The 72,089-nt window shown below is 39.7% G+C and overlaps 1 protein-coding gene, 1 long non-coding RNA gene and 1 pseudogene across 2 annotated transcripts; 2 read left to right on the top strand and 1 right to left on the bottom strand.

Moving 5' to 3' along the window:
* The first annotated feature begins 15,457 nt into the window (after window positions 1–15,457).
* On the top strand, window positions 15,458–16,393 carry LOC100432871 (olfactory receptor 2Y1). The gene is given in 1 exon segment (XM_002816330.2): window positions 15,458–16,393. A coding segment is annotated over 1 exon segment (936 nt).
* A 9,184-nt stretch (window positions 16,394–25,577) lies between these two features.
* Window positions 25,578–25,729, bottom strand: LOC112133666 (U1 spliceosomal RNA; annotated as a pseudogene).
* Window positions 25,730–42,188: 16,459 nt separating this feature from the next.
* On the top strand, window positions 42,189–68,009 carry LOC129059731 (uncharacterized). The gene is made up of 3 exons (XR_010140088.1): window positions 42,189–42,271; window positions 46,316–46,498; window positions 65,267–68,009. It is a non-coding gene; the product is annotated as an uncharacterized LOC129059731 (long non-coding RNA).
* Window positions 68,010–72,089: the final 4,080 nt, after the last annotated feature.

The raw sequence follows: 72,089 nt of genomic DNA, 5'->3' as shown, positions 1-72,089 counted from the left end.
CTGTACTAAAAATACAAAAATTAGCCCATCGTGGTGGTCCATGCCTGAAGTCCCAGCTACTCAGGAGGCTGAGTCAGGAGAATCGCTTGAACCTGGGAGGTGGAGGTTGCAATGAGCCGAGGTCACGCCACAGCACTCCAGCCTGGGTAACAGAGCGAGATTCTGTCTCAAAAAACAAAAAAATATATAGCAAGTGAGATAATACGGGCAAATACTAGCAGAGGGTTCAGAAATATTAGTTTCCTATCTTTCTTTTTCCCAGGATACTGGGAACAGTATGAAAAATGCTTTTAGAATAGTGATGTGGAAAAAAGAAGTCCTAATTTCAAATTCTACCTCTGTTCTTCACTAGCTGAACAAATATGGGCAAGTCATGCATTTTCTTTAAGCCTGAGTTGTCTGTCTGCTTAACATGAGTAATAATATATATTCATTCAGTTAGATAACATATGCTCAAATATTGAAGAAATAAACAATTCAATCAGAAAAAAGAGATATACATGTTTTATAGAGCATCATATGCACGTTGAGGTATTTTGAATTTGTCTATGTACTTTACCAGCGAATTTTATACTTTCATGTGTTTTCATATTGGTAATTAGAGCCCTTTAATTTCTACTTGAAGAACTCCATTAAGCATTTTCTGTAGAGCGTGTCAAGTGGTGATTAAGTCCCTAAACTTTTCTTGTTTGGGAAGTACTTTATTTCTCTTTCATTTTTAAAAGACAGCTTTGCTTGCTATAATATTCTTGGCTGGCAGTTTTCTTTCAATACTTTGAATGTATCATCCCATTCTGTCCTGGCCTGCAGAGTTTTTGCTGAATAATCTGCTGATAGTCTAATTGAGACTCCCTCATAAATGACTTGATGTTTTTCTGTTATTCCTTTTAAAATTCTCTGTCTTTGATTTTTGACAGTGGAATTATAGTGTGCCTCAGTGAGGACCTCTTTGGATTAAATCTGTTTAGGGACTTTTGAGCATTATGTATCTGGATGCTTACATCTCTTCCAAGACTTGGAAGTTTTTAAGCAATAATTTAATTAATTAACTTTCTGCCCCTGTCTTTTTCCTTTTCTCCTTCTGGAACTCCCATAATGCAAACATTTGTTTGGTTAATGATGTCCCATTAGTTCCTTAGTCTGTCTTCACTCTTTTTCATTCTTATTATTTCTTTTTTCCTCTGACTGAAAAATTTCAAAAGATCTATCTTCAAGATCAGAGATGCTTCTACTTGATCTAGTGTGCTGTTGAAGCTCTATATTGTCTTTTATTTGACTCATTGAGTTTTTTAGCTCCAAGATTTTCATTTGGTTCTTTTTTATGACATCTTTCTCTTGTTAAATTTCTGTTTCAGACAATAAATTATTTTACTGATTTTGTGAGATTTTCTATCTGTATTCTCTTGTATCTTGCTGAATTTTCCTAAGATAATTATTTTGAATTTCTTTTCAGTCAGATTGTAAATTTCCTTTTTTGGGGGGTCAGCTACAAGAGAGTTGTTTTCCTTTGGTGATGTCATATTTCCTTTCTCATGTTTCTTGTGTTCCCGTGTTTATGTCTGCAAATCTAGTGGAATAATCACCTCTTACAAACTTTACAGAGTGGCTTTCATACAAAAAGACTTTCATCTGCATGCGGGTTTTGGTATGCCAGTTGTGAAGGCTGTGGTGGCTCTGGTTCTGAGTAGATGCAGTGGTGTAGACTTTGTGCAGCTTCTTCAGCGCAATCAATGTCAGTGATGACTGTGGGTGCCTCAGTGGCCTAGGCTGTAGGAATTTGTGGCAGTGATGGGGGCAGCACAGGTTGTTAGGGTCTTTGGTGGCAAGACCTTCTGGGGTCCTCCTATTCTAGTTTTCCCCACAATAGGCAGACTTAGCCAAGAGGGTTCCTCTTGGTGTTAGGTCTGACATGGCCTACAAGCAGTTTCAGCAACAGTAGGTTCCAGGGTTCAGGTGCTCATAGTAGCTGTGTAGTTGGGGCCCTAGCCTCAAGGATCTTGCAAGCCTACTGTGGCACCTGGGTCTTGGGTGTAGGCTCCCCCTCTGAGTTAGGGTTGAATGCAGATTGCCAGAGTCTGTGATTCCGAGAACCCCCAGCCCACAGCAGTTTGAGCCAGGGCGTCAGGTTGTAGTTGTAATTAGGACCTTGGGAGGTAGGGCACAACACTGGCCTGGCTCCAGGGAAGAAGAGATGCTCTGGAGATTTGGGCCTGGGGAGCAGGGTACAGCTGCAACTCAGGAACTAGAGCCAGTAGGGCACAGCGGCAACTCAGGTCCCACATGATAATGCATTGTTAGAGGTGAGTCTGGACCTTGGGATGGTAGGACTCAGCAGTAACTCAGACTCTGAGGCCAGGTGAAAGTGGCAGCAAAAGTCTGGAATGGTGGAGCACAGTTGTTGCTTGGGCCCTGGGTGGCAGTGTCTCTATTCCTTAAGGAGGAGGTGTCTCAGCAGCTCAGACTCTAGGAAGCTTGTCCAGTTCCAGGGAAGCAGGGTACTAGAGCTGTTTGGCCTGTAGTGTGGGTGTCTCAGATCAGCCACCACTCTGTTTTCCTGGTACGTGGGGTACCATGTCAGCTCAGCTTCGGAATACATGGCTGCTCAGCTCAGCCAAGTAACTGATTCCCTGGGAGGTGACATGCTGCTTCAGCTCAGGCCCAGAATGTATGTGGCTGCTCTGAGTGGCCAAGACATTGTTTCCCTGGGATGCAGTGTGCTGCTGCAGCTTAGGCACAGGGGAGCATGGCTGCTGTGGGTGACCAAGGTACTGTTTCCTCAGGACACAGGGTGCCATTTCAGCTTGGGCCCTGAGGGGGCAGTGACTGGGAGGCATAAATGGAGCAGCTTTCCTAAGACACTGTTTCCCTGGGGGGCAGTGCATGGCTTCAGCTCAGGCCCTGAGGGGCAGGGTGCAGCAGCAACTGGGGGGTGGGTGGTGGTTATATGAAGGAGTCCCACAGCTGCTTGGCCCCATAGGGTAGGGTGTAGCAGCAGTTTGGCTCATGGATGGGCAGATCATTTGGCAGGGGTGGTTCAGTAGTGGCTTAGCCTCAGGGATGGAAGGGTGCCATGGCCACTTGTTCTGGAGAAGGCCACACTTCAGCAGTAGCTCAGTTCCAAGATGGTGCAGTGCGGGAGCTACATGGGCCTGTGGCTGGTGGGGCCGCAGTGTGGCTCCTTCTCTGGGGAGAGCACAGGATTCCCTTCTGAGATTCCCAGAGGGGCTTAGTGCCTTCAAAGACGGCAGGGGTCCCAGTGGTGAGGACTGTAGGTGTCCAAGGTGTTGATAAGGTCTTCTGGAACCCTCTTGCTCACCTTTTCCCTGCAGGGAAAGGTTCCTCCTTGTTCTGAGCTGATCCTGGTTGGGTAATAGGGTGGGGAGGCCAGGCGTTTTCTTCGGTTCTCTGCCATATTGCCTGCATTTATGTGCTCTACAGAGTTTCTGCTGCTCCTTGGAAGTACTCCGGCATGCTCCTTTAGTTATTTTCATCAAAATAGAGTTGTTCATTGTTTTGGCTGTCTTTGTAGAGGAGATGAGCAGTAAAGGCTTCTAGTCAGCCATCTTGCTGACATCACTCTGCTGGGATTCATTTTTTTTGACAAGAGTCAAACCACAGAAACACACATACACACTCACACCTCATATATAAGGGGAAAATTCAATATAGAGATGAGAAGACATTGCAGTGTACTTAAGTAACAGTAGATTAGTGTACAGATCCTACAGCTCTTTTAGGACAAGTATCCTAATAAAGTGGAAAAATATATGGGCAGATCATTTCATAATAAAACAATGGATAATAAGCCATGTGAAAAGATGTCAACCTCACTCATAATCAGTGAAATGCAAATTCAAATAACAATGAGATACAATTTTATATTCATCTGATTAGCAAACATTTAAAAGTTGTAAAAAGTAAAAACAGGAAACAAAACAAACTCCAGCAATTTGGAATATTTTTCAGTGTTGGAGGTCCCCATGCCCCCGACCCAGGACTTCACTCTGATAAACAATCCCGAGAAACCTCTGCACACAGGCACAAGAGCACTGCACAAATATGTTCATGGGTGCAGCCTTTGAAGTGGTTTGTTCTTCAAAAATGATGATTAAATAGTGGTATGCTCATGCCATGAAATTATATGTAGCAATTAAAATGAATGAACTCCTCAAACTGTTCCCCTCGGTGCAGAGCCATCTGCAGAGGCCAGTGATGGCCACTTTTGATTATAGCTCATTTCTTTGCTATCTACTATCTCATTTCTTGCATTGCCATCTACTTTTGGTAGAGTATGTGGGTTTTTCCCTCAGAACAAAGGAATTTTGTTTTAATTATGGCTTATCCACTCTGTTAATTTTTTGGTCATGGACAACTAATTAAATTATTCTGTGGTTCTGGCCTTAAAATATCCATAGGACTATCTGTTATCTATAAGAGATGAAAAGAAGTTGTGAAGTCTGCTCAAGTTTCATCCTGGATATGGGAAAGGACAACCGCCATTGGGTTTAGAAGGACAGCGATAGAGAAAAATAAATTTGCCTTGATGACTGCAATATAAGATCCATTTAATCAATGCCCTTGTTACCAGTATATTTTCAATCCAAGTGTTACAAAAAGTATAAAGGGTAATACAATATTATTTTTCTAGTTAAAATCTTATTATGGAGGTTGAGGAAGAGTAGTCTATTGCTATTCAAAAGTGATTGTTGCAAAACAGTGGGAATATACTTAACACTACTGAACTATATGCTTCAAAATGGTTAAGATAATAAATTTTATGATACATATATTTTTACCACAATTAAAAATAAGAAACTCAGGCTGGCCATGGTGGCCCATGCCTGAGGATCATGCAGGAGGGTCACTTGAGCTCAGTAGTTGAGGCTGAGGCAGGAGAATGGCAGGAACCCGGGAGGCAGAGGTTGCAGTGAGCCAAGGTCACACCAATGCACTCCAGCCTGGGCAACAGAGCGAGACTCCATCTCAAAAAAAAAAAAAAAAAAAGAGAGAGAGATTTGAAGGGCTACTATGTGGAAGATGGAATTTAACTTTACTTGTGATTCCAAAGGTAAGAATAAAGACGGACACATTGAAGCCTGTGAGAGACTGAATTTGGCTGAGTGTAAGGAAGAATGTACAGAGGTAAGGAAGTTGACCAGGAGACAGTTATCTCCCTTTCCCCAAGGCTTTCAGCAGGAGCTGAGTGGCCATGCTTGGGTCCTGGTGCAGAGAAGTTCTGTGAATCAGGAAAGGACTTCAAAAGTTGCTTCCAAATCAAATATCCTATCCTGGATTGTCCAACCTTTTCCCCCGTCCTCTTCTGAAGAACCCAGGGACGCACATCCCAATGCCTACAGGACAGGGGGGTAATGTGCAAATAGGGGCTGGCTTGGTGAAAAAAATGCATGTTCCTTCTGGGGGAGGGTCTACTGCTCAGTTCCCACTGATTCATTTATTTACTTATTTTTTTCAAGACAAGGTCTTGCTCTGTCACCCAGGCTTGAGTGCAGTGATGCAATGATGGCTTATTGCAGCCACAACCTTCCAGGCTCAAGTGATCCTACCACCTCAGTCTCTCAAGTAGCTGGGACCAGAGGCATGTGCCACCACCCCTGGCTAATTTTCTATTTGAGACAGAGTCTCCCCATGTTGCCTAGGCTGGTCTTGACCTCCTGGGCTCAAGCCGTCCTTGCATCTCAGCCTCCCAAAGTGCTAGGATTACAGGTATGAGCCGCCACGCCTGCCCTCATCCCACCACTGATTTTATTTGAAAGAATGTTGACATATATTTTGAACTTTCAGAAAAGATAAAAATTTAGATTTTTGTGTGAATCCTACTGATGTTAACCTATCAGCAAAATTTTAGTAAAAAATCAACCACTATGTTGCCCAAATACCTTAACAGGTGGCAACAAGTTTCTGAGCTCTGTATACCAAGTCAGATTATTTCTCTTTCCTGGTTCTTCTTCAGCTTTACAGAGCAGTGACATCATCTGTAGAAAATGGTAATCTGTTTTAGGTTTTAGAAGTGTATGGTTAGCCTCTTTATTTTTATTAAAATATTTTATTTTCCTTGGAATTACAGCAATCAATATGTGCACACAAAACTCATACACAAATATTTCATAATAGCATTATTCATATGAAATAGGCAAAAGATGTAAACAAACCAAATGATCATCAACAGATGAATGGATGAGAAAATGTGGCATATTCACACAATGGAATATTAGCCATAAAAAAATGATAAATGATCCATGCTACTACATTGATGAAGCTTCATTATTAAGGGAAACCAGCTGGACACAAAAGACCACATGTTGTAAGAGTCCATATATGAAATGTCTAGAAAGGCAAGTCTATCAAGACAAAAAATATATTTCTGCTTGCCTGGAGTTGAGGGTGAGAATGAGAAGTGTTTGCAAATGGGCATGAATTATTTTGGGGGGTAATGGAAATATTCTAAAATAATGGATGCACAAATCTGTGAGTATATTATAAGCCATTGAGTTGTACATGTTAAGTGTGTGAATTGTATGATATGTGAATTATATCTCAATAAATCTCTTAAAATAAATATATGCTAATTATAACAAATGAAACCCTGTTGTTGTATGAAGAAAAAGTTATCAGTCTTCCCACCTCCTTCCCATATTCAACACCCCTCCACCAATAAGCAGCATTACCATGATCAGTTTGAGGTGAACCTTTCCATCCTTTTCTTTATGCTTGTGTAACCACACATACGCACCTATGTTTGTGTTCCGGTAACACTAACTAGCATTGAGTGAATGTCTGCCATATGCCAAGCACCTTACATACCCTGTGTCATTAATCTACAAAAGAGAACCACAGGATAAGCCATAATAATGTCATCTTACTGAAGGGAAACTAAGGTGCAAGCATATCAAGAAAGCTCTTCAAGGTCACAAAGCTAGTAATGGCACAGCTATTTCCTCTATATTATATTATGACCCCTTAAGTGGATACAAATAATCTTAAATGCTTCTTGTTTTATTTCCTGTGGTAGAACAGCGCTCATTGCTCAGTAGATAATTTTTGAATGAATTGATAAATAAATGCATTTTCTTTTTAAATTTAGTGTGAATAAAAAACAGAATATAAAGAAATAAATGTTAATACATGAAGTATACCATGTTTGAGAGCAATGTAAAGCATCAAACTTGTCATCAAGGAAATTAACAGTGAGTTGAGTCAATGAGACACATCATGGGGATATGTGAGCATTATATGAGGAGCTCAGGGAAGGGAGAGATTTGAGGTGGTGAATATGGAAAGCTCCAAGAGAGACGAGTCATTTAGTCCGAGTGGTGAAGGACTGGTAGGATTTGGGTGAAAGCAGAAGTGTGCAGAATCCCAGGATGCAGAGTCACGTGCACCAAGGGGAGAGTTGGGTTCTGAGGACACTGAATAGATTCATTTGATTTAGGCAGAGTATGGGGAATAGAGAGAATTGAGGACTCAAGGCAAATCTTGTTTTTTCAGTCAATTGATTTTAATTGCCACATTGGGGCCCGGAGGTCTCCAAGGTCATACTTGGTAAACAATTTTCCCCTGACTCCTCTTAAGGAGGCCTTGGCAATGCTCCTGAGGCAGGATTGCTGCTGAGCCTGAGGGTCAGGAGGTGGTTTGGTAAGACACCAGTTCCTCCAGGGCTGAGTTGGTTAGGGTGAGTAAGCGAAGGTGCCTGGGGGAGGACGCTCCTGCCTGGCGGGCAATGGGCCTTGGGCAGTTTTGCCCTGCTCAGGGAGGGACCCTATGTAACCATCGCTTCTCCAGGACAGGAGCCCTGGGTAAGTACTGACTGGATGGGCCACTCTGACTTCATAGTTAAAAATCCAGAACCTCCTCCTTCACTTAGACAGAGGATGAAATTTTCTGGCTTGAATGTGGCTCTATTATAGTCAGACAATATCATTAAATTAGTAGACTGGCATGAAGAATATGAAGAATACAGCACTACATGCTGTTGAAAATAATTTAAGGATGATTTCTGATTTCAATAAGTGTGTTATTTTTAGAGGTCATGCATAGACACACAGATGTACACACAGACACAGACACACAGAGTTGAGCACAGACCAGGCATAGTGGCTCATGCCTATAATCTCATTGCTTTGGGAGGCTGAGGCAGCAGCATTGCTTGACCCCAGGAGTTCAAGACCAGTTTGGGCAACATAGGGAGACCCAGTCTCTACAAAAAATACAAAAAATTACCCAGGCCTGGTGGTGCCTGCCTGTAGACCCAGCTTACTCAGGAGGCTTGGTGGGGAGGATCACTAGTGCCTCTGCACTCCAGCCTGGATGACAGAGTAAGACCCTGTCTCAAAAAAAAAAAAAAAAAAAAAAAATGCAAAAAACAAAACCCAGAGAGATGAGCACAACCATTGGTCTTTGTAATGCAGAAATTCAACAGTATCAAATATGCACATGAAATGCAGGAATGCTTTATGTGTGCCAAAGGGATAAAAATAGGGGTTAAATTTTAAAAAGATAAGTTAAGATTAGAAAACTGTCAGGGTTGGATGGGATGCTCAAAACCACCTAACAAATCTTCCAGTTAATGAGGAACATTCTCACATCATCCTGAAAAGTCAGCTTTCACCCTCCGAATGAGCAGGAAGCTTTCGAGTGATGGGAGCATCACATTTCCAGGCAGCCTATTTTTAGACTGCTTCATTTTATTCAAGTTTTTTGTGTTTATTTATTTATTTTTTTCTAATATTGAGCCACAATCTGTTCTCTTGTAAGTTTTGCCTGTTGGTCCTAGTTTTGACCTTTGTAGAAGAACAATGCAAGTTCACCACATTCTCCACATGAGATCTTTCAACTTGCATACAAGCCATCAGGCTTGCCTGTGAGACTTCTATTTTCCGATCTAAAAGCTCAATTAAAATGCCTAATTTGATAAATATGCTATTCACAATTACCCTGAATTGAGCATTATGTATAGTATACATCTAAATATGTCTCTGTACCTCATATATATGTACAATTACTAAATGTCAATTAAAATAAAATATAAAACACCTATTTCTCATGCAGGGTGTTTCCAGATGCCTTATTGGTTTTATTGTTCTTTGATCCTATGATTTTTGTCAAAGTTTTAATCCAAGCCTAATGCCAAGAACATGCAAAACACTCAAAATTCTGTCTGACCAGTGCAGAGTGTGGGCAATGTATATATTTTTTAAATGTGAGGTTGTGCAGGGACCATCTGTGAACACCTAGGGAAGGTTGAGATGAAAATGAGTCAGTAGGGACCACTTACATCAGCCTAATGTCATTTTCTTTCTTTGCTGAAATGACAGATTTGGGAAGTAGGAAAGGATATGGACGTGTTGAAGCTATCACCTTCACTTGAGGAATATAGAACCCAGCAAAGCTTGCACAGCATGGTCGTTTCCTTCAATATTTGGAGATTATCCGTGGGAAGGGGGTTTGTGCTTATTCTGGGTGCTCCCCTGATGAGACCTTCTCCACTTCTCAGCGACAGGCACTGGGACCCTCCACGTAAGGCTGAATGCTGCCCAATATCCAAGCTGGTCTGATCAGGACTTGCATTATGGTCAAACTCTCCTGGGTTATGAGACATAGGACTAGGAATATGTCTGAAGCCCAACATTGGTTTCACGTGAGGAGTAACTTGCGTCTGCCGTTGAAAGAGAAAAAGAGCTCCCAGGGAGTTTGTAAGAAGAGTTTTTGTTTTTGTGATTACCAGATATGGGCATGAAGCAGACCCCAGCAACTGGGCCCAGAGGGAGGATAGAGAAAAACTCTATGAGGGATTGGGGTGGTCTCAGAACTGCAGCAGCAGGTCCCTGAGTGTAGACCTGTGGTGAGTGCAGGGAGGGTATGCTGAGCCCTGAGGAACGTAGGGAGTCACTAGCCTCAGGGAGCACAAGGTTTAATGCAGTGTTTCAGGTTGGCACGGCATGGATATTGCGGTTCTAGAGATCAGCCTATTCTCAGCAGGACCCAGGGAGTTAGGAAGCAGGACATTTCCCCCAAAGAAGGTGCTCACAAGCAGGCAGGCAAGTCCCAAGGCCTTGGTTAGGCAGAAGAAAACCAATAGGATGGAGCGGAGATCCAATGGGATGGAGCGGAGATAGAAAAAGGTTTAACCTAGACACTGTGTATACATTGGGACTCTCTCCTAATGCACCAGATTCCAGATAAAAGGCACCAGACCCTAGGGAAGCAGCACTACCTCCACATCCCGCTTTCCAAATAAGACTGAAACTGCAACAAGATGTCATGCATTTCTAAGGACCTGTCAAAGAGCTGGTGCAGGTGAGTGCCTGCATGAGCCAGGGACTTTATGATCAAGCACTTTTATGTGCTAGTCATTGTTCTGGGCACTGAAATTGAATTGTGAGCAAGACAGACCCAGCTCTGCTCTCTGTGAGCTCTAGGGTGGTGGGATAGGGAAACAATTCCATCAGAAATTACGTTGAACGTGGTAAATTGTATATGGGAAAGTACAATGCACCATAGGATCATAGAGCAAGGACTTATCTCAGGCAAGAGAAGTCAGAGAATACCTCTTAAAGGAGACTTTCTTAACCTTAGCCCAATCGACATGTTTGGGCAGATAATTCTGTGTGTCATCAAGGTGGGAGGGCTGTCCCGCGCATCGTGTCCCGCGCATCGTGTCCCGTGCATTGCGGGATGTGCAGCAGCACTCCTGGCCTCAAAGCACTGAATGCCAGTTGGATCAGTGAAAAATGTCTACAGACATTGTCAAATGTCCCCTAAGGAGTAAAATTGCCCCAGGTTGAGAGCTGCTGTTTCAGGTAAAGTCCTTGGAAGCTGTGACTTGAATCAAGTGGGCTGTAGAGGCTGATGACCAGTTTTCTAGTTTTGTAAACTATAGAGTTTGCTGGTGCCCTTCCTCTGGCACACAGGGGGTGAGGCAGATTTCTAGGGGGAGGATGATGAGTTCCGTATTGGACATGCTGAGTTTCTGGTGCCCAGGACTCGTCCAAGAGGAGATGAGCAGCAAGGAGGTGGAGTTTTAATAGGCAGGTTGTGTTTTTAACAGGCAGGTGTGGTGAGGCCAGCAGACTGGGAGATGAGTAGCATTTAAAAGGTGGTTTGCTACTCACAGTTCCTGAAAGGAGGGGACATGATGGACTACTCAGGGCCATATGGTGAAGCACACAGATAGGAGGCAGAGGAGCGAGGAAGCCATGGACAAGAGCCTTTGCTGTGGTTCCTCTAGGAAGGAACTGGTGAGGCAGGGGACGCTGGCCTCTGATGGCCTGGTTGAATAATCTCAGCACACTCTGGGATATAAAGGTTGTCCCTTCCTGTCTGGTTCTTGGCCCTGTGGTGATTAGCACAGGTCGACAGTGGCCCACAGTGTGAGAGCCCAGTAAAGATACTGTGAATTTTTGGTTGGGGTGTGGGTCTGGTTGATCGGTTTGCATATGAGAGCTGTGCTTTCAGGCTAGCACTATCCCTAGGAATTGGCAATCCTGGGAGAGGCATCCCTCTGGGGTCAGCAAAAGCCTCAAAATATCAGAGCATCAGAAATACAGAAAATTAAAAGGCAAACAGATGAAGTATAGAACATCAAAATGTTAATACAGATGAACTATAGAAAATGAAAAGGTTAATACAGATGAACTATAGAAGTCTGAAGTTCAGGAGACAGATTAGAGGTAAAGAGACACATTCGGGTGTTAGCAACACAGTGACTCTGTGATTCAAGCTCTGGGGAGAATGGCATTTCCAGGAAGAATCTGTAGAATGCTAGGAGAAGAGGGTCTGGGATGGAACCCAGGAAAGGAACCCAAGCATGTAAGAGATGCACAGGGAAGGAGGAAGACATCGGGGGGGAAGAGAAGAGGTTTTTTGTAGAAAAGGGCAGCAGTCAACACATAAAATGCTAGGACAAAGATGAGGCCTGAAAATGTCCGCTGTGTTTTCCTATAAAATGTGAGGAGGACAACATCTATACAGCAGTGGGCTGAATAGTGTGAGGGGAGGTCGCGGAAACACCAAGCACAGGTAATTCTTTCAATACGCTTATCTCTGAAGGGAGGAAAGAAATGGGGCAGTAACAAAACAGGGAATGGGGTGACAGGAGATGTTTTTAATTGGAAAGGCTTGACCATGGATCATTTCTCTTGAGCAACAGCCACTAAAGAGGGAAAAGTTAAAGGTGTACTGGCAAAACTGAATTATTCTTTTAAGCAGAATTCATTAATCTGATTTTAGTCATACAGACTCTAGAAAATTGCATGCTTCCGGAATTGGGTACATGGAATGGATAGATAATGAGTTAAGGACATTAGCAAGGCAAGGTTTGACATGATGGATCGGGGATTACAAGCACAAGGCACATAAAGATGGAAGCAGGGGGCAGGCAGAAATAAAGGGACACCAGACCATGGATGAGAAAATGGGGCAGGGGCTTCACTACACAAGCTCTTGGTTTGAGATTCTGTATAGGGGATCATCAGATGGTGCAAGGGGCTGTGAGGAAATGACCTTTAGGTGTCTTTCCAAACTGGAGTGGTGAGGTCTTGTATTATGATTTGTATCTAGTCTGAGCTGCATTTGGTGAAATTCAGCAGTCAGTGTGCACTGCTGACTGGTGTTTTGTTTTTAGTCAGTGTCCTCCCACATAATCTTTGTCTTCTATGTCTTTAATGAATGTCTGTCAAGTTTGCAGTTTTGGTCTCTTCCATTCTATCCAGCGGAGGTTTTGAAGCTCAGTTTTCCCAGTTCCACCCTATCTTATTATCTTATCTACTATGGTGGCTATTTATTGCTTTAAGGATTCTTATTTCATTGTAGTGAAATCCTTTTGGATTACTGTCCTATCATTTGTCATATTAATTGTATTTCTAAGCTTTTGTTCAATTGGAAATATACTAAACGTATCTATGTGTCACTGTAAAACTCATTGATAAAAATATAGATCAGGAATGGTTAGAAACTTTGTGCTGCTAAACAAGAAGCAGGCTGGGCGTGGTGGCTCAGGCCTGTAATCCCAGCACTTTGGGAGGCCAAGGCGGGCGGATCACGAGGTCAGGAGATCGAGACCATCCTGGCTAACACGGTGAAACCCTGTCTCTACTCAAAATACAAAAAATTAGGCGTTGTGGCAGGCGCCTGTAGTCCCAGCTATTCAGGAGGCTGAGGCAGGAGAATGGCGTGAACCCGGGAGGCGGAGTTTGCTGTGAGCAGAGATCGCGCCACTGCACTCTAGCCTGGGCGACAGAGAGAGACTCCGTCTCAAAAAAACAAACAAAACAAACAAAAACAAGAAGCATTGCCAATGTATTAATGTCTTCATGTTGCATGGGAAACAAATCTTTCTGGAACATTTATGTGCATTGAATATGGTGCCAGCTTTAGGAATGTGTTCATTCATTCATTCGTTCAATAATATTTGCTGAGAACATTTTATTCACCAGGCTCTGCACTGGAAGGTGAGGATACAATGGTAAGTAAAAGACTCAGTTGCATGGAACTTAAAGATTACTGGTACAGACAGACAAGTGTTAAAAGTATATGTAGCATATTCTTTGTAGTTTACGGAATGTATCACATCCTTTAATCCCAATCCAAATCCTTTGAAATAAATTATTTTCTCTGTTTTATAGGTAAGTAAACTGAGACTCACAGACACAAAATTTCCCAGAATAGGTATCACAGCTAGTCAGCAGTAGAGTTGATCTGTAGGGACCGATATGAATGGGAAAGCCATTGAGGTCTACTACGGTGGTCATTCAAAAAATGGCTTTGATGTATCGGTTAAGCTACATATGAATGAAGCCTCTTTGCTATTATTAATCCACAGTTTATTCATCTTTTCCACAAGGGCATCAAGGGTGGTGTCCAAATGCTTTACCGGAGTCATTGATCTAGCATTGATCCATTGATGATGATCTTCAGTTCAGTAAACTTAACAAAAAGAGGACGAGTTAATTTGACAACAATTGTTCATATTGAGCATATTCTAGGCTCCTGTTCCCTTTCTTGCTTTCTGACATACTTTCTCATAATCCTGCTTAGATTTTTTGTCATAAGAAATGTGAACTTTAATGTAGAGCAAATTTTTATGCATATCTCACTTTCACAGTTTATCAAAATATGCTGGTAATCTCAGGTTTTTTAGAAGAAATAAATTTTGATGAGATTTGAAAGGATAACCTCCTGTTTCACTCAGTGAAATTTATTCAAAATCTACTATGTGCCCTGAATGAAAATATTAATTTAGCTCCTCTTGTGTAGCATAAAGAAAGACACTACTTTTTTTTTTCTTTTTTTTGAGTGCAGTGGCACAATCTTGGCTCACTGCAACCTCCGACTCCCAGGTTCAAGCAATTCTCTTGCCTCAGCCTCCCAAGCAGCTGGGATTACAGGTGCCCATCACCGTGCCTGGCTATTTTTTTGTTTTGTTTTGTATTTTTAGTAGAGACAGGGTTTCTCCATGTTAGCCAGGCTCGTCTCAAACTCCTGACCTCAGGTGATCCACCCACCTCCACCTCCCAAAGTGCTGGGATTACAGAAGTGAACCACTGCACCCCGCTGAAAGACACTAATATTTATTTTACATTTATTATGTTAGCTACCACTAAGGAGCTCACAGCTCAGAGAGGGACAAAGACATACAAAAAGAATTCCAGCGAGTGTGACAAGTGCAGAGAGAAACTGTACAAAGAGGGTTGGGCTAGAGAGGAGGAAACAACTCCTCTTGGGCAGCTGAGGAATGGATTTTTCCATTGAAGAGAGTGTGTATGTGCGTGTGTGCATGTGTGTGTGGTATTCCAGGCATGATGACACACCATAGGAAACATATTTGTTGCTAATTGGTTTTTTTTTTTTCTTCTCCAAAAGGAGGGATCTACACTCTTGTCAGTCATTTGCTGGTCGTGCGTGGGGCTTCTGGGATTGTACGGGCTGACCATAGTCGAAAAAAGCAGGTAGGCGCCCAGAGGTCAAACAGGGCTCCCAGCCTGGTTAGGCATGGGGGATAACCCTACTGAAAGAGGTCACCTGCTAGACCAGCAAAGGGGCAAATGGGAGCAACATAGCATAGTAATGCTACCTGTTACATCTGAGTCTTTTAAAAGCAGCTTCCACATTATTGCATTTGACTTTAATCTCAATGCTGTGATACATCATCTCTACTTTTAGGCAAGGAAATGTTGGATCTAAAGGACTGACTAGCCTGGCTGAAGTCCTGGAACAAACAGGCAGCAGGACTAGGCAAACAAAGGCCATATCATTCCCAAGCCAGTGATTTTCACTCTGAATAAGAGAAGAGAAAGAACACCAGACACAACAAACTGCATATCAAAATAGGTAATAAAATGCATGATTTAATATTCAAGGAATCCTGCGAAATAATATTGTAGTTTGTGCTCAGTATAGGAGGCATTGCATTTCCTTCTGCTGTTCAGACAGGCGAAAGGCTATGGGAAGTTTCAACACCAGTTTTGAAGATGGCTTCATTTTGGTGGGATTCTCAGATTGGCCGCAACTGGAGCCCATCCTGTTTGTCTTTATTTTTATTTTCTACTCCCTAACTCTCTTTGGCAACACCATCATCATTGCTCTCTCCTGGCTAGACCTTCGGCTGCACACAGCCATGTACTTCTTTCTCTCTCATCTGTCCCTCCTGGACCTCTGCTTCACCACCAGCACCGTGCCCCAGCTCTTGATCAACCTTTGCGGGGTTGACTGCACCATCACCAGTGGAGGGTGTGTGGCTCAGCTCTTCGTCTACCTAGCCCTGGGCTCCACAGAGCGTGTGCTCCTGGTGGTGATGGCCTTTGACCGCTATGCTGCTGTCTGTCGTCCACTCCACTACACGGCCATCATGCACCCCCATCTCTGACAGACCCTGGCTATCGCCTCCTGGGGGGCGGGTTTCGTGAACTCTCTGATCCAGACAGGTCTCACAATGGCCATGCCTCTCTGTGGCCATCGACTGAATCACTTCTTTTGTGAGATGCCTGTATTTCTGAAGTTGGCTTGTGCAGACACAGAAGGAACAGAGGCCAAGATGTTTGTGGCCCGAGTGATAATCGTGGTTGTTCCTGTAGCACTAATTCTAGGCTCCTATGTGCACATTGCTCGTGCAGTGCTGAGGGTCAAGTCAATCGCTGGGCGCAGAAAGGCTTTTGGGACTTGTGGGTCCCACCTCCTGGTAGTTTTCCTTTTTTATGGCTCAGCCATCTACACATATCTCCAATCCATCCACAATTATTCTGAGAGTGAGGGAAAATTTGTTGCCCTTTTTTATACTATAATTACCTCCATTCTCAATCCTCTCATTTATACACTAAGAAACAAGGACATGAAGGGGGCTCTGTGGAAAGTACTATGGAGGGGCAGAGACTTAAGGTAGGAGATGAAAAAATGGGCAGTAAAGTTTTCTGTAATAGCTCTTCAATCACAGATCTTACCCTGTTCCTTGGAGGGCAGTTGGTCAGTAGGAAAGCCCTCAGTCATCCTCAGAATTGGTTTTTGTTTTTGTTTTTTTGGGGGGAGGACAGAGTTTCACTCTTCTTGCCCAGGCTGGAGTGCAGTGGTATGATCTTGGCTCACTGCAACCTTGGATTCCTGGGTTCAAGTGATTCTCCTGCCTCAGTCTCCCGAGTAGCTGGGATTACAGGCACCCACCATCAAGCCCAACTAATTTTTGTATTTTTAGTAGAGACAGAGTTTCACCATGTTGGCCAGGCTGGTCTTGAACTCCTGACCTCAGGTGATCCGCCTGCCTCGGCCTCCCAAAGTGCTGGGATTACAGGTGTGAGCCACCTCGCACAGCTATCCTCAGAGTTTTAGTCCCTTCCTTGTTTAGAAACTGGAAGTAGGGATCTCTTGGGACTCTTTCTTGTTCAGTGTCTGTGATCACTGTGCAGCCAGCAGTAAGTGCTGGTTTTTCTCACAACTTTCCAAAGGAACCAGCTTGAGAAGAGGGTGTATTGTGTCGGCTTATGGAGAGTGGGATGGGTTCTAGGCAAGACTGAGAGTGATAGAAGACTTTATAGGGAATGACAACACCTTTCCAAGGTCAATGACTCCCAACGTGGTGCCATGCAGATGCACTGTGCCCAGAGGCAGACAGAATGAGTTCCCCCGATTCTAAGTAACTGCGACCCTGCCATGGATGCTCACATCTCAGAACCCATTTCTGAGGTCTCTAACACAGGTTATTCATGTCCGATATTTGGAGCAAATAAGGAGATCATAAACGGAGGTACTTCATGGAGCATGTAGAGTTTCAGGTTTGGATGTCATTTACACACTTGAAGAAAAAGACAAAATCATTAGGGCAGCATGGAGTAAAGGGAGCATAGACTCTCACTAGCTGCACCAGGAGTCTCTGTCATGCAGCTTGGTGCCATGGATAAGATATTTTCCTTGCAAGAGAGAAGATAATAGAGAAGAAATGAACATATGAATAATGAGCCAAGAGGAATAGATATAGAAAAGAAGAAAGGATAAGGAGGAGTGACAACAATGAAAAAAAGATATTTCTGTGGAAGGGAGTGGTGGGAGGCTCTAGAGGCTGAAGTCTGAAAACAATGGGTACCGGAAATTCCAGCTCTGTCACTTCATCCCACATTCTTGGCTTCATATCAAAGCGTGGCGTCCTTATTAATAAACTTTCACGGTCTTGGTAAATTTCATGTTGAGGGAATCATCTTTTATTCCAATAACAATAACTAATATTTGTTTATATCTGAAAAACCTCTTTGCATACAATGTTATTAGTCCTTACAGCTGTATTGTGAGAGTGAGTTTTGTTATAGTCCCTATTTATTCATAAAAAACTGAGGTTCAGAGGGTTTATGTCACCCAAGTTCACATAGCAAATATGGGGTGAAGCTGAGATGTAGGTTTCTGAAACCCTAAATCCAATGCTTACTACAACATCCTCCTAATTCTCTTTTTCTGAAAGGACATTTTTAACAGGGAAAGATTGAGTTTGGATAGAAGGGTGGCTGGAGAGAGAATCAAGTGTGAGCTTAATGTACTTTCATAGTTTTGCTTTGGTTAATTCTGGCCAGGATTCTAGACTCATTGAGTTACATATTCTTTGGTCAGAAGGCTTTTTTTTTTCTTTGCACAAAGCTAATGTGTCCTGTAAAAATAATTACCATTTATTGAACCCTTACTATAGTTATAGTCAAGCATAGTTCAAACGCCATGCTATATAATATACTTCATTAACACACTAAATTCTTACAATATGGAATGTAGGTACTATTTCCCTCCTCCTATTAGTTCTGCTGATCTAGAGACTGAAAGTTAGATAATCATTTCGGGTGATTTGCCTCAATTACCCAGGCACTAAATGGTGGGTCAGGATTTGAATCTGGCCTGTTTTATTCCAAATCCTACCCAACTAGCCACTACTTAAAGACCAATTAAGAAATGTTTATTAGCTCAAGGAACTAACCAAGAAACTGCCTGGAACAAATGATTTTTCTCCTGTATCCTTGTCTATCTAAGTCTAAATAATTCAAGCATATACATTACCCTAATGAAGAAAAGGAAACTATTTGAACGAGCAGGAATTTAATAAAATTGTTTTGTGGTTAATGTGTTCTCTTTCATTTGGAATGCAGAGATATAGCTTCCTAATTACATTAAAGGGAACATGTCTCATAGCTGAGCAATTTTAAGAGGTCACTGGTACAGTTGGGTACACACGGCCATCGCTCTTGCAAGTCAGGTCTTGTGGAAGGCAAATGCCTTCTCCATGGGAACCTACATCCCTTGGGTCTCCTTGGACCTTCTCATCCATAACAGTGGCTAATTGATCTTTAGAGATTTTTGTGACCTCATAGCCCTCCCAGAGCCAGTGAGTTGTTCCCAGGGTCCTTCAGTTGCCCATCTGAGAGAGGAAGTCAGAGGTGACTTAATGAATGGAACAGAATATACACACCTTGGCACCTTTGTCTTTTAGAGTCCAGCTGGCTGCCATTTGAAACCTGTTGCCATTTGTCCTTTACCTGCTAAACCACCTAAACAGAATTTCGAGCTAGAAATAATGATGCACATAAGGCTTAAAACTGGGACATATTTATGGAAAAGACAGGGAGACATAGGAGAAAGGAGACTGGGAGGATTGGTTCTCAAGAGAAAAAAATCAAATTGATGATTTCATAGAGAAGAAAGAATGAGAACTTAGAGACATTTCAGTGAATATCAGGGAAAGTGATTACTGTGGTTTTAAAAAATATTCCTGGACTTTATAACACACACACACGTGCATATATATAGATATAGATACAGATACCTATATGTAGATATACATACATATCTAGATATAGATATAGACATACATGTGTGTTTCTATCTAGACACAGTATATCTATATCTATATATTAGACATACATGTGTCTAGATAGAGACACACATGTATGTCTATATCTATATATATACACATACATCTAGATACATATATGTATATGTATATATCTAGATATGTATACATATATCTAGAAATATACATAAATGATACATGTATATCATGTGTGTGTATATATACGTGTATATATATATGTGTGTGTATATATATGTATGTGTGTGTATATATATGTATGTGCGTGTATATTATATATATATATATATATATTTCATTTGTTTTACTGGCATCACTTGTCGTTGAAGTCCATAGGTAAGATCAGGAACAAGACAAAGATGTATACTTTTGCTACCTCTATTCAACATAGAATGGAATTCTTAGCTAGAGCAATGAAAGCAGATGAAAGAAATAAGACACCAAAATTGGAAAGAAGATGTGCAATTGTCTCTGCAGATGACACAATCTTATATGTAAAAAATCCTAAAGACTCCACCAAATGCTGTCAGAACTAGTAAATGAATTCAATAAAGTCACAGGACACAAAATCAACATAAAAATTAGTTGCATTTTTATACAATACCAACAAACTATCCAAAAAAGAAATCAAGAAACAAATCCCATTTATAATATTTAAGAAACTCATACAACGAAGTCAATAGCAAACAAAAAAACTCACTAAGTAACCATTTAAAAATGGGCAAAGGCGGCCCAGTGCGGTGGCTCATGCCTGTAATCCCAGGAATTTGGGAGGTGGGGGTGGGTGGATCACTTGAGGTCAGGAGTTCAAGACCTGCCTAGCCAACATGGAGAAACCCTGTCTCTACTAAAAATATAAAAATTAGCTGGGTGTGGTGGCAGGTGCCATAATCCCAGCTCCTTGCGGGGCTGAGGCAGGAGAATTGCTTGAACCTAGGAGGCAGAGGTTGCAGTGAGCCGAGATCGCACCACTGCACTCCATCCTGGGTAACAGAGAGAGACTCCGTCAAAAAAAAGAGAGGGGTGGGCATAGAATAGACATTTAGACATTTTTCCAAAGAAGTCATACAAATAGCCAAGAGATATAGAAAAAAATGCTCAACATCACTAATCAGGGGAATACAAATCAAAATCATAATGAGATATCACCTCACACCTCTTAGGATGGCTATTACCAAAAAGCCAAAAGATAGTCAAGTGTTGGGCAGGATGTGGAGAAGGGAATCTTTGAACATTGTTGGTGGTACAGCCATTGTGGGAAACACTAGGAAAGTTTCTCAAAAAATTAAACATAGAACCACCGTATTATCCAGCAATCCCACTTTTGGTTATACATAAAGCAACATCTAAATGAAATTACTATCTTGAGAAGATATCTGCACTCCCATGTTCATTGCAGCACTATTCACAATAGCTGAGATATGGAAACAATCTAAGTGTCCACCAAGAGATGAACGGATAAAGAAAACATGAGACATGAATATTATTCAGACATAAAGAGGAAGGAAATCCTATCATTTGCAATAACATGGATGAAGCTTAGGATACTATGCTAAGTAAAATAAGCCATACACAGAAAGACAAATACCACATGATCTCATTTATATGTAGAATCTTTAAAAAAAAATCAAATTCCTAGTAATAGAGAGTAGAGCTATGGTTAACAGGGGCAGGGGTGGGACAAAAGGGAAATACTGGTCAAAGTGTATAAACCTTCAGCTATAAAGTAAGTACTGCAGACCTATAGTATGTTATGATAACTGTAGTTAATAATAATGTATTTTATACTTGAAATTTGCTAAAAGAGTAGGTAAAAGATATTCTGACCACAAAAATGGTTAACTATTTGAGGTGATGGATGTTAGTTACCCAAATTGTGGTAATCATTACACAATGTATATACTGTATATATAAAAATATTATGTTGTACATCCTAAATGTATGCAATTTTTATTTGTCAAAAAACTTCATAGTGAGTTCCTCAAAGGGTGATTGCTTATTTAGGAGATAAATTTAAGGAGGAGGCGTTCTTTAGCTGCAGAAGGGAAAGTTCAGATACACCCACCTGGCAATCAGCAACAGGAGGGAAGACCCCTGTCTTCATGGAGGTGGTGGTGATGAGCTTGTGTGTGTGTTGGGGAGAGGAATGAGTGTGTGTACACACGTGCATGTGCTGTGTGGGAGCACCTTCTCAGAGGCCCAGTGTGACACTAGGAGACCGAGTAGCAAGAAGGGACCCTAGGTAATGTTCAGCACTCATTTCTTTCATCTTCATTCAATCTCTATCCTTTCATACGTGCAAGAAGGTAGCTAAACCTCTCTCCCTAAACCCTTTTCTTGCATCTTGATGCCAGAAATGCCTCATCATTAATCAATATCTGAGCCAGAAGAATATTAAGAGTTGCCTTTGCCTTTATGGAGTCTTCCATCCATATCAAACTCTTTTCAGATTTTTAAAAGGCTTTACATGTTTCATTCTAATTCTTTCTGGGGCTGATATAAGAGAGCTGAGCTATGACACTTCTTTTATTACAACCCAACCCAAAGCTTTGCTTATTTATCATTTAACTCAAGGACTGGGGATGCCGTTCTCTTTAACAAGGATGTGAGGAAAGAGGGGAATATTCAAAAAATAATGACAACAACAGAAGGCACATTATAAGGAAAAGTTAGGGAATGCTTTTATTGTATTCTTGATATACAAATATTATTATTTAAAAGATATGGAGATCAGTGGTTTTCTCTGCCATTTCGCTACTGGGAAAGAAAACCTTGAGTCAAAGATGGTTTGGCACTGGACATAGGGAACGACTTAGCTATTAGTGTGTGGTGACTCTGAAACAGCCATAAAGGGCAGCTATGGCCTTTCCATTACAGATATGGGCAGAACAGGTTTCTAGGTAGTAATGTGCAGAGAATGTCAGAGCTGTCATCTGATATGACTTACAGTCCAAGTTCCCTAGGAACCCGAATAGACAAGTGTCCTTAGCATTGATGTACAGACAATGAAGTCAACAAAGCGACTATTTTGATATCAATACCAGCATCGTTTTGGTAGAAGAGGCCCAGTATTTAACAGGTTTATGGCTAACGACCATACTTAGGAATTTATTCAACAAATCTTTATTTCATGACTACCACATATCGGGGAATTTTCTGGGAGTTGGGACCCAGCCTTTTACTGTGGGGCTCACCATGTGTCTTTGTGGGCATATAGTCTGCAACCAATCTCCACTGGAATTTCAAAGAGGGAATTACGTTGCTCAAAGTTAAACATTCCTCGAGTACTTTTTTGATACATTTTCACAGCCCAGGAGAGAACTTGGTCATATTTGGTTAAAAGAATTTTGAGGCCTACATTATTGTTGCTGTCGCTTATCACGTGAGACTTTGCCATCCTGGGAGGCATATGTGGGAGACACTGGAGAACTAGATGGCTTTTGCCCTTGGCGTCTTGGCTAGTCGCCCCCTTCCGGAAGGGAAGGTCTCCTATTCAGCATATGCTATTGCTGTTCTTGGGCTTCTAAGCTTCCCAAAGAAGATGTCAAGATATTTTCCACTGCAGGGGTTTGTGAAAACCCTCATAAGTGACGTTAACTGGCAGTAGAAGGACCCAGGATAACTTCTAGGGTGGATTTGTATAACTGAGTTCAAGGATACTCCATACAACTTCAGTGAGAAAAAAATCTAATTTATGGAGAATTACTTGAGGAATATTCCTTTATTCTTTTCCTGAGTGTCCATTTCCTAATCCCCAGACTGCCATCCAGGACAGCTTCATTTGGTCCTTGTTGAATTGCTTTTACCACATTGAATTGTGCTTTAGTAGTGTGGTGTCAATATACATTAAAGAAAATGACCTTGTAAAACCCAAGCTGTGTTTACTGTAATGACATTGAGATGCCTTTAGGAATACCAAGGCGAACATTTCCCTCTGGTGTCATTACCAACAATATTTATGCACTTTTAATCTTTAAAACTCATGGACACTGTAGTTTATGTAACTAACATTGTCTCCTTCCACAGTGGACTCTTGAAATCCAAGAGTGGAATTCATATCCTATGTTTTCAAATGTACAGCACCTTGTAGGATTCCTTTTTGGACTTGTCTATGCTTGCAGGTTTCATATCACCCTTTAACGCTGATTCCTAGTTTACTAGTTTTCTTTACTCACATAGTAAAAATTATATTTTATGCATTACTGAGAACATCTAACTCTTTCTTTGAATGAACTGGGGATATAAATAAAGAAAGTCGAATGGTTTACTCAGAAAGAAAGAGGTCTTGCTATGTTGCCCAGGCGGGTCTCAAACTTCTAGACTCAAGCGATCCTCCTGCCCTAGCCTCCCAGAGGGCTGGGATTACAAGCATGAGCCACTGCACCCGGTTAATCTATGGACTTACATATATATTTTTTAATATATATGTATATGTTATAAATACATATATAAATATATATAAAATAAAATATATGTGTATATAAATACACACACACATATATATGTATATATATATAAATGTGTGTGTGTGTGTGTGTGTGTGTGTGTGATGGAGTTTCACTCTTGTTGCCCAGACTGGAATGCAATGGCACGATCTCGGCTCACTGCAACCTCTGCCTCCTGCGTTCAGGTGATTCTCCTGCCTCAGCCTCCTGAGTAGCTGGGATTACAGGCATCCGGCACCACGCCCGGCTAATTTTTGTATTTTTAGTAGAGACGAGATTTCACCATGTTGGCCAGACTGGTCTCGAACTCCTGACCTCATGATTTTCCCACCTCCGCCTCCCAAAGTGCTGGGATTACAGGCGTGAGCCACCACACCCAGCCTAAATATATATGTATATTCCAGCCCTTAATCTGGAAAGCTACTGCTTAATTCCAGGATTTATTACCAGACAATTAATAATTGACAATTATTCCATATCAGTTCAAACTGCTCTTCATTTTTGAGGGCTGTTTGTACACCGTGTATGCACATACCATTATGTAACCAATTTAACCAATCATTTGGGTTGATGAGCATTTCAGCTGTGTCCTGCCTTTGCTCTCACAAGCAACATTGCAATGAGTAGCCTTGGATATACATCATTTTTACACTTGTGAGAGTATCTGTATGCTAAATTTCTACAAATGAATTGCTGATTCACAGTATTTGTCATTAATAATTTTGATAAAGATCACAAATATCCCTCAATAGAGTTTGTTCCAATTTACACTCCCATGAGTAAACTTTTTATTTTATTTACTATTTATTTTATTTACAAAATTGAAAGTGAAGGATGGTGTTATGGAGAGACTGAATTTGCGTTTCTCTCATCATGACTGAGGTTGAGATCTCTTCCTAGTTTTAGAGTTGTTTGTATTTCTTTTTCTGGGAACTTGCTCATCACACCCCATTTTATCTATTGGCTTATTATTCTCATTCACAGAAACTTTTAATATATTGGGAAGTTCAGCTCTTTATGAGGTAAATTTGTGAGTTGTAAATACTTGTTGCAATTTTCAATTTAACTTTTGACTTGATTTTGCAGGTTTGTGATACATAGGAGTTGATTTATGAATCTTTTTTATGCTTGTTGGTTTTATGTCAATGTTTTAGAAAGACCTTCCTGCAGGGTCAATAAGGAATTCAGCCATGGTTTAATCTAGTTATTGTTTTGATTCTTTTTTACATTTAAATCCTTGATCCATTTTGAATTTGTCCTGGTGTAAAGGACAAATATGTGTCCAAAATTATTCTTTTTTTCAGATGGTTAATTAGGAGTTCCAACAACATGTCTTGTGTAATCTGTCTGTACTTTATTGGCCTGTGTTACACCATTATCAAATACTAAACTCCACAAGAAAATGTGTCTATTTATAAACTTTCTTCACTATTCCACAGATCTATCTCTTCAAGCATTCAAGTCACAGTGTTTAAATTATTGAGTTTTCGAGTCTATTATACAGTAAACCATCTGAAAGGAGTAGTATCCCCCTCATTCCTCTTCTTTTTAGAAAGAGATTTCACGACTTTTCGTGTTTATTTTCCACTTAACCTTTAACATGAACTTATCCAACTCCACAGTAAAATCCTGTGGGCATTTTATTAGGATCATGCCACACTTTAGTATTAGGAATTGTCTTTATTTGTCTTAGCTAATGTTTTTGGCTTGAAGTCTACCTTGTATCGTATTAATATCCTAAATACTTTCTTTTTATTTTTATATTTAAAAGTTTTAAATTTTTTAAATCAGAAGAGAGTGCAATGCAGTCCCTCACAAATTATGCAGTTGAGTTTCCTACATTTGGGGAAATCATGCGGGTCAGCATATCTGGAGTGCAATGGATGAGCCTTGCCCTGGAAAACCACCTTCATGATCATGGTATCTCCTGCCGGGTAAAAATACTGCTTTCTTTTGTTCGCATTTGCCTGATATACCTTTGATGACCTTCTTTTTGTCCAATCCTTTTTTAGTCACAGTGCCCAAGATAAGCTTTACTTCGTTACCCAATCTTGAAAGCATTTTTATTTTAATAGGGAAGTTAATTCATTTATTTTTTTATATACTACTAAATCTTTTTTTTTTTTTTTCAGACAGAGTCTCACTCTGTCACCCACACTGGAGTGCAGTGGTGTGATCTTGGCTCACTGCAACCTCTACTCTCTGGGTTCAAGCGATTCTTGTGCCTCAGCCTCCCAAATAGCTGGGATTACAGGCATGCACCACAATGCCTGGCTAATTTTTGTATTATTAGTAGAGATGGGGTTTCACCATGTTGGCCAGGCAGGTCTTGAACTCCTGAGCTCAAGTTACCCACCCGCCTCAGCCTCCCAAAGTGCTGAGATTACAGGCATGAGCCACTGCGCCCGGCCAATACCATTTTGTTTTTTATTGATTCATTTACATTTATTGGTATGATGTATATTTGGACCTAACTATATTATTTTTTGCTATGTTTTGTTGTAGATTTTTAAAAAACATTCACTATGCTGACTATTGTCTTTACCTTCTTTTTTTTTGTATATATTTCCCTGACGGAAGAGAGATATGTTCTAATGTTTACTTGTGTAATAATACATTTATCTAATAATTTAGGCTTTTGTTTCCTTAGAAAGTATCTATAAATTTCCTATTTTAAGCAATGAACAAATTAGTAAGTTTCTTTTTATCTCTTCACTCTCTTTCACTATTTAATTTTATTTTTAGTTGATTGCGTCAACTTTATTAATGTTATTCTTTATACTCAAATGTGCTTATGACTCTGTTGGCTTGCCAGTTTTAATGAGACACTTTGCTCCTAGCTATTAAAATAAAAAAAATCAGTATACTTACTCTATTAAGCAAGACTTTTTCATTTTGCTTTCTCAAAGTGTGTTGAATATGGCATTTCAACATTTTCAAGACATATAACATTAGCATTCTCTTCTGTCTCCCTATTTCTCATATTGGCTTTAGTTTGGTCTGGTAGTGAAATTCAGTGTGTACCATTAATTTCTTGGATGTAGATTTTTAGGCCATCTCTGGACTCATGGGGAAAATATTCCTATAGTTTTAAATACGTTCAGACTTTGATGAGTGTGAAATCCTTAGGTCACATTTTTATCTTAAGGTCACTGTTGCCGTTGGATCCCAGGCAAAAGGAGGACCTCTGCCTTAGCCCCATGTCTCAGGGTATCCAAACTTTAGAGTGCTTCCTCACTCACAGTATGCCCCACTGTTTCCCATGGCAACCGCACCACTTTACATTCCCACTAGCAATGCGTGGCATTCCAGTTTCTCCACGTTCTCACCAACACTTGTTATTTTTTATTAGCCCTGTGAGTGGGAAGTGATATCTCATTGTGGTTTGCTTTTGCATTTCCTAATGATTAGTGATGTTGAGCATCTTTTCATGTGCTTGTTTGCTATCTGTATATCCTTTTTGGAGAAATATGTATTCAAGTCCTTTGGCCATTTTTAAATTGGATTGCTTATTTTTGGTTGTTGAGTTGTAGGAATTATTTATATATTCTGGATATTAATCTCTTATCCAATGTACGCTTTAATTTTTTTCTCCCAATCTGTGTTTTCCTTGCCTTTGTAGTCTCCTGATTGTATCCTTTATTGTACAAAAGTTTTTAATTTTTATGAAGCCCAGTTTATCTCCCATTTATTTCGTTACCTGTGTTTTGGGTGTCATATCCAAGAAACCATTGCCAAATCCAACATCGGGAAGATTTCCCCCAGGCTTTCTTTTCAAAGTTAATAGTTTAGCTCTTACAGGTCTTCAGTCCATCTTAGTTAATCTTTTTACATAGTATAAGGGAAGCATCCATCCCTATTCTTTTTCACGTGGGTATCCAATTTTTTCAGCACCATTTGTTAAAAATTTTCTTTCTCCATTGAATGATCTTGTCACTTTTGTCAAAAATCAATTGATTATTGTGTTAATTTCTGAACTCATTATCCTATTCAATTGGTCTATATGTCTGTCTTTATGTCTGTACCACAGTGTTTTGAGGAATTAGTTTTTTATATGGACAGGGTCTCCACAAAAAATGTATTTGCCTGGTCCCAACACACCCTGGGCAGCCCTGTTGAGGATTTCACAGGCTCTGCTCTCTAGGGTCGTCTAGTGATGAATACTGCAGAGGTGTCTGAACCAGCCTGATTTATTTGCTCTCTCAAGTGACTTAATCCATTTGCTCATCTGCCCAATGGCTTCTATATCTTTGAAATTCACCATCTTTACCAGGAATGTCTCACTGTTGACCTGATACAGATCAGTCTTCCAGAGAATATGGTATGCTCTTTAAATCACATTTTCAATTCACATTTTCACAGAAGTGCTTTCCAATATTATATTTTAAAATATTTGTTCTGTTTTCAATATTTTTATTTTTTCTTTGAGTACTCCAATTTTATACTGCTTTTCTTCCACAGCTGTTATCCTCTAATTTCTTCAAACTTCATTTATTTCTGTTTTCATTTATTCATTTCTCTCATTCTCTCTTTTGTGACCCTTGCTGTGTTGTGTCCATGTCTCTTCCTGTGCCACATCCAATTTTGCCTTCATTTCTGTGACAATTTAATCTTTTTTTCTTTCCCTGTGTTTCCTGATCTTTGCTGGGTCACAGTTCACATCCTGTTTTCTTACCTTATGTTCTCTGAACTTTTAAATCTCTTCACTACATTCATGCTTGTTAGAGGTGATTGCTTCATTATGTCTTTAAAAACTATTATTGTCCTAATTAATACTTGTGCTAATTTTTCTCTGCTCCTTGGCAACATTTTTTTTCTGGTGTCTTTGTCTATCTGTTACTTACATTTCCTCTTCTTTTGATCATTGTTTCTTTTTTTATATTTTCTTTTTTTCACCCTCTGATCTATTTGAACATGAAATATTTTTCTTATGTTATTTTAGTACATGTATTTTGCTGGTTCCTTTTTATTACTCATCATTGAAGGAAGTGTGTGTTTCTTTTTATTTTTTTGGAGATGGGGTCTCACTCAGTCACCCAGGCTGGAGTGCAGTGTTGCAATCATAGCTCACTCTAACTTCTAACTCCTGGGCTCAAGAAATCGTCCCACCTTGGCCTCCCAAAGTTCTGGAATTACAGGTGTGAGCCACTGTGCCTGGTGGAAGTGTGTTTTTCATTAATAACTATTTGCATGAAGTTTACCTGAGGTACATCCAGGGTCTCCTTGCAGAATCACTGGATTTTTTTCTGACGAGCTAGGATTTTCTGTGTGTTTGTTTAGCTTTTACTTTTCCCTAGCCAAAGGAGACAGAAGCTATTTTAATTGCTTTGGTTTATTAGAAAAAGTTTCACTGGCCGGGCATGGTGACATGTAGCTGTAGTCCCAGCTATTCGGGAGGCTGAGGCAGGAGGATCACTTTAGTCCAGGAGTTTGAGGTTGCAGTGAGCTATGATCTACTGCACTCCACCCCATTGAACGTAGTTCCTATCTCCTCATCTGAAATGAGGCCAGCCACTCTTTAGAAATATGACCTATTCGTATGATTCCTTATTTGGCCTGTTCTTCAGCTTTCCAAAATCAAATTTGCCACCAGCCTATACCTGTGATCACCTCCACTGAAATAAAGGACACAGTTTTTGACCCAAGGGTGTGCTTTGAGAAGTATCTTCTGCTGTGTCTTTCTGATCTCTGTAGCTGCAGAGTCATCTTTCCAAGCATCCTCTTCCACTTCATCTCACACCAGTGCTCAATTCCCACCTGGTTCACAGTCCTCGACATTTTGTGGTTTGGAGTTTTAGATAATTCTCAGTTTCTCTGAAAATGGAAATTCAACTTCTGATTTTAATTTTCCTTGTGGCTTTTGAATGATTTCCTTGTGGCTTTTATATGATAGAAGGGGGAATACTGATTTTATGGTATGATGTTATATGCTCTATTTATGCTTGTTGAGTTGAATTTCCAGTAGTTATCTACATTTATTTACAAGTTATTTTTCTGATTCTTGCATACTCGGCTGAGATGGTAGGCCAGAGTTGAGGGTATACTTTGTGAACAGAAAACAAATGCCAGAAGTATTGTTTGTTCAGTGTGAATCTAACTGGACTAAGATGGTATTTGAATTTTCAATTTTGTTTTCATCAGACCCATCTCTAACATCTGAAAAAGGAAGAAGTAAATGAGAAAAAAACTTCTTCATATACAAGTATCTTTACTGAAAAGTTGTTTGAGCCTTATACTTAATTTTAACCTATTAAACCACATTTAATATAATCTGTTTTCCTGCGGTCTTTAGCAATAACCATGCTCCCACACCACATCCTATGCAAATATGTGCATATGTACAGTATGTGCAAAAATGCGCATGCTTGTATGTATCCATTCACAACTTAGTTTATTTAGACTGACACCAATTTTCACTCAGAACAGGCACTGAGGGATGAAGGAGGCAGCCTGGGCATGTGAGGTCGATACAGTGTACAAGCCAGGCATTATTCAGGTCGTGGGAGCTAAGGTTTGCCGTCAACTGCTTCATGTCCTTCTACTGAACATTGTAAGATCATTATCATAATTCCTTCACCAATTTGCTTATTAAATATTTCATGAAGGAAACACCTTAATATTTCCTTAATTGAATGGCTATTCAATGAATGATAACATGAAGGTACTCTTGGAAGAATAACAAGCTAAGACAGTGGTTTTCAGAGTGTCCCCAAGGAGGCCATTGTCTCAGGGGTCCCCAGCCAGCAGCATCACCAGCTCCCAGGAACTTGTTAGAAATTTGAACTCTTGGACCCAGGCCTGACCTCTTCAATCAGAGACTGCGGAAGGGGAACAGTCATCTGTGCTTTAACAAGCCCTCCTGCTGATTCTAATGCACACATGTGAGAATCACTGATATCACCCACGATTCTTTCCCCATCTTTCCTTTTGGTTCTGTATAAAACTGAGTCACCTCAAGGGATAAACGAGCTCACTACGTGAAGATTCTAAAGTATAAAGTAGTATACATTTTTTAGGTGTTTTGTCCACCGTAAAAAGGGGCAAACTGAGGTGGGAATCTCTGACAGTTCAGCCTTATCTTTTATACAGTGTGTGTAGAAAGCCATGAATTTACCTTAATATCAAAATCCACCTTCCCCCTCCAGGTGACCAGCCATGGAAATTGCTATTACTAACTTGAAACAGAGTTTTTCTTCGTGGGTATAGATTCATGGGAAATACAACTCTCAATCTTTTGCTGCTTATTTTTATCCAGATATAGCAAGAGTAAAACAAATATCCATGTAGCTGTGAGATGGAAAACAGTCCGAGGAGATGATGGGGACAGGAGAGGGGAGGGCCGACCCCCTCTTTCAGCACCAGATCAACAGGATGAATTTTGTCAGCACCGCATTGAGTCACTTCCTTCTCCACACCTGGCCACCTCTTTGGGTCTCTGTCTGCAGCCTGGATTTCCCCAAATTTAGGGCCTGGAGATGATCACTGTATTCATTCTATTTTAGGTAAGTTTCTGCCTTTAGTGTAAGCAATTCTACTATTTTTCACCTCACCGAGGGATTTGATTATGTGATTGGTGTTTGACAATTAGACAATGTGCACGGGACACAGAACAGGTCAGTTCGGATGGGTAGAAGAAGATCTTATGAAGAATAAAGCAGGCAGGGCGCAGTGGCTCACGCTTGCAATCCCAGCACTTTGGGAGGCCAAGGCAGGGGGATCACCTGAGGTCAGGAGTTCGAGACTAGCCTGGCCAACATGGTGAAATCCCGTCTCTACTAAATACAAAAATTAGCCAGGCGTGGTGGTGGGCACCTGTAATCCCAGCTACTCAGGAGGCTGAGGCAGGAGAATTGCTTGAACTTGGGAGGTGGAGGTTGCAGTGAGCCGAGACCACACCATTGCACTCCAGCCTGGGCAACATGAGTGAAACTCCGTCTAAAAAAAAAAAAAAAAAACAAAACCATAAAGCAATGAAGAGGTCTAGGCACTTGGGATAGAAACCCCAAAAATAAAGAATGAGGGTTCTTAGAGGAAGGAAGGAAGGGAGAATTGTGCTATGAGGCAGTTCTGTGGCCATCTCAGTGACTCCTAAACTTGCCAGCTGTTTCTTGCTAGGCAAAGGGATGAGCAGGGATCTTCCTTAAAGACGGTCCTAGGTCCTATGCAGCATGCTCACACCAGGGACAGAGCGCAGTAGTCGAATGATTTATTGTTTTCTTTTTCTCACAGGTCACTCAGAAGGTGATGATGGGAAGGGACAATTTCACATCTTGGAGAGGCTCCATCCTGGTGGCTTCTCCCAGCAACAACAGTGAGAGAGGATATTTGTGTTCTTGTTGATAGTCCACATTCTGACACTCACAGCTATGGGACTATCACTACAGGCTGTGTCCCGGACCCCCTGCTCCACACACTGGGTGTCTCTTACTCACTCGCGTCTCCTTTATTGACCTCGCAGGGTGACCTGCCTCAGCCCTCAGATGCTGCTCAACCCTGGGAGCCAACAGGTCCATGCGTTTTGCTGGGTGTGTCGCCCAGCTTCCCAGGGTGTCCTTCTGTCCACGATGACATATGAGCGGCACGAGGTACACCCTGAATATATACAGTTATTATATATCATTTAAGTATTTTATTTTTATTTTAAGTTCAATTTTATTTGACAAATAATTGTATGTATTTGTGGGATACAATGTGATGTTTTGATGCATGTATACATTGTGGAATGATTCAATCAGGCTAATTCACATACTCGCATCCTTTTTTTGTGGCAAGAACATTTAAAATCCACTCTGTTAGCAATTTTGAAATATACAATATATTATGATTAATTATAGTTACTATGCTGTGCCATAGATCACCAGAACTTATTCCTTCATTCCACTCTCTACTCCTAGGAGTTTGACATTTTTAGATTCCACATATGTCAGATCATGCAGTATTTATCTTTCAGTGCCTGACTTCTTTCAGTTAATATATTGTCCTCAAGATTTATTTATGTTGTTACAAATGACAGAATTTCCTTCTTTTGAAAGGTTGAATAGTGTTCCATTGTGTATATAGGCCGTAATTTTTTGAATCCACTCATCCATTGATGCACACCTAGGTTGCTTTCATATCTTGGCTGCTGGGAACAGTGCTGCAATGAACATGAGAGTCAGATATCTCTTTGATATACTGATTTCAATTCCTTTGGGTATATACATAGTAATGGGATTACTGGACCATATGGCAGTTCCATTTTCAGTCTTTTGAGAAACCTCCATACTTTTCTCCATCGTGGCTGCACTGATTTCCATTCCCACCAACGGTGCGCTAGGGTTCCCTTTCTCCACATCCTCACCAGCACTTGTCTTTCATCTTTTTGATACTATCCATTTTGAGAGGTGTGAGGTGATAACTCATTGTGGTTATAATTTGTATTTTTCTGATGTGAGCATTTTTTCATACACTTATTGACCATTTGTATGTCTTCTTTTGAGAAATGTCTATTCAGGTCCTTTGCTCACTTTTAAAGAGGGTTATTTGTTTTCTTATTATTGATTAGTTTCAGTTCCTTACATATTTTGCATATTAGTGCCTTATCCAATATATAATTTACAAGTATTTTCTTCCTATCTGTGGTATGTTCCTTCCTTCAATCAACTGCTTCTTTTGCTGTACAGAAGCCTTCCAGTTTCATGCAATCCCATTTGTCTATTTTTGCTTTTTCATTGCTTGTGCTTTTCAGGTCATATCCAAGAAATCATGGTCCAGACCAATGTCAGGGAGCTTTTCTCTAATGTTTTCTTCTAGTAGTTTTAGAGTGTCAGGACTTTTGTTAAGTTTTTCATCCATTTTAGTTGATTCTTGTATAAGGAGTGAGATGAGTCCAATTTCCTTCTTCTGCATATGAATAGCCAGTTTTCCAACACCATTTATTTCTGTTCTGCTGTTGATGAACATTGGTGCGAATGATGTGGCCATGAACTCATGGGACTTGTTCCTGTGCACGTGGGAAAGAGTTTCTCCAGGGAATGTGTCTAAGCTGGAATTGCTGGCCTCACAGTGCCATTTAAATTTATATTTCCCTGCTTGTTAATGAGGTTGGGTATTCTTTAACATGATTATAAAAAGTAGTTCCTCTTCTATGAAATACTTGATCAGCTTTTCTGCCTATGTGTCTTAGCTCTTTTTCTGCTGTGATAATCGAATATCACAGACTGGGTAATTTATAAAGAACATAAATATATATGGCTCATGGTTCTGGAGGCTGGGAAGTCAAACAGTATGGTACTGGCTTGTGGTGGCAAACAGAGTGCTCCTTAAAGGCTGAGGTTCCAATTTTGACTCCTCTACTTTGTAGTTTTGTGACTTTGGGCAAATTAATTTGCACAAGAAACTCTCTAATCCTCCTTTTTCTCATTCATATAATGGCGATAAATAACATCACCACACCTAGGGTTGTGAAGATTAACTGGTTTTTACTTACAAAGCTCTTCTATCCTTAAATTAACACCTACTTAGCACTGACTGTTTAGCAGTAGAATACTACCTGCTAAACAGTCAGTGCTAAGTAGGTGTTAATTCAAAGATAGAAATATAAGCCCTACATCCATGTGCCCAGATGGTGTTCTTAGGCCAAGCGTGGAGGAGGTAACATTCCCTTAGCTGTGAGGGGCTGGGCAGCGTGGTCCGGCTGTGAGCCCAGGAGGAAGAGGAGGCTGTGGGTTTGGGGAGCGGCTAGGAGACCCTGCCACATATGCACTGTCTGATGTTGGCTAAGACAGTCCTATGGGGGCGCCTGAGCTCTTATGATTCTGTGGTTTTGTTGGTGAGTGGGTTTGTTTTCCTTTTCTAAGAAAACAAATAGAATCTGGGTCAGAGGCCAGACATCTATTTGTTTGCTTTTTTTAACTTCTAGATCAATGATTTTTTAATTGAAATATGATTGACAAATAAACATCAGATATATTTAAGGTATATAATGTGATGTCTTGGTGTACATATGTGTTGTGTAACAATCAAGCTAATTAACCTATCCAACACCTCACATATGTACTTTTTCTATTTTCAGTGATAACACTTAAGATCTACTCTCTTAGCAAATTTCGAGTATACAATGCATTATTATTAATAAAATATGGTCACCATGCTGTACATTAGATCTCCTTATTTATCTTTAATCAAAAGTTTGTAGCCCTCGACCAGCATACCCCTATTTTCTTCCACCCAGCAGCCCCTGGCAGCCATCATTCTACTCTCTGTTTAGATTGGTGATGTTTTTACAGTTTGTTGTCTTAAAAGTCATCCAGAGACAGGTTAAAGGCTTAGATGCTGGAGTCAGACCTCCTGAACTTAAAGACTACATCTGCTACTTTCTAATAATAATTATTATTACTATATAATAATTATATTAATTATTTATTATTATATTATTAATTATTAATTATACTCATAATTGTTAATTATACTGATAATTATTGATTAATATATTAATAATTATTAATTATTATTATAATATTTAATTATTGGCAAGTTACTCAATCTATGCCTGTTTTCTCTTTAGTAAAATAATAATATAAAATGTCAAAAATAGTTTATATATCACAAGTTCTTTTAGAATTTGAGGGTGAAAAGGCACAGCATCCAGAGAAACTGAAAATTGAAATAAGTCTAGCTGTTAGTAATCAACTGTACCTTCTTTGCTGAGTGGCAGAAGATGAAACTTCAGCTATCCTTGGTTGCTTTATGTCAGTGTTTCCAATGTACTCAAATCTGAGAGTAGAACGCCATTTCAAATGAAAACATTCAGGTGAAAACAATGGCCAGATGGCCATGAAATTTTTACCATCATCACAAGAGACATAAGGAAAAGTGTTTCTCCCCGTTTGATGGCCAGGCCGATGATTTAAACATTTTCCCATACATTTTGATAAAGTGGTGGTGTGGACAAATATTTACTAAAAGACAATTGTATTCATTTGCTAGGACGACCTTAACCAAATACCACAGACTGGGTAGTTTAAACAACAGTAACTGTTTTCTCACCATCTGGAGCTGGAGCTCCAAGATCAAGGTGTGGGCAGGGCTGGTTCTCCTGAGGCCTTTCTCCTTGGCTTGCAGAATCGCCTCCTCCCTGTGTCCTTACGTGGTTGTCCCTCAGTGTGTGTCTGTGTCCTCACCTCTTCCATAAGGACAACAGTCATATTGGATTAGGGACCACCCATAGGACCTCATTTTACTTTGATTACCTCTTTTAAGGACCAGTCTCCAAACAGTCACATTCTGAGATTACTGGGAGTTAGGACTCCACAGTACAAATTGGGGTTGGGGAAATGAGCACAATTCAGCCCATAACAACTATTATGGTAAAGCACTGTGTCTGGTATCATGACAATAACTCAAAACTTTTATGACTCAGTATATAGCAAGAAATCTCTGCTAAAAGCTGCCTGCCTGCCTGTCTCAAACTTTCAGAGCAAAACAAAACGAAAACTTCCAGCGAAACCCAAAGTTCCAGCAGGTGGAGCTGTTTCTAGACTAAAAAAATCACTTGATGTGCAATCAAAGCATGAATGCAACCTGCTTTTTGAAACAGTAAGGCTTTTTTTTTCTTTTTTAAAAGTATGAAAGGAAGGCCCTTTTCAAATATATCTGGGCTTGAATATAATAAATAGAGGATAAATCCCAAAGTTCTGGCAACATTGTTTAATATCTGCATCTCAAAGTGAACATTTTATTATAAAACATGTAGCTCTTTTACTCTCGGATTTGATTTTAAAATGTTATTTTTTGCACATAAGAAGGAAAAGGGCTGTAATCCCAGCACTTCGGGAGGCCGAGGTGGGCGGATCACTTGAGGTCAGGCGTTCAAGACCAGCCTGACCAACATGGTGAAACCCAAACTCTACGAAAAAAAAAAAAAGAAAAATTAGCCTGGTGTGGTGGTGCACACCTGTAATCGCTGCTACTCGGGAAGCTGAAGCAGGAGAATGATTAGAGTCTGGGAGACGGAGGTTGCAGGGAGCCGAAATTGTGCCACTACACTCTAGCCTGGGAGACACAGTAAGACTTCATTTCAAAAGTAAATAAATAAATTCTAAAAAAAAAAAGGAAGGAAAAGAGTATTTTCACCAATATCCTCCAGGCTAAGATATAAGTTACAAGTAATGAAAGGGCTCTTTATGTTTTCTTCTGACAAATGCCTCACACTTCTCATTTCTCCCTTTCTGTTAATGCTGACTCCATTCGGTTCTGAGAATGACTGTGGTTAGGGCTTAGTTTATAATTCAGTAGTCAAGGTGATGCTATACTCATCACTATTATGGCATAAGATTGTTAATAGATGCTATAATCTCCCTGCCCCGCCTCTGTTTCGTGCATTCCTTGTTCTCATTCATGGTATGAGAAGAAGAAAATAAATAGTAAATGTTACTTAGGAATATACTTAATCACTTGTAAAAACCTTCAAACAGTGGCTTAAACAACGAAGAGCTTTGAACTTTATTTTCCCATCACATAAAATAAATCTAGAGGTTGTCTGTGGCTGAAAAAGTGTCATATTTACGCTGTGCCACAAACAGCACATCGCTCCCGTCTTCATCTCCTTGTGATACAAAATAGCTGCTGGTAGTCCAACCTTCAGATCTACCTCCCTGGTAGAAAGGAGGAAAGAGGGAAGAGCTAAAAGACGTATATCAGATAAACAAGACCCCACTTACATGTAATGTCGCTTTTGTAATTTATCACATTTTCTGGAGGCATACATTATGTTTCTTTTTGTGTTCTGTTTTATCTCATTGCAAATTCTCCACTCAGTAAGTCTTTATTTCTTATTATCGCACTCAGTAAGTCTTTATTTCTGGTAGCACAATTCTCCTTGTCTAATTTTTCTTGAAAACTGTCCTGCTATTCATTTCCTTTTTAATGTGGCTTATTAAAGTTTCATGGGAAACCTCATTTAATTTTTATTGGAATTATATTAAAGTCATAATAAATTTGGGAAGATTTGATGTCTATGAGATAGACACAGTATATTTCTCTATGCATTTAGGTCTTTATTACTTGAATTTTGTTTCATATTTTTCTTCATAAAATATTTTATTAGATTCATTCCTCGGATTTTTGTTGATAGTTTTAGTTGCTATCATGGGGGAGTTTTTTAAAATTAAAAAGTAACTCTTCATTCCCCCTTGCTCCCAGCGCTGGCACCAGCAAATCTACAACTTTATCACTATAGACTTAGCTATCTGAATTCACTTCACATACGTGGAATCATACAATATGTGACCTTTTTTATCATTTAGTATAATGTTTTCAAGACTCATCTATGTTTTAGCATGGGTCAATGTCTCATTTGGTATGGCTGAATAATATTCCACTGTATGGCTGTATCACATTTTGTTTATTGATTAATTAGTTGATGGAAATTTGGGTTGATTTCACCTTTTGTCTATTGTGAATAGTGCTTCTATGTACATTTACATACAATATTTGTTTGAATACCTGTTTTCAATTATTTGGGATTTATACCTAGAAATAAAATTGCTCCATCTTCTGACAGGCAATTCTATGTTTAACTTTTTGAGGGACCACCAAACTGTTTTCCACAGTAGTGGCACAATTTTTCATTCCCACCAGCAATAGATGAGGGGTCCAGTATCTCCATCATTGCTATCCTTTCATATTTTATGTTGTTTTGATTATGCCTATCCTAATGGGTGTGAAGAGATATAGCACTGCGATTTTGATTCACATTTCCCTAATGATTAATGACATTAAGCATTTTTTGTGTGTTTTATGGCCATTTGTACATCTTCTTTGGAGAAATGTCTGCTCAAGTCTGTAGAGGGTTGTGAAGTGGCCCCAAAAAGATATGTCCTAGTTTTAACCCCCAGCATCTGTGAAAGTTATCTTATTTGGAAATAGTCTTTGAAGATATAATTAAGTTAAGATAAGGTCATCCTGCATATAGGTTGGGCTCTAAATACAAGGACCTTTCTCTTTGTAGGAGATAGAAAACGATAAAACAGAGACACAGTGAAGAAGATTATATGAAGATGGAGGCAGAAATTAGAGTTATGCTATCAGAAGTCAAGCAACACCAGGAGTCACCTGGAGCTGACAGAGGCACGGAAAGGTTCTCCCTTAGAGCTTTCAGAGGGAGTGTGGCCTTACTGACACTTCGATTTCAGGCTTCTCATTTTGAGAAGTGTGAGAGAATAAATGACCACCAACTTGAGGAATTTGTTACAGAAGCTAGGAAACTGATATAAAGTCTTTTGCCCATTTTTAAGTTGGGTTGTTTGTCTTTTGTTTTGAATTGTAAGGGTTCCTTACAGATTCTGAATACTAGATCTTTGCCAGACAGGTGACAGGTAAATATTTTCTCCCATTCTTTGGATTGTCTTTTCACTATCTTTATAGTGTCATTTGATGTAAATTTTTTTTTAATTTTTATGAAGTCAAATTTATCTATTTTTCTTGTTGCTAGTGCTTTTGGTGTTATATCCTGTAATCTATTGTCAAATCCAAAGTAATAAAGATTTACTCTCATGCTTTCTTCTAAGAGTTGTATAGTTTTAGCTCTTACATTTGTCCACTTTGAGTTAACTTTGTATATGGAATGAGGTAAGGATCCAACTCTATTCTTTTGCATGTGGTTATCCAGTTGTCCTAGCCCTATTTGTTAAAGAGATGACTCTACTGTTCTTTCCCCACTGAATAGCCTTGGCTATCATTGTCAAAAATCAATTGACCATAGATGTACTAGTTGACATCTGGATTCTTAATTTTGTTCTATATGTCTGTTATCATGTTTTGATTACTGTAGCTTTGTGATAAGTTTCGAGATCAGGAAGTATAAATCTTCCTACTTATTCTTTTTCACTACGTTTTTGGTTATTCAGAGTTGCTTGAACCTCCACATGAATTCTATTTCTGCAAAAAAAGTTGGAATTTTGATAGGGATTGCTTGGAATCTGCAGATCACTTTGAGTCCTGTTGCAATCTTCATAATATTAACTCTTCAGTTCATGACCATGGGTCTTTCCAGTTATTTGGTCTTCTTTAATTTCTTTCTGTGATGTTTTACAGTTTTCAACATGCAAATTTTTCACTTCCTTGGTCAAATTTATTCCTAATATTTTATTCTTTTTGGTGCTATGGTAAATAAAACTTTTTAAATTTAATTTTTGGATTATTCATTGCTAACATATTAAAATAAAGCTGATTTTTGCTTGTTGGTCTTATATCCTGTAACTTTTCTGAATTCTTTTATTAGCTCTACTAGTCTTTTTGTGGAGTCTTCAGGATTTTCTGTATATAAGGTCATGTCATCTGTGAATAAAGATTTTACTTCTATCTTTTCATTATGGATACCTTTATCTCTTTTTCCTGGTTAGTTGCTCTGGCTAGAACTTCTATTAAGATGTTGAATAGAAGTCATAAAAGAGGGCATCCTTATCTTGTTCCTGATCTTAAAGGGAAAGCTTTCAGCCTTTCATCGTTGAGTATGGTAACTATGATTTTTTAAAATAAATGACCTTTATCACGTTTGGAAAGTTCCCTTCTATTCCTGCTTTGTTGAGTATTTATAGGGAAAGGACATCAGATTTTTGTCAAATGCTTTTTCTCTATCAATCGAGATGATTATCTGGGTTTTCCCCACTTAATTCTATTAATGTGGTCCAGTGGGTTGAATAGCAGTCCCCATAAAAACATATAACTACCCAGAACCTAGAAATACAAGACCCTTGTTTGGAATAAGACTTTTTGCAGATGTATTCAAGTAAGAATCCCAAGAAGAAATTATCCTGGGTTAGAATGGGCACTAAATCCCATGACAAATGTCCCTATAGGAGAAAGAAAAGGAGAGACACAAAAAAAATAGAGAAGAAGACCTTTGCAAAGATGGAGGCAGAGACTGGAGTGATGCAACTACATGCCAAGGATTCCTGGAAGGCACCAGAAACTAGGAGAGAGGTATGGAACAGATTCTCCTACAAAGCTTCCAAAAGGAACCAACCCTACTCACACCTTGATTTTAAATTTACGGCCTTCAGCACTGGATGGAATAAATTGATGTTGTTTTAAGCCATTCAACTTGTGAAGATTTGTTATGACAGCCCTAGGAAACTAATACACATGATGTGTTCCACTTACTGATTTTCATATGTCAGGTTAATTTTGCATTCCTGGAGTAATTGACACTTGATCATGATATATAATCCCCTTAATCTGCTTCTGAAATTGGGTTGCTAGTATTTTGTGAGGATTTTCTTATTTATTTTCATAAGGAATATTGGTCTGCGGCTTTCATTCTTTCTCTCTCTCTTTCTCTTTGTCTGTCTCTGTCTCTTTTCTGTGTGATTTCTTAGTCTGGCTTTGGTATCAAAGTAATGTTGGCTTCAAATAATGAGTTAGAAAGTATCCCTTCCTCTTCAATTTTTTGGGAAAAATTAGAAAAGGACAAGTGTTAATTTATCTTCAAATATCTTGTAGAATTCACCAGTGAAGCCATCTGTTCAAGGACTTTTCTTTTTTGGGAGATTTTTGGCTACTCTTTACTTCTGTTGACAAAAAAAGCCAACTTCTGGAAGACATTTGAAAAGGTTTATTCTGAGCCAAATGTGAGGACTATGACCTGTTACACAGCCTCAGGAGGTCCTGGAAACATGTGCCCAAGATGCTTGGGTTATAGCTTGGTTTTATACATTTTAGGAAGACATAAGACATCAATAAATACATATAAGGTATACATTGGTTTGGTCCAGAAAGGCAGGACAACTCGGAGTGGGGACTTACAGGTCATAGGTGGATTCAAAGATTTTTTGATTGGCAATCGGTTGAAAAACTTAAGTTAATTGGATAAAGAAAATGTGATACATATACATGATGGAATACTATGTAGCCATAAAAAAGAATGAGATCAGGTCTTTTGCAGGGACATGAATGGAGCTGGAGGACCTTATCCTTAGCAAACTAACGCAGAAACAGAAAACCAAATATCACATGTTCTCACTTACAAGTGTGAGCTAAATGGGGAGAACACATGGACACACGGGGGAACAACACACGCTGGGGCCTATCAGAGGGTGGAGGGTGGGAGGAGGGAGAGGATCAGGAAAAATAACTAATGGGTCCTAGGCTTAATGTCTGGATGATGAAATAATCCGTGCAACAAATACCCATGATACAAGTTTACCTGTGTAACAAACTTGCACATGTACCCTTGACCTTAAAAGTAAAAAAAAAAAAAAAAAAAAAAAAAGAGTTAAGTTCTTATATAAAGAACTGGAATCAATAGAAAAGAATGTCTGAGTTAAGAAAAAGAGTTATGGAAACTACGGTTCTCATTGTGTAGATGAAGTCTCATAGGTGGCTGCCATTAGAGGCAATAGATGGCAAATGTTTCTTATTCAGAACTTAAAAGGTGCTAAACTCTCAACTAATCTCTTCAGGATCAGAAAAAGACCTGGAAAGGGAGCGGAATTCTCTACAGAATGTAAGTTTCCCCCACAAGCAACTGCTGTGCAGAGATATTTCAAAATATGTCAAAGAAATATATTTTTGGGGTAAAATATTTTTATTTCTTTTAGAGCCTGCTATCTGTCATACGATGCTATAGTAGAGTCAGGTTGGAATTTGGTGTCTTATTGCTACAAAGAGTCTTGTGTCAGTCTTGATGTCTCTGTTTTAATGTTGATGCTAGTCAGTTGTGCCTGAACTCCAAAGGGAGGAGAGCATGACGAGGCATGTCTGATCTCCACTTCCCATCACGGCCCGAACTAGTTTTTCAGGTTTCTTTGGGATCCCCTTGGCTGAGAGGAGGGATCCATTTAGTCAGGGGGCTTAGAATTTTACTTTTGTTTATACTTTATATAGGTCTATTCAGGTTTTTTATTTCTTCTTGAGTCAATTTTAGTAACTTGTGTCTTTCTAGGAATTTGTCCATTGCATTTGGGTTATTCAACTTGATGGCAAACAATTGTTCATAGTATGCTCCCATAATCTTTTTTATTTCTGTAAAATTGGTAGTAATGTACTCACTTTAATTTCTGATTTAGTAACTTGAGTCTTCTCTTTTTTGCTTTTAGTCTAGCTAAAATTTTCCAATTTTGTTAATCTTCAAAAAAACTTTTGGTTTTGTTGATTCTATTTTTCTAATCTCTATTTCACTCATTTCCATTTTAATCTTTATTATTGCCTTTCCTCTGTTAATTTTGGGTTTAGTTTGTTCTTTCTTTCCTAGTTCCTTGAGATGTACATACACACCCACACTTAAGAGATGCAGCAAAACAGTGCTTGCAGGGAAATTTACAGCTGCTAACACCTGAATTAAGAAAGAAGAAAGATTTACAAACTATAACGTAAATGTACACCACAACCAAGCAACTGCAGAACAGGAATTCTTCTCAAGTACCGTGGAATATTCCTCAGGATAGACCATTTATTATGACACAAAAGTCCTAATAAACTTACAAATATTCAAACCACACAAAGAATTTTTTGATTATGATGGAATAAAACTAGGTATCAATAACAGAAGGAATATGGGAAAAAATCATAAATATGTGGAAATGAAACACAATTTTAAACTACCAATGGGACAAAGAAGAAAACACAAGGGAAATTAAAAATAACCTTAAGCTATTTTCCTTCTTTGTCTCTTGTAATAATTTTGACTTAAAGTCTATTTTATCTTATATTAGTATTGCTTCTCCAGCTCTCTTTTGGCTAATATTCACATAGAATGTCTATCCACAATTTCATTTTAAACCTACTTGTGCCTTTGGATCTAAAGGAAGTTTCTCATACATAGCATATAGATGAATCATGTTTCTTTTAAAATTTATTTTTGCCAGTTTCTGCCTTTTAATTGGAGAGGATTTCTTTTGAGACAGGATCTTGCTACATTGCTCAGGCTGGACTCAAACATTTACACTCAAGTAATTTTCCCACCTCAGTCTCCTGAGTAGGTGGGATTATGTGCATGCACCACCATGCCCAGCTAATTGAAGAGTTTAATATATTTACATTTAAAGCAAATATGGATTAGAAAAGACTTACTTACATCATTATTCTATTTCTTTTCTGTCTTATATAATTTTTCTTCCTCAATTCCTCCAACATTGTCTTTTCTCATGTTTAATTTTTTTGTAATGTACCATTTAATTCCATTCTCATTATCATTCTCCATAGTTTTAGTAATTTTCTTAGCAGTTATGTTGGTTGGGCATTACAATTAACATGTTAAACTTTGTAATTATCAAATTTGAGTTAATACTAACTTGGCATAAAAATTATTCAAGAATCCTACTGCTATATATGTTTTCTATGCCTTCCTATTTTGTTATTGCAAATTATGTCTTTACATATTGTGTTCCCATTATCATAGATTTATATTAATCTTTTGTTTATTTGCCTTTTATGTAAGATGGGAAAGAAAAGAGAGGTTGCAAACCAAAAATACAACAACTGACCTTTATATTTACCTGTGCAGTTACCTTTACCAGTGTATTTTATTCTTTATATGGCTTCAGATTACTGCCTAGTGTCCTTTTATTTCAGCCTGAAGGATTTCTTTAGAATTTCTTGTACAGCCAATGTATTAGCAAAGATTTCCTTGAGTTTTTATGTATTTGCGTATGCTTAATTTCTCCTTCAGTTTGAAGGATTTTTTTGCCACATAGAGTTTTTGATTGGCATCAGCTTTTTTTTTCTTTCAGTATTCTAATGTCATCCCACTGCTCTCTGGCCTCCACGTTTTCTGATGAGAATTTGACTAAATCTTATTGAAGATTCTTGTACATGAGGAGTCACTTCTAGGTTGCTGCTTTCAAGGTTCTCTCTTTGTCTTTCCGAAGTTTGATTATAAGGCATCTTGGCGTGTATATATTTTAGTTCAGTATATATTTTAGTGGATTTTGCTGAGCTTCTTTGATGTGTAGGTTAATGTTTTCCATCAGATTTGGGAAGTTTTCAGCCAATATTTCCCCAAATGTTTTTTCTATCTCTTTCTCTCCCACCTCACCCCCCTTGGGACTCCCATTTTGTGTATCTTGGTATGCTTCCTGGGGTTACACAGCTTTCAGACCTTCCTCATTTTTCCTCATCCTTTTTCCTTTCTCTCTGAAAAATGCACCAAGGAGATTCAAGAGCCTATTTGAACAAGCAGAAAAAACAATGAGCAAATTTGAATTAAATCAATTGAGATTATCCGTCTTAAGAATCACCAATAAAAAGGATAAGGAGAAATGAACAAAGCCTGAGACCTGCGGCATCAAATGCCCCTTCATATGCATGATTAGTGTCCCAGAATGAAAACAGAGAGAGAAAGAATAAGAAGAATGTCTTAAAATATAATGGCTGAAAACACACATTTGAGTTAATAAACTTTGGTTGGAACTTGTAACTCAGTTATGCTCATTTATGTATGCCCATGGCAATTTCATTCTATAATGGTGGCGTGGAGTAGGGGCCGAAGAACTACATGGCTCACAAAGCCTAAATATTTACTATTTGACTACAAAAGCAGCATAAGTTTGCTGATCCCTGTCCTAGATTATTAGAAGATCCTAGGTGGGCTTGTCAGACACTGCTTTAGAATGACATTAAAAGGGTAATTAGTTGTTTTTTAATCCCTTATTTGTGGGATTTTTCTAAATCAGCAATTTAGAATTATGATAATACTCTGAAGCATCCAGACATGCAGTTTTCTGAGGCAGAGTTGGGATGGATTCAATGGCCTTGTGTATATGAAGGGTGCATGTAGCTGGAAAGTTATGCTATCATTAAAATGGTGGTGAAATCATGGGAGAGGATGTGGGTTGTTGTAAATGGGGAGCAAAAATGAGAGAGTGGAAAAGTAAAGATTATAAATATAAGTCCTCCTGATTCCAAAGTTTATATTCTTTCTGTTACACAGCAGCTGGTAAATTGGTTAAAATGATATATTTTTATTTTTATTGTGGTGAGAACACTTAACATGAGAATTATCTTCCTAGAAAATTTTTAAGTGTATAATACAGTATTACTAACTATAGGTACAATGTTGTACAGCAGATGTTTTTAGTCTGCTGGTGACTTTTCCTAAATACTCTTTCACGGATATCATATCACCTAAGTTAAGTGGTCTTTTCTGACTCTTAAGGTATTATGTGCCATTCATTTTCCTCAGAAGCAAATGCATATGTGGCTACAATAAATTACTTAAAAATAATTTAAATAATAAAAAAACAAGTTATTGATTTTTAAACTTCTAAGGAAAAATATGTATTCAACATATTTATGTTAATGTTAAACAAACACCTTATAAAGACTGATTTAATGACAATTTGGAATTATATGCAGCTACTGTCAATTTTGCTCTGGATATCTTATTTCTTTTGTTTTTGTCAAGAATCCCCAAAAGCATCAGATTTTTTAATGCAGTGATGATAAACAGATAAACAAAGCAATGATGAAATAGATGGAATTAGTTCTAGGTCTCTGTAGAAATTCTCTGGAAGCCCCCATCATCTTTTTTTTACATCTCCCTCATCCCCAGGCTCATCCATTTCTGACAGTAATTAACCACAAGAGGCTGAAGCCCAGGGGATGTCAAAATAAGGCAGAGTCTTGTGCAGCCAACATTATCCTGTTGCTTTCTCCATGTCTTTGGATAAAATAAAAGCAGTTTGCCAACCTGAGCTCAACTCTTTTGCCTGGAGCAGGACCTCCCAGTCACCAGGTAGGATCAAAACCTTCTATTTCTTTGGTGTAAGTTCTGCATTGGGTTCTGGTCCCCTTTGGGGTACTGATGATGCTGTGTGTGAGCATGAGAGAGACTTCGTATGCTCACACACAGCATATAAAGGACGTTTAAGTGTAGGATGAAGTTCTGATGACCAATGGAACTGCGTGTTATAAGAAAAGAAAAGCACAGCAACATCACTTCCAGTCTGTTATAGAAAAATGAAAGGCTTTACATAATCAATTGGTTATAGCATTTTTATTCACAATCATGTTATTATTCAAGCCTAGTGCCCCTATTTTGTCTTTTTATTTTTTATTTTTTTCTGTAGGAGTCTCCCTCTTTCGCCCAGGCTGGAGTGCAGTGGCATGATCTCCACTCACAACAACCTCCGCCTCCTGGGTTCAAGTGATTCTCCTTCCTCAGCCTCCCGAGTAGCTGGGACTACAGGCGCCTGCCACCAGGCCCGGCTAACTTTTGTTATTTTATAGTAGAGATGGGATTTCACTATGTTGACCAGGCTGGTCTCAAGCTCCCGACCTCAAGTAATCTGCCCATTTTGGCCTCCCAAAGTGGTGGGATTGCAGCCCTGAACCACTGCGCCCGGCCCCATATTTTGTTCTTTTTTTTTTTTTTTTTTTTTTTTGAGTTGGAGTCTCGCTCTGTCGCCCAGGCTGGAGTGCAGTGGCGCGATCTCGGCTCACTGCAAGCTCTGCCTCCTGGGTTCACGCCATTCTCCTGCCTCAGCCTCCCGAGTAGCTGGGACTACAGGTACCCGCCACCACGCCCGGCTAATTTTTTCTATTTTTTTAGTAGAGATGGGGTTTCACCATGTTAGCCAGGATGGTCTCGATCTCCTGACCTCATGATCCACCCACCTCGGCCTCCGAAAGTGCGGGGATTACAGGTGTGAACAACTGCACCCGGCCCCATATTTTGTTCTTAATACTATTCTGTACTAAAGTAAACTCAAAGTCTTTGGAGAGTAGTTAATTCCAGTTTTTTGAGGCTGAAAGAAAATATTTGGACAGCAAGGTATATCCAATGAAGTTTGTAAGAGAATCAGTGACAGTCCTCAAAAAGCAATGAGCCACCTTAAGGGAATTTCCACTGGCCATGTTGTGATGATTGAGACTAACAATAATAAAGATAACTCGGGTTAATTGGGACAAGACAATGAGTTCATAATGATACTGAGTTCATAAAGATACTCAGGTTTATATAAAGCATCAAAAGTGTAGTGTAATCCAGAAGAAGGGTGGATTTCAAATGACATGTTTAACTTTTCAAATAGATTTTAATAAGCAAGAATGTGTTTTTCCTCACATATATATGTATACAGTATACACACACGTGCATGTACTTTGTTACTTCCGTTAAGTAGATGTTTTTTAGAAATATAATATGTATATCACCACCTATATGAGCTGGAAAGACAAAGCAAAATAAGGAAACCCAAAAGCCAAGTTAACGGGTACAAAAAATAGTTAAAAGAATGAATAAGACCTAGTATTTGACAGTACAACGGGGTGACTATAGTCAATAATAATTTAATGCCACATTTAAAAATGACTAAAATACTACAATTGGATTGTATGTAATACCAAGGATAAATACTTGAAGGGATAGATACCCCATTTTACTTACATGCTGTGATTATTACGCATTACATACCTGTGGCAAAATATCTCATGTACTCCGTATATATGTATGTGTATACACACACACACACACCCCTACTATACACACACACACCCCTACTATACACAAACACACACCCCTACTATATACACACACACACACACCCCTACTATGTACCCATATAAATTAAAATTAAAAAAACAAAAGTCCTGTGGAAATAAGGAAAAATATTAACAACAGGAACAACTGATCAGCTCCTGAGATCTTATGTGAACACCAGGTAGAAAGGAAGCGTTGCAGGTAACTTGTGCTGGTGTTCATACAAAAACAAAAATAACTGTAAAAGGAGGGCTCAACTATTCACAACAGCCAAGACATGGAATGAACCCAGGTGTCCATCAACCATGGACTGGATAAAGAAAATGTGGTACTATACAGCTGTAAACAGAAAGCCTGAATGAAATCATGTCCTTTATAGCAACATGGATGGAGATGGAGGATGTTATTCTCAGTGAGCTGACCCAGAAACAGAAAACCAAATGTCGCATGTTCTCGCTGACAAGTGGGAACTAAACAGGGTCCTAGAGATGGCAACAATAGACACTGAGGACTACTAGAAGGGGGGAGGTGAGAAGGGGAGAAGTGGTAAAAAACTACCTATTCTTTGGGAGGCCGAGGGGCGGATCACGAGGTCAGGAGATCGAGACCATCCTGGCTAACACGGTGAAACCCTGTCTCTACTAAAAATACAAAAAATTAGCTGGGCGTGGTGGCGAGCACCTGTAGTACCAGCTACTCGGGAGGCTGAGGCAGGAGAAGGGCGTGAACCCAGGAGGCAGAGCTTGCAGTGAGCTGAGATCACACCACTGCAGTCCAGCCTGGGTGACAGAGCGAGACTCCATTTCAAAAAAACAAAACAAACAAACAAATAAAAAAAACCCTACCTATTGAATGCTATGTTCTCTATTTGGGTGATGGTTTCAATAGAAACCCAAACATCAGCATCACACAATATACCCACGTAACAAATCTGCACGTGTACCTTAAAAGGACAGCTCAGCAGTGTGTTCCAAGAAAATACATTAGCTACATATCTCCAGAAAAAAGAGCTAGGTGTGCAGACTACCTCATTTATTCTCATTCAGGGAGCAAGATGTGTGTCTGTGCTGTCCAATATTTGACAAATTGAAATGTGACTACTGAGACTGAAAGGGAAACTTAAATTTTATTTAATTTAACCTACGTTAAAAAACTGATTCTCAATTCACCTGTTGGAAAATAAAATGTGCTTGGAATAACTTGGATAAGTAAATATATGCTTTGGAGTGTAATTATTATAAAATCTAAATACTGATGAAGTATTGCCAATAAAAAATTAGCATCTGATTTTAAATGTACAGTAAGTATAAAATACATGCTAAATTTTTGACAGTATGAAATTAATACCTCATTAATTTTTTGTATTCAAACATGTTGAATTAATAGTTTGGGTATACTGAGTTAAATAAGATATATTTTTAATTTACTTTTTTAACCTTTTAAAATGTGGCTATTAGAAAAATTTTAACGACATACTTTGCTCGCATTGTTTCCACTGGGCAGCTCTGTCCTAGACAATCTTACTAATTATTATGAGTGACTATTGATAAGAAAAATACAAGTTTATAATCAATAGAACAGATCAATATGTCAACATAACATGACAGTAAGTTAGGTACTTCTGTCCTACTAATGTTAAAAGCATACCCCATTTCTGGGCAAAAAGCCAACTCTCTAGGGAAGATAGAGTTATAGCAGTCACCGTGATGTAGCATGTAAATCTTTGTTACAGAAAGAATCTCAGCCTAATCAGTGATCACTAGCTCAGCATTTCCTTGGATGGCACATGTATTTTTGTATGCTGACCAAGAGTAGATTGGGCAGGTTCTGGAATGTCTGTTGATCTGAGGCAATCCTGCATTTTCTTTTGATCTAAGAAGACAAACTTGGGAGCAGTAGAAGGATTTTAAAAAGGAATATGAAGAAACAAATTCACGTCCACAGCAATGCATTTTACAATTGGCTTTAGTTTTTACGTAGGGATCAATTTTGGAGAAATTATAATACTCAGTTTTTGCTATCTGTGCTTTCTAAGGTGTTTAAAGTGCACAAAGGACTCTGGATATAGTAAACTTAAGATGTATCCGCTTAGAGAAGAGGCAATTATACAGTAAAGTAGCTGGGGGTGTGGCTCCATAGAGTGAAGGAGGGCATTTAAAGGTGAGGCAGTGGCATTATCAAAAGAGGGATCACAACACACACGGTGCAGTGGGAGATTACAAATAAATTAGGTCATCCGAAGAGAGAGGTTGTCTTAACTAAGTAACAAAAGAAGATGCCAAGGAGATAAGCAGGGACCATATTGTGGAGCTCCGCTGATGCGTTCCCAAGGATTCCTGATGTAGTCAGAGGACAGTGGTCAGAGGTTTTTGATCATAGTGATTACAACATATTTTCCAGGTTTTTTTTAATACTTTTAAGTTCTGGGATAGATGTGCAGAACGTGCAGGTTTGTTACATAGGAATACAAGTGGCATGGTGGTTTGCTGCACCCATCAACCCGTCATCTATCTCTCCCCTTGCCCCCAACTCCCTGACAGGTCCCCATGTGCGATGTTCCCCTCCCTGTGTCCATATGATCTCATTGTTCAACTCCCACTTATGAATGAAAACATTCGGTGTTTGGTTTTCTGTTCCTGTGTTAGTTTGCTGAGAATGATGGCTTTCAGCTTCATCCATGTCCCTGCAAAGGACATGAACTCACCCTTTTTATGGCTGCATAGTATTCCATGGTGTATATGTGCCACATTTTATTTATCCAGTCTATCATTGTTGGACATTTGGGTTGATTCCAGGTCTTAGCTATACATACATGTGCATGTGTCTTTATAGCAGAATAATTTATAATCCTTTGGGTATATACCCAGTAATGGGATTGCTGGATCAAATGGTATTTCTGGTTCTAGATCCTTGAGGAATGGCCACACTGTCTTCCACAATGGTTGAACTAATTTACACTCCCACCAACAGTGTAAAAACGTTCCTATTTCTCCACATCCCCTCCAGCATCTGTTGTTTCCTGACTTTTTAATGCTCACCATTCTAACTGGTATGACATGGTATCTCATGGTGGTTTTGATTTGTATTTCTCTAATGAATAATTAGCTTTGAATTATCTAATGAATAATAATGATAAGTAGCTTTTTTCATATGTTTGTTGGCCACATGAATGTCTTCTTCTTTTTTTTTTTTTTTTTTTTTTTGAGACGGAGTCTCACTCTGTCACCAGGCTGGAGTGCAGTGGTGCAATCTTGGCTCACTGCAACCTCTGCCTCTTGGGTTCAAGTGATTCTCCTGCCTCAGCTTCCTGAGTAGCTTGGACTACAGGTGCCTGCCACCACACACAGCTAATTTTTGTGTTTTTAGTAGAGACGGGGTTTCACCATGTTGGGTAGGATGGTGTTGATCTCTTGACCTCGTGATCTGCCCGCCTCAGCCTCCCAAAGTGCTGGGATTACAGGCGTGCACCACCATGCCCATCTAAATGTCTTCCTTTGAGAACTGTTCATGTCCTTTGCCCACTTTTTGATGGGGTTGTTTATGTTTTTTCTTGTAAATTTGTTTAAGTTTCTTGTCGATTCTGGATATTAGCCCTTTGTCAGATGGATCGATTGCAAGAATTTTCTCCCATTCTGTAAGTTGCCTGTTTGCTCGGATGATAGTTTCTTTTGCTGTTCAGAAGCTCTTTAGTTTAATTAGATCTCATTTGTCTATTTTGGCTTCTGTTGCCATTGCTTTAGGTGTTTTAGTCATGAAGTCTTTGCCCATGCCTATGTCCTGAATAGTATTGCTTAGGTTTTCTTCTAGAGTTTTTATGGTTTTAGGTCTTCGATTTAAGTCTTTAATCCATCTTGAGTTAATTTTTGTATAAGGTGTAAGGAAGGAGTCCAGTTTCAATTTTCTGCATATGGCTAGCCAGTTTTCCCAACACCATTTATTAAATAGGGAATCCTTTCCCCATTGCTTGTTTTTGTCAGGTTTGTCAAAGATTAGATGGTTGTAGATGTGTGGTGTTATTTGGGAGGCCTCTGTTCTGTTCCACTGGTTTATACATCTGTTTTGCTACCAGTACCATGCTGTTTTTGTTACTGTATTTAAGTTATCAATGTATCTAGGATTTACATATGTTATTGAATGATTAATTATTCCTACTTAGATTTAAAATACTTAATTTTTTTATATTAAAATCCTAGAAACTTTGGCTAATTTCTGAATTTTTAATTTTTTTCTAATTGGCTTCCTGGTTCAGTTTCACTGTTTTTGCTGTTTGTGACTAGATAGTATTTTTTTAATAATAAAAATATAATGCTTTTTAGATGTATCTAAGTCATTATTAATAGATTATTATTTTAGTTAAGCTTTAGAACCATTTTGTCAAGTTAAAAAATATTGGTAAGTTTATTGGGATTGTCTTGAGTTCATTGATAAATTTAGAAAACATTTCCATCTTTAAAACATAGTTTTTCCTATAAGAAGGAAGTATGTAACACCATGTATTAAAATATTTCATATTATTCAGAAATTTAGACACCCCTCTATGAGACCTGTTTATTTTTTATGTAGGTTATTCGTAAGTATTCAATATCTTCTGTTCCTGCTGATTTTGTGATATCTCCTCCATTAAACTAGCTCATGCTAATATTAGAAATCTATGACTTTTTTCTACTTCACTTTTATTTCTTTACCTCTACTTTGGAATATTATATGAAGAAGGTGGGGTTAATGTCCTGCGCAGTTTGTAGCACGCTGTCATGACAAGGTTCTGCAAGACATAAGCATAATTTATCTTATTTCCTTTCTTTATCCCCTATCCTCACCACTATTACTCTGCTTCCACTGACTCTTGATCATTTCTCAAAATGTACATTATTTTGGGTGGGGAGAGAAGAAGCAAGTAATTATTTATTTAGAGTGATTTATTTTAATAAATTCTAATCTGTCTCTAATTTTTTTAACTTTAATTTTTAATTGAGGTTTAAAAAAGCATAACATTAAACTCTTACCATCTTAACCATTTTAAGTGCACAGTTCAGCAATGCTAATATCTTCACGTTGTTGTGTAACAGATCTCCAGAGCTTTTTCATCTTACAGGCTGACACTCTTCAACACATTAAATAACTCTCCATTCCCTCTACCCTGTCTCCTAGTAACTATCATTCTTTCTGTTTCTATAAAATTGACAGCTTTAGATGCCATATGTAAGTGAAATTAATACAAGTTTTAGCATAAGTTTTTTTGTAACTGGCTTATTACACTATCAGGGGAAATTCACGTCCGATATTTCATGTAGGTTCTTTTCTATTTTCCCTAAGTGTCGGCCAGTCTGAGAAATAAAGGGACAGAGGACGAAAGAGAGAAATTTTAAAGCTGGGCGTCCGGGGGGAGACGTCACATGTCGGCAGGTTCTGTGATGCCCCCCAAGCTGCAAAACCAGCAAGTTTTTATTAGTGATTTTCCAAAGGGGAGGGAGCATAGGAAAAGGGGAGGGAGTGTATGAATAGGGTGTGGGTCACAGGGATCACTGCTTCACAAGGTAATAAAATATCACAAGGCAAATGGAGGCAGGGCCAGATCACAGGACCACAGGACCAGGGCAAAATAAAGTTGTTAATGAAGTTTCAGGCAGGCATTGCCATTGATAACATCTTATCAGGAAACAGGGTTTGAGAGCAGACAACCGGTCTGACCAAAATTTATTAGGCGGGAATTTCCTCATCCTAAAAAGCCTGGGAGCGCTACGAGAGACTGGGGCTTATTTCATCCCTATGCCTCGACCGTAAAAGACAGCTGTCCCCAAAGCGGCCATTTCAGAGGCCTCCCCTTAGGGACGCATTCTCTTTCTCAGGGATGTTCCTTGCTGAGAAAAAGAATTCAGCGATATTTCTCCTATTTGCTTTTGAAAGAAGAGAAATATGGCTCTGTTCCGCCTGGCTCACTGGCAGCCAGAGTTTAAGGTTATCTCCCTTGTTCCCTGAACACTGCAGTTATCCTATTCTTTTTTCTAGGTGCTCAGATTTCATGTTCGAACACACATGCTCTACAAACAATTTGTGTAGTTAACGCAATTATCACAGGGTCCTGAGGCGACATACATCCTCCTCAGCTAACAGGATTAAGAGATTAAAGTAAAGACAGGCATAGGAAATCACAAGGGTATTGATTGGGGAAGTGATAAGTGTCCATAAAATCTTCACAATTTATGTGTAGAGACTGCAGTAAAGACAGGCATAAGAAATTATGAAAGTATTAATTTCAGGAACTAATAAATGTCCATGAAATCTTCACAATTTATGTTCTTCTGCCATGGCTCCAGCCGGTCCCTCCGTTCGGGGTCCCTGACTTCCCACAACATTTCACTTCACATAAGGTCCTCATGATTAATCTGTGTTGTAGAATGTGACAGGATCCCTTCCTTTTGAAGGCTGAGTAATATTTCATTGGATGAGTATACCACATTTTTGTTTATTTGTTCATCTGTTGATAAATATTTGTGTTGTTTCCACCTGTTGGATATTATGAATAATGTTGTAATGAACACAGGTGTGCAAGTATTTGTTCAAGTCCTTGATTTAAATTATTCTGGGTATATGCCCAGCAAGGAGATTGCTAAACCATATGGTAATTTTATTTTTAATTTTCTCAGGAGCCTGTCATACTTTTTCCCAAAGCAACAGCTCCATTTTAGATTTCCCAACAGCAGTGCAGAAGGGTTCCAATTTCACCTTCTTACTAACATTTGTTTTCTATTTTTGGCAGTAACCACTCTAGTAAGTATGAAGTGATATCTCATTGTAGTTTTTATTTGCATTTCCCTAATGGTTAGTGATACTTAGAATCTTTTCGTGTGTTTATTGGCCATTTGTAAATCTTCTATGGGGAAATGTTTATTCAAATCCTTTGTCCATTATTGAGTTGGGTTATTTTGTTGTTATTTAGTCATAGGAGTACTTTATACATTCTAGATATTAACCTCTTGATATAGTCTGGATATCGTCTCCTCCAAATCTCATGTTGAAATTTGACCCACAATGTTGGAGTTGGGGCCTGGTGGGAGGTGTTTGGTTTATGGAGGCACATTCCTCATAAATGGCTGATGCCCTCCCTGTGGTAATGAATGCATTTACACTCTACTAATTCATGTGAGACCTAGTTGTTTAAAAGTGCCTCATATCTCTCTTGCTACCTCTTTCACCATGTGACATGCTGGTTTCCCTGTGACATGCTGGTTTCCCTTTGCTTTCCACCATGAGTCAAAGCTTCCTAAGGTCCTCACCAGAAGCAGATGCTGGTGCCATGCCTCTTGTACAGTTTGCAAAACCTTGAGCCAAATAAACTTCTTTTCTTTATAAATTACCCAACCTCAGGCATTTCTTTATAGCAACACAAATGAACTAGCACAAAAAATTGATACCAAGAGTGCGGTGTTGCTATAAAAATACCTAAAAATGTGGAAGCAGCTTGAGAACTGGGTAATGGGCAGAGGTTGGAAGAGTTTGAAGGGTTCATAAGAAGACAGAAAGACTAGGGAAAATTTGGAACTTCTTAGAGACTGGTTAAGTGGTTGTAGTCAAAATGCCGATAGACATATGGACAGTGAAGGACAGGCTGATGAGGTATCAGATGGAAATGAGAACATTATTAGGAACTGAAGCAAAGGTCACCCTTGCTACACCATAGCAAAGAATTTGGCTGGATTGTGTCCATGTCCTAGAACTTTGTGTAAGGCTAAGCTTAAGAGTGATGACATATGGCGGAAGAAATTTCTTTTTCCTTTTTCTTTTCTTTTCTTTCTTTTTCTTTTTCTTTTTTCTTTTTTTTTTTTTTTTTTTTTTTTGAGATAGATTTTCACTCTTGTTGCCCAGGCTGGAGTGCAAAAGCATGATCTCGGCTCACTGCAACCTCTGCCTCCCGGGCTCAAGCGATTCTCCTGCCTCAGCCTCCCGAGTAGCCGGGATTAAAGGCAGGCACCACCATGCCCAGTTATTTTTTGTATTTTTAGTAGAGAAGTTGTTTCACCATGTTGACAAGGCTGGTCTTGAACTCCTGACCTCAGGTGATCCTCCCACCTCGGCCTCCCAAAGTGCTGGGATTACAGGTATGAGCCACTGTGCCTGGCAAAATTTCTAAGCAGCAAAGTGTTCAAGAAGTTGCATAGCTGCTTCTAACAACCTACAATCAGATACGGGAGCAAAGGAATAACTTGATAATTAAAAGAGAGGCAGAGTGTTAAAATTTGGAAAATTCACAGCCTCGCCATGTTGTCAAGAAAGAAGAGGCAGTTTCAGAAGAGGAATTCAAGCAGGCTGCAGAGAAACCACTTGCTAGAAAGATTAGCATGACTAAAAGGGAGCCAAGTGTTAATATTCAAGACAATGGGGGAAAGGCTGAGGGGCCCAAGAGGACAGACTGATTTGGGGAAGAGAAAGGAAAGAAAACCAGGCCTGAGTGCAGCTCCCCTGTGCTGCCCCAGGAGGCTGCTTCTCACGTCCTGGCCACTCCAGCCACAGGCAAGGCTCACAGATCACCAGTTACAATCACTTCATTGATTGTGTTCTTTTATGCATGGAAGTTTTATGTCTGATATAGTCCCATTTGTCTATTTTTCCTTGTGTTGCTTGTGCTTTTGGTATCATATTTAAGAAATCATTGCCAAATCCAACACCATGAAGATTTTCCCCTATGTTTCCTTCTAAGAATCTTATAGTATGGGGATCTTTTTCTTTTTCTTTTAAGTTTAGGGTACATGTGCAGGTTTGCTACATAAGTAAACTTGTGTCTTGGGGGTTTGTTGTACAGATTATTTCATCATTCAGGCCTTAAGCCCAGTACCTATTAGTTATTTTTCTTGTTCCTCTTTCTTCTTACACTGTCCACCCTCTGATAGGCCCCAGTATGTGTTGTTCCCCTCTATGTGTCCATGCATTTTCATAATTCAGCTCACACTTATGAGAACATGTGGCATTTGGTTTTCTGTTTTTGTGTTAGTTTGCTAAGGATAATGTCCCCTATCTCCATCCATATCTCTGCAAAGGATATGACCTCATTCTTTTTTTATGACTGCATAGTATTCTCTGGTATGTACCACGTTTTCTTTATCCAGTCTGTCACTGATGGACATTTAGGTTGATTTCATGTCTTTGCAATTGTGAATAGTGCTGCAATAAACATACACGTGCATGTGTGTTTATAATAGAACAATTTATATTCCTTTGAGTATATACCCCATAATGGGATTGCTCTGTTGAATGGCATTTCTGTCTTTAGGTTTCTGAGGAATCACCGTATTGTCTTCCACAATGGCTGACCTAATTTACACTCCCACAAACAGTGGATAAGCATTCCTTTTTCTCCACAATCTCATCAGCATCTGTTATTTTTTGACTTTTTAATAAATCCCAAGGTGCTGGGATTACAAGCACCCGGCCCTTTTCTGCATCTTTTGAGATAATCACGTAGGTTTTGTCTTTAGTTCTGTTTATGTGGTGAATCACATTTATTAATTTGCATATGTTGAACCAAACTTGCAGCCCAGGAATAAAGGCTACTTGATTATGGTGGATAAGCTTTTTGATGCGCTGCTAAATTTGGTTTGTCAGTATTAGGTTTATGTCGTTAATCAATTTTGAGTTAATTTTTACATATGGTTTAATATAAGGATTCAAGTTTATTCTTTTGCATATGAACATCCGGTTTTCCCAGCATCATTTGAGAAGAGAGCTTCCTGTCTCTCTCTGCACACCTGTCAACAATCATCTGACCACGTGTGAGATGTTAAGCAGAATAGTGTGCACCAGTATCAATCCCAGGTGAAGACAAAACACCTTGCCAATTTCTGCAAAGTTTTCTAAATCTGGCAGAAGGTTTTACTCAAACCTAGCTGCCAGAGTATGAGTGTGGTGAGACAGAACACTCTTAAAATACACTAAGTAAAACAACTTTATTGTTAACAGATAGGAAGCAAGGATAAACAGAAGGCTGGAATATGTGGTGTGCTGGTCCCTCAAGGCTTAGGAAATCTTCCCAGGACAGACAAAATTTTGTTTACACATCCCACTCTGTATCTCAGCTGAGTGATGCCTAAAACAGTCCACTTTGGATTTTATACCTCTGGGTGCAACTTGGATGACTGAGCACAAGTGTTGTAAAATATTCAGTTCTGGAAGGAATGATGACACTGTCTAGATTCTTCCAAACAGGTCCTTCTAATTTCAGGATGTTTCATTTTACGGTTATTCCAAGAATGCAAGTGGGAGTAGGCAGAGCCGGGTCATCCAAGGCAATGCAGAGATTTGTCCTCCTGCACAGTAGGATTTACTTCTGGACTCTCTGTCCAAATCCACTGATCTGTATCTATATCTTTATGCCAGTACCATGCTCTTTCAATTACTGTAGCTTTGCAATATATTTTGAAATCAAGAAGTGAGAGATCTCAAACTTTATTTCTTTTCAAGACTGTTTTGGCTATTCAGGGTCTCTTGAAGTTCTACATCAATTTTAGAATGAATTCTTCTGTTTTTGAAAAAAAATTATTGGAATTTTGATAGGGATTAGAGAGGACTGAATATATTGTTTTGAATAGTGTGTGCATTGTAACAATATTAAGCCTTCCAATTCATGAACATGGGATGTATTTTCTTTATTTATGTCTTCTTTCATTTCTTTCACCATTTTATAGTGTTTGGGTGTACAAGTCTTTCACTTGATTGTTTAATTTCACTTCTAAGTGTTTTATTCTTTTTGATGCCATTTTAAATGAAGTTTTTTCTTAATTTCCCTTTTAGATTCTTTGTTTTTAGTCTATAGAAATGCAATTGATTTGTTTGCTGATCTTTTATTCTTCAACTTTGCTGAATTCATTCATTTTAACTGTGTGTTTGCACACTCTATGGGACATTCTACCTATAAGATCATATCATCTGTGAACAGAGATAGCTTTACTTCTTCATTTCCAATTTGGATATCTTATATTTCTTTTCCTTCCCTAATTAATCCAGCTGGGACTCCCAGTAGTATATTGAATAGAGGTGGTGGGAACCAACATCCTCACCTTGCTCCTGATTTTAGAAGAAAAACTTTCAGTCTTTCACCATTGAGTATGGTATAAGTTGTGCATTTTTCATACATGGCTTTATAATGTTGAAGTGGTTTCCTTTTATTCCTAGTTGATTGTTTTTACCAGGAAAAGGGTATTATCTTTTGTCAAATGCTTTTTTCTGCATCAGTTGTGATGATCATGTAGTTTTGTCTTTTATTAATGTGGAATATTATATTGATTAATTTTCATATATTTTCCAGCATTAAACCATCCTTACACTCCAGGAATAAAACTTGATCATGATGTATAATCCTCTAAATGTGCTGTTGAATTCAGATTGATAATATCTTTTGAGGGTTTTTGTTTGTTTGTTTGTTTGTTTTGAGATGGAGTCTCGCTTTGTCACCCAGGCTGGAGTGCAATGGTGCAATCTTGGCTCACTGCAAGCTCTGCCTCTTGGTTTCATGCCATTCTCCCACCTCAGCCTCCCGAGTAGCTTGGACTACAGGCACCTGCCACCACACCCGGCTAATTTTCTTTTGAGGGTTTTTGCACCAATAATCATCAGGATTATTCTACAGTTTTCTTTTATTTTAGTGATTTTGTCTGGCTTTGATATTAGAACAATGCTAGCTTCATAGAATGAGTTTGTGTTTTTTCGTATTTATTTATTTTTTTGAAGAATTGGAGCATAATTGATCTTAATTCATCTTTAATATTTGGTAGAGTATCTCCAGTGAAGCCTTATGGTTCTGAGTTTTTCTTTGTTGGGAAGTTTTTAATTGCTGATTCAGTCTCCTTACTAGTTATTGGTCTGTCCTAGTTTTCTATTTTTTGCTGATCCAGTCTTGGTAAGTTGTATGTTTCAAGGAGTTTATTCGTTTCTTCTAGATTATCTATTTATTGGAGTACAATTGTTCATGGATTGTCTTATAATCCTTTTTTACTTCTGTGATATTGACTGTAATGTTCCCTCTTTCATTCTGATTTTACTTGAGTCTTTTTTTCTTAGTTAATCTAGCTAAGTGTTTGTCAATTTTGTTGATCTTTTAAATAAATGCAAATCCATAAATGTGATACACCACATGAACAGAGTGAAGGACAAAACCATATGATCATCATGTTAGAGGCAGAAAAAGTATTTGACCAAATTCAATGTCCATTTATGATACAAAATCTCAATAGATTAGGTATAGGAGGAATGTAGCACAACACAATAAAAGCCATAAATGACAAGCTAACAGCTAATATGCTTAGTGGTGACAAGTTGAAAGCTTCTTCTATAAGATCAGGAGCAAGACAAGGATGTCCACTCTTTCTACATCTATCTAGTATAGTACTGGTGGTATATAAAATTTATTTTATCTTTACTATTCTTATAATGTTTTGAACTCATTTGTCTAAAAGTGTTAAGCAGTAATAATAATCAAACAAAGCTACTTTATTCTAAGTTTTACATTCTTTGTAACATTGGATTTACATTTAAACCATTTAAATAATTTTTTACACCAGGAAATTTGAGTTCCTATTATTTAGATTTGTTTGCAAACCTATGAAATCATAGTGAATATTACATAAAAATTGACTAACTCCTTTTTAAAATTTGTTTTGACAATAGATAGAGTACACTTGATTCTATTTCAAGTGCTACAAAATAAGCAGATGATGAAAATAAATGACAGCTCAGGGGAAGACTTCATCTTAGTTGGCTTCTCAGAATATCCCTAGGCTGAGTTCATCCTTTCTCTGTTTGTCTCCGGGTTCCACACCATGACATTCACAGGGAACACAGCCATCATCTTGGTCCCCCTGCTGGACTATCGGCTCCGCACCCTAAGGTACTTCTTCCTCCGAAACCTCTCATTTCAGACATGTGTTTCACCACCGGCATTGGTCCCTCAGATGCTGGTGAACATCTGGGGAGAGAGTAAGAAGGTCAGCTATGTAGGCTGCATGGTTCAGTATTTTGTAGCCTTGGCTCTTGGCTCCACAGAGTGTGTGCTTCTTGCTGTCATGGCTGTGGACCGTTATGTTGCCGTCTGCTGGCCCCTTCACTATGTTACAATCATGCACCAACAGATCTGCCACCTTCTCGCAGCCTTGTCCTGGTTTCCTGGGTTTGCCAACTCTCTCTTTCACTCTTCACTAACCACCATTTTGCCTCTGTGTGGCCACCGCCGTGTGGACCATTTCCTTTGTGAGGTCCTGGTCATTGTCAAGCTGTCCTGCGTGGACACCGGCCCAACTGAATTGAAGATGTTAATTGCTCATGTGATCATCCTTGCCCTTCCAGTGTGCACCATCCTCACCTCCTATGCCTGCATTGCCAGGGCTGTGCTGAAGATGCAGTCTGCTGAAGGTCAGCAGAAGGCCTTTGGGACTTGTGCCTCCCACCTGATGTTGGTCTTGCTGTTTTCATCATGTTCATGTATCTTCAGCTGAAGAGTAACTACTCTCAGATTCAGGGAAAGGTCCTTGCTCTTGTTTATACCATTGTTGCCCCAACCTTGAACCCACTAATCTATACACTGAGGAACAAAGATGTAAAGAGGGCAATTAGAAAATTGATCTGGAAGGATTCAGTTTAAGAAATTATGATCCCTGGAATTTGGGTCATAGAAATTATTCGGAGAGTGGATTAATGGCAGAAAGGATAATTTTCAGATTTCAGCCCAAATTGATTGACAAACAAATGAAGCAAGTACTAAATACAAGCTGAATGTAAAATTGTTGTCATCAATGGTGGTGATTGTAATCTTACAAAAATTGCATAATACAGGCATTCATTCACATTTTTGCTGTCCTCAAAATCTGTAATCAGGATATTTTGCAATATTTGTTGATTTCCTCAAGAGATTGTTAGAGCTGTAGTTTTCTAAGGAATACTGGACCTTCCGAAGGATACAACACATGGTAGATATGGAAACTGCGCTGAAATAGCTTACATATGAAGACGGATCATGTGGATCTAAATCTTTATTAACATAAGATAGGAACTGAAACCTTACAGGAAAGAAAACTGAGTAAGGAATTCAGGGACAGTATCATACTTTGTTTTTGAGGGAACAAGGAAAACTCCCTGCAGTGAGACACTTGAGCTAGTTTTTAAATGATGCTTAGGATTTGGGCAGGTGTGTGGCAATGGGGTAGAAAACATTTGGTGGATCCAGACCAGGGTAAGCAGATGTATTGCTAATACAAAGGAGAATAATATTAAGTTTATATACTCATTTGTTCTCTCACATGGCAAGGGCTGAGTGTTTATGGTGTGTTAAGGATTCATGGCACCAATATAAATGTGGCAGTAATTTTATTCAGCATGTCATGATTTACAAACAGATTGTAAATAAATACAAAAGTAGACATAATAGAGCCTCTGCTGCCATGGAGGGATGTGCAGTGAGAAATGAGAATTGACCTTTTGGAAGGGTTTTGCCGGGTAGATGGCATGTGTTATGAACCATAAAGAAGGTATTCCAATTTCTCATATTGGTTAAAGCAGAAGAACTTCCAGGCAGAGAAAGTTTAAGGAGGACATTGTATGTGGGGATAGGCTCGTCAGTTACAATATTGGTGGTGAAGGGAGAGCACAGTGACAGTGAGGACAGGAGGTGGCAGAGAGAGATGACGGCTGGATCATCAGGGCTTAGGGAAGTTGGGCTGAGCTGATGACTCTTGCAGTAGGAGATAGAAGTCGTATGCAGGACTTCAAATACACAGTGGCAGAATCCGGCTTATGCTAGAAAGGTGGTAGGTGTGTATGGGAGGAGGATTCCAGAGAGGGATTGGCTGGGGCAAGGGTGAAGGCAGCTCTTAGGGAGAGCGGCAGCTGTGACAATGAGGGACCATGAAAGTCTGGTCTGACAATCATGAGGAAGATAGATAGGGTTTGATAATGTAGCTGGAGGTTGGAATGCATGAAGGGGAGTCCTGAAGTACCTGTTTTCTTCAGAATTTACCTCTGTTTAATTACTTTTAGCCTTAGAATGTAACATAGGCCATTATGAACATTTCCACACTCAGAAGAGGGAACTGAGGCACAGAAGGGTCTATAGAACTTCTCAGTTCATGTAGCTTCCAAATAAGGACTTGAGCCCAGACCTTTGTGCACCAGTCCCCGTGCTCTTGGTCACCCCCATCTGCCGCCCTTCCACCTTGTCTCATCTCAGTACAGGGTTTTGCCTACACAGTCAGTCTGCACCGTTGTAAGTGCAATCCACAGTGCAAATTCTTCCTAACGCCCAACTCAGATTCAGGAGGCTTATCTCTGCAGATGGTGACAGTGGACAATGGATCAAACATTGAACCCAGTGGTCCCCAGCCTTTTTGACACCAGGGACCAGTTTCATGGAACATAATTTTTCAAAGGACGAGGGTGAGGTGGAAGGATGCATTCAGGATGATTCTTGCACATTTATTGTGCACTTTATTATTATGTTGTAATAATTAATGAAGTAATTCTGCAACTCACCATAATGTAGAATCAGTGGGAGCCCTGAGCTTATTTTCCTGCAACTAGACAGTCCCATCTGGGGGTGATGGGAGACAGTGACCCATCATCAGGCATTAGATTCTCATAAAGCACATGCAGCCTAGATCCCTGGCCTGTGCAGCTCACAGTAGGGTTTGCGCTTCTATAAGAATCTAATGCCGTGGCTAATCTGACAGAAGGTGGAACTCAGGCGGTGCTGGGAGTGATGGGGAGTGGCTGTAAATACAGATGAAGCTTTGCTCCCAGCCGGCAGCTCACCCCCTGCTGTGCAGCCCGGTTCCGAACAGGCCACACACTGTCGATGGCCCAGGGGTTGGGGACCCCTGATTTAACCCATTTCCCATTTAGAAAGGAAAACTGTGTAGGGAAAAGAGAGATCAGACTGTTACTGTGTCTATGTAGAAAAGGAAGACATAAGAGACTCCATTTTGAAAAAGACCTGTACTTTGAACAATTGCTTTGCTGAGATGTTAATTTGTAGCTTTGCCCCAGCCACTTTGACCCAACCTAGAGCTTACAAAAACATGTGTTGTATAAAATCAAAGTTTAAAGGATCTAAGGCTGTGCAGGATGTGCCTTGTTAACAAAATGTTTACAAGCAGCATACTTAGTAAAAGTCATCGCCATTCTCTAGTCTCAATAAACCAAAGGCACAATGCACTGTAGAAAGCCGCAAGGACCTCTGCCCTTGAAAGCTGGGTATTGTCCAAAGTTTCTCCCCATGTGATAGTCTGAAATATGGCCTCGTAAGATAAGACCTGACCGTCCCCCAGCCCGACACCTGTAAAAAGTCTGTGCTAAAGTAGATTAGTAAAAAAAGCCTCTTGCAGTTGAGATAGAAGAAGGCCACTGTCTCCTGCCTGCTCCTAAGAACTAAATGTCTCAGTATAAAATCCGATTGTACATTTGTTCAATTCTAAGATCAAAGAAAAACCGCCCTATAGTAAGAAGCAAGACATGTTCACAGCAATGCTGCTTTGTTATTCTTTACTCCACTAAGATGTTTAAGTAGAAAGAAACATAAATCTGGCATACGTGCACATCCAGGCACATTACCTTCCCTTAAACTTAATTATGACATAGATTCTTTTGCTCACATGTTTTTTGCTGACCTTCTCCTTATTATCACCCTGCCCTCCTACTACATTCCTTTTTGCTGAAATAATAAAAAATAATCAATAAAAACTGGAAGAACTCAGAGCCCAGTGCCAGTGCAAGTCCTTAGTATGCTGAGCGCCAGTCCCCTGGGTCCACTGTTATTTCTCTATACTTTGTCTCTGTGTCTTACTTCTTTTCTCACTCTCTCGTCCCACCCGACTAGAAATACCCACAGGTGTGAAGAGGCAGGCCACCCCTTCAAAGCACAGCTCGCTGGCAGCACAGTGTTCTCGGGGAACACAGGAAATGGGTTGAACTGTGAATAAACGATTCTTCATTTCTCTATGGTCTTCTGCAGCAAGATGTCAACAGCTGTCTTTATTTTCTTACATTTCCCAGATAATTCTTGGGATGAAGTGGAATCCATGCAGAGATTAAGAGAGCATGTGCGCCCTGATCCTAATTTGCCTCCTGAAGGGCGGCAACGTAGAGGTGCTGTGGAAATTCAGTTACTCACCCTTGCAAGCATAAGGATTCCAGATTCTTCAGTGTCCCACACTTCAGACCACTCTGACATTGCTACACTGTGTCTTCTTTATTTCCTGTGTGCAAATTGACTAGTGTAGCACTAGTCAGTCACTAGTCTGACTGTATTTCCACTTCAAGTTTGGTTCACTTTTAATCGTAAAGAACATCTCAATGCAAGGTTTAGATATTTAACTGACTGTTAGACATTGGCTAAAATGGAACTCTTCCTGAGATAATGTTGTGCATTTTCAAACAAATGCAGATCCTGTGAAACTTGTAAATTCACATAAAAATTGAAATAGTACAGAAAGTTCCCATATACCCTCCCCCCTCAGTATCTTTTTTGTGATCACATCTTACATGAATATGGTGCATTTGTTACAGTGGCTGAAGCAATAGTGATATCTTCTTCTTAACGAACGTCTAGAGTTTGCAGTAAGGCTCACCCGGTGCTGTTCAGCCTACGGATTTTGACAAACTCATAATGTCATTCATCACCCAGACAGAAAAGTTTCGCACTCAAAACATGACCGGTGCTGCACCTCTTAGTCCCTTTCTTCTTTTCTTAGGACCCCTGACTACCATAGATCATTTATTTTACTGCCTCTGTAGATTTTCTTTCCCCAAATTCTATAGAATTGGAATCATAAAGTATGCAGTCACTTAGGACTGATTTTACTTAGCAATATACATGCAAGATTTTTCCTATCTTTTTGTAGCTTAACGGCTTACTAATTTTTATCAGTGAATCATATTCCATTGGGTTCCTGTAACAATGTGGGTTGCTGCACTCACCTCCTGAAGAGCAACTCGGCTGCTTCTAGTTCAGACGATTATGAATACAGCTGCCCTCAATTCTCGTGCAGATTTTGCAATGGGCATAATTTTAAAATGTAACTGGGTAAATGTTTAGAATTTTAATCAGTTGTTTATATAATAAGACTATGTTTTCCCTTGTAAGAATTAGGTAGAATTCAGTAAAATCATTTTTAAAAATGCATTTTTAAAAAAGTTCTTATTGATTCAATTTCTATAATAGATATAAGCCTACTCAGATTATCTGAGTCTCCTTTGGGTACTTATGATATAGTTTCTGCCTTTGAAGGAATTTGTTATTTTTATCTAAGCTGTCAAATTTGTGAGCATAGATTTATTCTAAGTATTCTTTTATTATCTGCTTGATATTAATGAGATCAACAGGAGTGATTCTTCCTTTTATTTATATTATTTGTAAATTGTGTCTCCTAGCTTTTCTTGGTGGTTAGCCTGGCTGGAGGTTTATCAATTCTATTTATCTTTCCTATGAAGCAGCCCTTGGTTTTGTTTCTTTTATCATTTCTATTATAATGATTTCTGTAAATAATTTTTTGTTCTATTTTTATGTCTGGTTTACATTACACTATAGTTTTTTCTCTAGCTTCCTAGGGTGGAAGGTAAGAAAACTGAATTAAGATTGTTTTTAGTTTTGTTTGTTTGTTTTTTTAAGACAAAGTCTTGCTCTGTCACCAAGGCTGGAGTGCAATGGCACGATCTTGACTCACAGCAACCTCCACCTCCCGGGTTCAAGTGATTCTTCCATCTCAGCCTCCCTAGAAGCTGCGATTGCAGGCGCCCACCACCACACCCACCTGATTTTTGTATTTTTAGTAGGGACGGGGTTTCACAGTGTTGGTCAGGCTTGTCTCAAACTCCTGACCTCAGGTGATCCACCCGCCTTGGCCTCCCAAAGTGCTGGGATTACAGTGTGAGCCACTGCACCCAGCCTGTTTTTAGTTTTCTATACAGCATTCGGAACTAATGCTCTGAAGTGTGCACTTAATAATTAAAATAATACATATTGTGTATTTTTCACCACAATAATGCTTTAAAATCCAATAATATTGGGTGACTGAAGCAGGAGAATCGCTTGAACCCAGGAGGCGGAGGTTGCAGTGAGCCGAGATCACGCCACTGCACTCCAGCCTGGGTGACGGAGTAAGACTCTGTCTCAAAAACAAAAAAAAAAAATCCAATAATAGGGATGTTAAGTGCAGAAGGAGCATATGTAGATTCAGGAATGTTAAACATGGTAACTTGTTTTAAAATAGAGGACATTTTCCAGGCCTCTTTCTGTGAGCAGACCCTGTCCTGGAGTGATGTCGTGCATTTGTGTGCTGCCTGTGTGAACACTGCCTACTTCACAGTGATGAGGGTGGCTTAGCCAGGGACCCGAGGCTGTGTCTCCCAGGGCTCTCCTGATGGTGTCCTTTGCCTGCCTTAAGGGTGGCCCAGCAGCAGCTCCGCCCGTGCTCTCACCCACCTCCTCCACACACCCCAGCCCTGTGTCCTCAGCACCCAAGGCTGCCAGAGGTCCTTCAGCAGCTCCCACGGCTGACAGTGACTCTATGTTTCCTAGGATTCTTCTACAGCCAGAATTGGCGATTTCCCTCACTGGATTCCTGGGACCTGATCCGGGCAGCACACTCGGTAAAGTCTTCTTTCTTTGTCTGAGATGGGAATTTTATTTCTTTTGGATTCTTTCTATTTTCTCTGAATTAAGATCTGTCATTCTTACCACGGACTTTACAGATGAGCCGCAGGATTTCTTCGTGGGCAGAGGCATGTGAGGGCCCATTCATTGCCAACTTGGAACTTGTTCCAGATGGCACTCGTAGATGACAGTGTTAGTGACAAACTGCATGGCAGAGAGCATTGTCCTCAGGAGAAATGCATTCTTGAAAACAGCGGTGACTTTGCAACCAGAAATCATGTTTGAAAATCTCATACGACAGTCTTGTGCATTTTCTCAAGTGTCTTCTAGGCTTTATTTGGGGGCCATTGCCTCGAGCACTATCTCCCGACCAGTTTTCTAATGTCACCAAGTGGAGAAAAGACCCATGAACACAGGACACTGCATGGTCTGACGCTCAGAGTGTTTTCCTTTTTCTCTGCAGACACAGTCAGCAATTGATCTGTATGGTACATACTCTGGGATCTCCCATTTGATAAGGAAAAATCTTAGCTTTGAGAAAGGTGACACTTTCCTCCCTACTTTTGCTGGAGAACTACCCTCGTTTGAGCCTCCTGCTGGAAATGAAGTTTGGGCAGTTTGGTGTAAAAAAATGAAGAGTTTAGTCAACAACTGTGGCCACCCACTGCAGTTCCCAGAAGCAGTGATGTCATTTAAATAGGAATAGGGGTGCATCAGGGTGGGGAGGTGTGGAGGAGAGAGTCCATATGGAGTGATGGTGAATGCCTTTGGGAGTGTGTGTGCATTTCTCTGGAAAGCATGTTCCTCTGTGCAAAGCACGACCCAAGGATCAATGTTCTAGAAACAAAATTCCACCCCTGCATCAGTCAACACTTCATCCTTCACCACAGCTGTACCTGAAGGTTAGTGTAACATCCCCCGACCTCAGATTGGAGATGGTGGAGAGATGAATTTCCCAAGCTCTGAATTTGTATTCTTGATTTTTCTATCAGGATTTTTGCCTTAAATATTTTCCCCTATTTAGAAAAATGTCCCATTTCCCATGCCAATTTTATGCACACTTTTCCATAGAATAGATCCAGAAGGAACACAGCAACACTGCCTTCACCAGATCGGGAGAATCTTGATACCAAGTGCAGGATGAGACAGCCCATGAGAGGGGGATTACCGGCCGAAGTCTTCTGAATAGAGACATCCAAACCTGAAACCAAATATTAGAGCAGACTAAATGCAGAGATTGCTGAAAACAATAATGAGTTATTTCATGATTTGAAACAGAATTTTGCCTAGTTTAAAGGTTTTGGGGATTGTTTTAAAGAAAAATTTTAAAGATAAATACAACTGAATGAATGTAAACAGTTACAAAATAGAAAAAGTTATGAGGTTATAAAAGACTTATGAAACATAAATGTTTTATAACCTCATAATTTCCAATCCCAATCAAAACTGAGATAGATTTGTTTATAAGGTCTTAATAAAACTAGTACAATATTAAACATACGCTAATACCAAACCAAAGGTTAAAAAGTAAGCTGTTCTTAAGATATCAATTTGTTCTCAATGATAATACAAGAGGTAACAATTTTTCATTCTGAAATCTATTTCTTTCTTTTTTTTTTTTTTTTTTTTTTTTTTTGAGACAGGATCTCCCTCTGTTGCTCAGGCTGGAGTGCAATGGCACAGTCTGGGCTCAGCGCAACCTCCACCTCCTTCAAATTTTCATTAGCTCTGTCAGCTTCCCCCAGGTTCTAATTCCGTCACTGTAATACCAAAATGCTTGCCTTAAAGGTCTAAAAAGCCAACATTTGTCTCAGCTGTCACATGGTTTTGTGCTCTCGGCTTTTGATCTATCTGGGTTGTCTCCTGCGAGCAGGCGAGGGAGCTCGCTTCCTGCTCGCGGTCCTCCTCCTCAGGGCACCTGCTCATGGCCCGGGGCACACTTCACCTGTGTCTCATTAACCTCAAGGGCCCTGCCCATCATGGTGGCTTCCAGGTCATTCGGTGGCCTTCATCGAGGCGCTGCCTGCTCTCAGGTAGCTGCTCAGGTCGGCCGTCAGCAAGATGGATGGGTCATAGATTGAATTCATCAAACCAGTGATGCACCAGCCCCAATGGCCACGTTTTCAGTTAACTTCCGTTAACTGCTCATGCAGGGTTGGTCAGTTGAAGGAAAGTTTTTTCCTGGCACAGCCGTTAAGTGGCAGTTGGCTTGGAATGTCCTGAGTTCTGAGCCAGCCTGGGGACCAGACAGACCCCTGGTCCCTTGGGATGGTCACTGGTCATGTGCTCACCACAAAGCAGGGTCAGGGGCCGGAGTTTTCTGTTTGAACGATTGAAGCTCTTCTCTGGACTCAGCCACCTCCAGGCATCCACCTTCCTGAAGAGACCTGGGGCAGGAGGATCGAGAAAGGGAGTGAAAAGAGTTCCTGGTTCAGGGTCCAGACCATGATTTGGAGGTCTCAGGTGTTCATGGACCTCTGTCTCCAGAAAACCAACTACATTCTTGTCCCAGATCCATCACTCCCGAGTGCTTGTGACTCTGAGCAGGTCACTTCAAATCCCTCATTTCACTTCCCTGAGCTGTCAGCTCTGGGTGGCAGCCCCTGCCCTGCTTATCCCTCCAGGCTGATGTGGGCGTCACAGGAAAGAACAGAAACTCTCCCCATGGCTCTGAAGCATCAGGCCCATGTGAAGGAGGAAGAACATCCCGTCCCCCACTGCCCTGGAGCCCCCTGAGCAGCTTCTCTATATTCGCCACCACCAAGAGCCTGATCTCTTTCTTTTTTCTTTTTTGAGAGGAAGTCTCGCTTTTGTCACTCAGGCTGGAGTGCAATGGAATGATCTCGGCTCACTGCAACTGCTAGAGTAACTTGGCTTAGCAAGAAATTATACCAGGGCTTTGTGATAAATTCAGTGTAGTAGCCCATGGCATTAACCTTCCACTCATCCCCGAGTTCACATGTGCCTCTTCCATTTAAAAGACCAAGAGCTTGGTAAATTCAACTCTGCAGCATGTCCATCTGAGGACTGGGGATAGTAAACTTATCTTCAGGTACAGCCGTGGTGGAGGATGAATGGGTTGACTTATGCAAACTGTGCAGTGGTGATGTAATTTTCCTTGAACATTGGTCCTTGTGTTGTGCTTTCAACATGGGAGTATGTTTTCTGGGGAAATGCACACACACTCCCAAAGACATCCACAATCATTCCATATAGACTCTCTCCTCTGTCCCTTCCAACTCTGATGTGCCACCGCACCTTATGTGACACTGCTGCTTCCAGGGATGACAGTAGCATGGTTAGAGTTGTTTGCTGGACTTTTAATATTCTTTTAAACCAAACTTCCCAAATCTCATTTCTGGCAGAAAGCTCAAACCAGAGTGGCCCTTGAGCAAAAGCAGGTGAAACAGCGCCACCTTTGCAACACTAAGATTTCGAACCTAAACAAAGAGATGATCCCAGAATACGTACTGTTTGCCAGTGTGTCTGGATACCCCTGCATCTAGAGAAAAACAAAACACTATGAGGGTCAGACCAGGCTGTGTCTTCCGTGCACAGGTCTTTTCTTCACTTGTTGATGTTAAAAAAACAGATGGTAAATAGTGGTTGAGACAATGGCCCTGATATCTAGAAGACATTCGTGGAAAGGCACAAGACTTCTGTGCAAGGTTTTCAATTGTTTTTGTTTGACAATTCCAAATACTTCTCAAGAAGAAGCCATTTCTCTTGAGGAAAATGCCTGCTGACATAGTTTGTAAATGTGGATGCCATCTGAAACCATTTTTTAGTTGATAAAGAACTCTGACATTTGCACACCAAGAAATTCTGTCAGTCACCTATAGTGTACACGGTTAAGGTTTAGACATGTTAATTCAGTTGAAACAGAGAGACACCAAGATAAATAAAATTTCCATTTCAGAGAAAAAAACACGACTTTACCACGTGAACCCCTGTGGCTTCCTCAGAGGACGTCTGCCCTGGCACATCCTCCTCCAGGTCATGCTGGTCACCTGGGAAACAGAGTCACTATAAGCACATGAGCTCCACTGAGCGAATCCCTCAGGTGGTCTTGGAGCTGTGGACATGGGGCTGGCATGTGTGGAAAGGTGTGTTCACAGCACAGACTCAGCTGCTGCCGGCACTCAATAAATGCCAAGGACAGCTACCTCCCTGGTGTCCAATAAGGACAACAGTCACCATCATGGCAGTGCAGTCTCATTTCTA

This window comes from Pongo abelii, chromosome 4 (assembly GCF_028885655.2).
Source record: "Pongo abelii isolate AG06213 chromosome 4, NHGRI_mPonAbe1-v2.0_pri, whole genome shotgun sequence".
NCBI classification, from domain to species: Eukaryota; Metazoa; Chordata; class Mammalia; order Primates; family Hominidae; genus Pongo; species Pongo abelii.
This window is presented reverse-complemented; position numbering and strand designations above follow the sequence as displayed.